The 72089-nt window shown below is 48.0% G+C and overlaps 1 protein-coding gene and 2 long non-coding RNA genes across 3 annotated transcripts; 1 reads left to right on the top strand and 2 right to left on the bottom strand.

Moving 5' to 3' along the window:
- Positions 1–25104: 25104 nt before the first annotated feature.
- Positions 25105–61987, bottom strand: TMEM138 (transmembrane protein 138). The gene is made up of 5 exons (XM_077283499.1): positions 61850–61987; positions 48131–48275; positions 46975–47146; positions 46821–46896; positions 25105–25602 (listed from the first exon to the last, which is right to left on the bottom strand). The coding sequence occupies exons 2-5, from the start codon at positions 48256–48258 to the stop codon at positions 25490–25492; spliced, it is 489 nt and encodes a 162-aa protein (XP_077139614.1). The 5' UTR covers positions 48259–48275; positions 61850–61987; the 3' UTR covers positions 25105–25489.
- LOC143809238 (uncharacterized) lies at positions 30810–31700 on the bottom strand. The gene is made up of 3 exons (XR_013222166.1): positions 31630–31700; positions 31462–31536; positions 30810–31268 (listed from the first exon to the last, which is right to left on the bottom strand). It is a non-coding gene; the product is annotated as an uncharacterized LOC143809238 (long non-coding RNA).
- Positions 38724–39442, top strand: LOC143809237 (uncharacterized). The gene is made up of 3 exons (XR_013222165.1): positions 38724–38797; positions 38891–38958; positions 39052–39442. It is a non-coding gene; the product is annotated as an uncharacterized LOC143809237 (long non-coding RNA).
- Positions 61988–72089: the final 10102 nt, after the last annotated feature.

The following is a 72089-nucleotide window of genomic DNA, read 5'->3' as shown; positions in this document are numbered from 1 at the left end:
AGCGGTTCCTTGGATTTTCTAATTATTATAGAAAATTTATCAAAGATTTTTCTACCATTGCTAAACCGCTTACTGACATTACGAAAAAGGGTACCAATTTCTCCGCCTGGCCTGAGGCTGCTGTGCGCGCATTCGAATTTCTGAAGAACAGTTTTGCTTCGGCCCCCATTCTGGTGCAACCGGACGTATCAAAATCATTTACCGTGGAAGTCGATGCGTCTGAGGTTGGAGTGGGAGCGGTGCTGTCACAAGGCTCATCCTTGGGCGAGTTGGGTCCATGCGCCTATTTTTCCAAGAAGCTGTCGCCCGCCGAACGTAGCTACGATATCGGCAACAGGGAGTTGTTGGCTATGAAGTTAGCTTTTGAGAAATGGCGACACTTCTTGGAGGGGTCGGTCCACCAGGTTACAGTTATCACCGACCATAAAAATCTGCATTATTTGGAGTCAGCCAAACGTCTGTCCCCCGGGCAGGCTCGCTGGGCATTGTTTTTCACGCGATTCAACTTTTTTGTCACTTACCGTCCGAGGTCTAAGAACACTAAGGCAGATGCTTTATCCAGGTGTTTTCCGGGGGGAGAACCTCGGGAAGATCCGGTACCCATCCTCCAAAAGGGTGTAGTGGTCTCGGCTCTCACGACAGAGGTTGAGGCTGAGATTGCCGAGGCTCAGGAGGAAGTACCACCAGAGCTTCCCATTAACAAATCATTTGTACCGCTCCATCTTCGCCTAAAGGTGTTGGGTGAGCATCATGATGCTGTTCTGTCTGGCCATCCAGGGGTTAGGGGTACCTTGGAGTTGGTGTCGCGTCGGTTTTGGTGGCCCAAAATCTGACAGGATGTGGTCTCGTACGTATCAGCATGCACCACGTATGCTAGGGCTAAGATGCCTTGCTCCCGTCCTGCTGGCACTTTACATCCTTTAGGGGTACCCAGTAGGCCATGGACGGAGATCTCCATGGATTTTATTACAGACCTGCCCTCCTCAGCTGGGAACACGGTCATCTTGGTGGTTGTTGATCGGTTCTCAAAGATGTCGCACTTTGTGTCCTTGCCTTCGTTGCCTAATGCGAAGACTCTGGCTCAGGTTTTTGTGCAGGAGGTGGTCAGACTTCACGGGGTCCCGTCTGACATAGTGTCTGATAGGGGTACTCAGTTTGTGGCAAAGTTCTGGAAAGCATTTTGCTCACGGCTGGGGATCAAGTTGTCGCATTCTTCGGCGTTTCATCCTCAGTCAAATGGTCAGACCGAGCGTATGAACCAGAACTTGGAGCAGTACTTACGCTGCTTTGTTTCTGACAACCAGGAGGAGTGGTCGACGTTCCTTCCTTTGGCTGAGTTTGCCATTAATAATCACCGCCAGGAATCGTCCCCTTTCTTTTGTGTTTACGGGCACCATCCTCAATTTTGTACTCTGCGTCAGGGTGGCTCTGCTGGCGTTCCGGAGGAGGACCAGCTAGGAGCACAACTGTCATCTGTTTGGAGGAGAGTGAAACAGCGCTTGCTTAGCGTGGGTGCAAGGTACAAACGAGTGGCTGACAGTAGACATGTGCCAGGTCCGGACCTGAGTGTGGGTGATTGGGTGTGGTTGTCCACAAAAAACATAAGACTCAAAGTACCATCACTGAAATTGGGTCCAAGGTTTATTGGTCCATTTAGGGTCGCCGCCATCATTAACCTGGTAGCCTACCGATTGGAGCTTCCTACGGTATATAAAATACACGTGTTTCACAGATCTCTTTTAAAGAAGGTGGTGGGTTCCGTGGACGCGGCGCCGATGCCACCTCCAGTCTTGGTGGATGGCAATTTGGAGTTTGAAGTCTCCAAGGTGGTTGACTCTCGTATAGTGCACCGCACATTACAGTATCTGGTACACTGGAGTGGTTATGGGCCGAAGGGGAGGTCTTGAGTACCAGCTTCAGACATACATGCGGACCGGCTGGTCAGTATTTTTCACCGCCGCCATCCGGACAAGCCGGGTCCTATAAGCCGTGAGGGCCCTGAGGTCCCTCGTAGAAGGCGGGGTACTGTCATGTCGGACACTATTCACACTAGAGCGTCCGACAGACAACAGTAATTCCACATTCGTCCACTATACGCTCAGTGGCGCCGGCTAGATTTTATCCAGGGTTTCCGGGGTTAATCTAGCTGGTAATCTGTTTGGAGGCTGGGTCACGCCCGTGGCCTTTAAATAGTCATTCTGGACTTTGGGCGTCGCCGATTATAGCTTGTGTCTTGTGCCTGGTGATCTTGGTCTGGAGTGGTGGTCTAGGAGAAGAAATATTGTATCTGGTGGTGTATTATCCTTTGTCATATTTCTTCTTCCTATATTTGGGTTTGTTTTGCCCTGTGCACATTATAGTGTTTTCCTGTGTCTGCGGCGTGGTGCGTTTTTTAGTTTTCCCTGTCTGTGCTTTCTGTGGAGGTTGGTGTGTGATCTCATCACTGGGTGGTGGGTGGAAGTTTCAGCATAGGGCTGAACCAGGAGTCAGGGTCAGGCCTGGCGGCCCAGACAAGCACACCTTCGGTGTAAATTCTGGGAGAGGGACAGACAGGGTTTTCCCTAGTCTAAGGGATATTGCAGGGGCCCGGGTAATCAGCTGTAGTATACCCAGTATCCCCATGACAAAACTTGGAGCAGGGGTGGCAGAGGACAAACTGGCTGCAGCTACTCTAGCAGCCTGTACAGCGACTGCGGTGACATCCATGGCCAAAGTTGTGCGTTCAAGAGCCGCCAACCTACCCTCCAGCTGCTGGATGTACCATTGTAGATGCTGATCGTCCGCCATTTACTAGCCAGACCCTTGCACTAGTATTCTGATACGGCTGCCGGAACGCACCGAGTAAATATATGAGTTGTTATAGGTGCATTCGCAGCACGGGGTCCACCGTGCAGGAGAGAAGCCTGCTGCTAGAGAAATGGCAGCCCTATATGGCGGTACAAAGTCAGATTAGATGCAAGTTCCCTCACTTGGTCAGTATTAGCACGAACCTTGTTGCTTCACAGAGTCGTGAAATAATTAGTGGGGCTAAAACCCTAACTAGGGTTGTGCTTGCTCTGGCACTCTTCTGTGCTAACCGCACACATGAAGGAACCAGATGCTAAGCCAAGCGACTAATTGCCCCCACTGACACTACCTGCCTATGTAATTTCCCATGGCTAACAGACACTCTCCACGTACAGCCTGAGTGGCAGAGTATTACTGGTGACAAGAGCAAAACACAAATGATACTAGCACATGGCCATGCGGCCATGCAAACCTTTTATAGCTGCAGCAACTTCAGGACCTTCCTAGAGGACCAATGGGAGCAGCTACAGGACCTTAGCGTGTGACCCCCAACCTCCAATGAGAAGTCCTCCCTTGGGCATGCTCAGAAGGGGAAAAGCAGGACTTAGTCCCAGAGACGTCTGCTCGCCACTGACCAGTACTGGCTACAATGGCTGAGCCTGGAAGAGCAGCAGTAACCAATCGCAGAGTATCTGCCTGAGCAAGATGCTGGGATTGATGTCTCTGCTGAGCAGACTCCACTGCGGCTGGAGAATAATGGGGGACCACAGCGGAGGTGGTTCAAGATTCCCGCTGTGCAGCGGCAGGAACTCGACACCTAACACATACCACCGAAATGTACCCAAAAAAATGCAATAATCTATGAATGAGCAATATAAAACCAATACATTTTTTATCAATTTTTTTTGAGGGTTAGATAGTACCGAAATGTCACCAAGAGGACTTAATACTCTATGGATGAGCAATATAATACCAATACATTTTTGAACAATTTTTTTTGTGCGTTAGATACCTCCAAAATATACCCAAGAAGACGTAATATTTTATGGATGAGCAATATAATGCTGATACATTTTTTAACAATTTTTTGAAGAGACAGATACCACTGAAATGTACCCAAGAAGACGTAATACTAATAATGTATGGATGAGCAATATCATACTGATACATTTTTTAACATGTTTTTTGAGGTTGAGATGCCACCAAAATTTACCAAAGAAGACATTATACTCTATAGATGAGCAATATAATATAATATTTTTAATCCAGATAAATGTAAAAACTTTTTTGAAGGGTTGTAAACGACCGAAATTTACCTCAGAGAACGTAATACTCTATATATTTTTAAGTAATAGAATCCAAAATTATTTTCAACACATTTTTGTAGTTTTACATGCCACCATAATGTAACAATAACTGTGTTCAACTGTATGGATGACTAATTGAATCTAATTTACGCTTATTTAAAGTAAATATTTTGAAAGTGTAGTTGATGTACTTTTACAATTATAAAGTCTTTGCAAAAACTGCAACGCTAGGAACAAAAATATAAGGAGGGTTATCCATAGACCCCTGTAATGCAACAACTGGCAGGAGCAGGCTTCATTCAAATATTTTTAAAGTGTTGTTGCTGTACTCTTAGGGTATGTGTACACGTGTTTTTTTCGCGCTAAAAACGCTATAGAAACTCATTAAAAACGCATGCATTATGCATTCTATCATTTAGAATGCGTTCTGCATGTTTTGTGCACATGGATGCGTAAAAAAATGAGCATGTTCATTAATTTTGCTGATTTTCTGTGTTTTTCCCGCAATTCTATGCATGTGGGAAAAAACGCACAAAAAACGCATCAAAAACGTGTCAAAAACGAGTCAAAAAACACGAAAAAAACTCATGCGGTTTTCTGGCAGAAATTTCCGTTTTTTTGTCAAGAAAATTTCTGCAAGAAATCCTCCCGTGTGCACATACCCTTACACTCATAAAGGCTTTGCACAAAATACAAAGCCAGGAAAAAATTATAAGGACGGTCATCCATTTACCTATGAAAGGCAACAACTGGCAGGCCTCATTCAAATATTTTGAAGTGTAGTTGCTGTATTCAAACACTCATAATGGCTTTCACAAAGTGCAAAGCCAGGAAAAAATTATACAGTAACCCTCTTCAGGTGTCCACTTCTTATTCTCCTTCTTCTTGAGGCTGGGGTGACTGTCTCCATCTGCTTTCTGAAGCCTGATTCCCAGGTGTCTGGGCTATAAGTGATCAGGTTCCCGGTAGTTCCAGAGCCGCTGACAGCACCCTGTGTCACCTGCACCATCACCTGCTCTCTGATAGGAGTTGGGGAACTCCAAGGACAGTACAATTTCATGGAGATGGTAGTAGCCCCATCTCGAACCACCTTGAAAAGCCTCTTACAGGCCTGTTAATTCTTCAAGAATGGTTCATCCTGCTCCCTTCCTTCTGGGATCACACCCACAGCACACCAGCATAACCCTGGTTTCATCTGTCAGCTTTTGCAGCCTTCAGGGCAAGTGTTCCATCTATACTGCCCGATGGTTGAATGAAATGTGATCACGGATCCCAAAGGCTTTAATGGACCACCTTTTCCGTTGTCGGACTTATGTAATGAACACACTCCGGGATGCCAGCTGTCGGTACCTTGCGGCTAGTGGGGCCGATTGCATTTCTACCGGCCTGGTCCTGGTTAGTCTTCTTTTTTTTTCAGACCAGCATAGGCTCCACAGTCCGTTCATCAGTTCCTGGAACTTGGCTCTCCCATATGCAGTCCGTAAGAACCCTGGCAATAATGGTTGTGGCTTGGTTTCGCGACTTGGTAGTTTCGGGAAATGGCCGGATCTGGACTCCAGGCTCCGGCCACCTCTGTTGTTGTGCCAGCTTCCTCTGACCCCAATATACCTACAGTCACTCCCTTGGGAGTCTAGCAAAGTTTTGCCATCTTTCTCTCTCAGTAAGCATGTTACTCTGTATGGTTGACTAATTGAATACAGAAAAAAATGTTATCGCTTTGTTGGAGTGTTATATACACTGCGTGCAGAATTATTAGGCAAGTTGTATTTTAGAGGATTATTTATATTATTGATCAACAACTATGTTCTCAATCAACCCAAAAGACTCAGAAATATCAAAGCTTAATATTTTTGGAAGTTGGTGTGGGTTTTTTTTTTAGATTTGTCTATCTTAGGAGGATATCTGTTTGTGTAGGTAACTATTACTGTTCAGAATTATTAGGCAACTTAATAAAAACCAAATATATTCCCATCTCACTTGTTTATTTTCACCAGGTAAACCAATATAAAGGCACAAAGTTTAGAAATAGACATTTCTGACATGCACAAACAAAACCCCCCAAAATTAGTGACCAATGTAGCCACCTTTTTTTATGATGACATTCAACAGCCTTCCATCCATAGATTCTGGCAGTTGCTTGATCTGTTTACGATCAACATTGCATGCAGCAGCCACCACAGCATCCCAGACACTGTTCCGAGAGGTGTACTGTTTTTCCTCCCTGTAGATCTCACATTTTATGAGGATCTACAGAGGAGGTAGCCAACTGCACGGCTGATGTAGTAGGTGAGAGTCTTCCTGCTACAGTCAGAGGTTCTCTATGGGGTTCAGATCAGGTGAACAAGGGGGCCATGTCATTATTTTTTCTTCTTTGAGACCTTTACTGGCCAGCCACGCTGTGGAGTAGTTGGAGGCATGTGATGGAGCATTGTCCCGCATGAAAATCATGTTTTTCTTGAACGATACCGACTTCTTCCTGTACCACTGCTTGAAGAAGTTGTCTTCCAGAAACTGGCAGTAGGTCTGGGAGTTGAGCTTCACTCCGTCCTCAACCCAAAAAGGTCCCACAAGTTCATCTTTGATGATACCAGCCCATACCACTCCCCTACCTCCACCTTGCTGGCGTCTGAGTCGGAGTGGAGCTCTGGATATGGATACAGGCTTATGCGCAAGCGCAAAAGGTTACCATAGGGAGGACGCTTAGGGTGTTTTTTCTCCCCTCTTGGGGCTCTGTGCAGTTCTTAAAAGCATGGTTATACTATGCCCACATTGCACCAACAGCGCTTATAGGCTATGCGCTTTTATTAATCGTTCGTATTTTCTGTACCGTACCTGTATCCGATATATTTGATTTGGGTACAAATGTGATATATGGCGGCACTCTGATTATCGATGTTACTGCGCATGTTCCTGGACATCTATTGTGTACACCCTAAGCGTCCTCCCTATGGTAACCTTTTGCGCTTGCGCATAAGCCTGTATCCATTACAGACTGTCTGGCGTCCATCTGTTTTATATGCTGACTATCTATGCCCTGTGTATCATCCCTATGACAACTTTTTGCGCCCGTGCACAAATCTATATTCATCACGGACTTTCTGTGAAGCACTTTGTTAAGGCTGGCGGAACGCACCAAATAATTATAAGGATGTTCTAAGGTGCGTTCGTGGCCCGGGGACCACCGGGCAGAGATGACACCTGCTGCTCAGTAATGGTGGACAGTATATGGCGGTATAATGTGAACACACACGGGTTAGCTTCACCCGGTATGTAAGGAAGTGAACCCTGTTGCGTTACAGGGCCGCAATACCACAGAGTGAATGCTAGTATTGGGTCACGGGACTCTTTCCCAAGGACACGGGATTAGAGTCCCTCTAGACCACTAGCGCTCGGCGCCGCAACTGCGGTGCCAGGGAAAAATCTAAATAATAATTTACCGCAGAGTGCGTTCTGGCGAACACCACTAACCGCCTTAACTAAGGACAGGTAAGCGCACTAGTTGCACACGGTGCCGCACTGGCTAATGCTGCTGTTAGACACTATAGATTGTGCCTGGTGCTGGATGGCACTAACTTGCGCTAGACAGCTCCAACATGATTTGGAGCTTTCACCAGAACAAGCACACATAGACACACACAATAACTGATTTATACTAGTGCAACCTTTTATATCTGTAGCCTTCCAGGACCTTCCTAGTGCTCCAATTGGAGCCGCTACAGGACCTGAGCATGTGACCCCCGATCACTAATGAGAGGTTGCCCCGTGGGCATGCTCAGTAGAAGAAAAGCAGGACTTAGTCCCTGGAATGTCTGCTCGCCTCTCATCAATACTGGCTACAAAGGCTGAGCCTGGAATGGCAGCTGTAACCAAACGCACACTATCTGCTTGAGCCAGACGCTGGGACTGAAGTCTCTGCTGAGCAGGCTCCACTGTGGCTGAAGCAGAATGGGAGACCGCAGCGGACATGGTTTGAGATTCCCCCTGTGCAGCGGTGGGAACTCAACACCTAACATGCCCCCCCCCCGCCTTGTTACGCTCAAATGCAGCAATGAGCTGTGGAACCTGAATGTGCTCAACAGGCTCCCAGGACCTGTCCTCTGGTCCATAACCCTTCTAATCCCCCAAATAGAATTTTTTGCCACGTATCACCTTACACCCCATGATAGCATTCACCTTGTAATCGTCCGTGGACGAACCCGATGTCCCGGCAGATGACTCGGAAAACCGGGACATGTGAACGGGCTTTAGGAGGGACACATGAAAGGTGTCGGTAATACCTAGGCGAGGAGGAAGTGCCAGACGGTTGACCACAGGGTTAACCTGTTCCAGGACCCTGAAGGGACCCAAGTAGCGAGGCACAAACTTAGTGGACTCAACTCGCAGCCTGATATTATGGATGGAGATGCCTATGTGCATCGGCGGAGACCCTCATTCTCTCCTTGGAGGCCCGGATAGCATCCTGTGTGCGGTCCCAAATGTCACTTGCCTCCACAGCCCAGTCGGCGACAGACATGGGCATGGGCACAGGAACCCACGGATGCTGGCCGTAGTTAAGGAGGAAAGGGGTCTGCCCAGTGAAGTCGGCTACTGCGTTGTTCAGTGCAAACTCCGTCCACGGTAGCAAGGATGCCCATTTATCCTGCCTGGCTGAAACAAAATGTCACAGGTATGTGACCAGAGTCTGGTTGGCCCTCTCTACCAACCCATTCGTCTTGGGATGGTATGCTGAAGAGAGATTCAGCTCAATGCTGAGTACACGACAAAGCTCTCTCCAGAACCGAGAAGCAAACTGGGGACCCCGGTCACTGACAATTTTGTCTGGCATACCGTGTAGGCGGAAAATATGCTTGATAAACAACGCTGCCAAGGCCCGTGCAGGAGGTAGCAGTGGAAGAGGCACCAAGTGCACCATTTTGGAAAAGTGGTCAGGGACTATCCAAATAATGGTGCAGTTACGGGACTTGAGTTAGTGCAGCGCCCCAGAGTCCTGGTCGTTGCAGTACTGTCGCTCCGCCACTAAGGGGAGTGATGGTACGTCTGATGGCACTTAAGGAGTTCACCTGACCAGGTATGATAGTCACACATTACACTTCACACTCTGGCCACCAGGGGGAGCAAAGGGTTCTATGTATTAGGCCACTCCTCACAATCTGGTAAAACTGGGGGCTGGATAGGAAGTTAGAGAGAAAGCTGACTGGGTTTTGCCCAGGCAACACGTAGTGAGAGAAGAGGTTACTTGGGAAGATTCAGGGGGGTCCCTGTCAGGGGTGGGATCCTGACAGAGGCCTAGCGAAAAGGACAGATCGTTACGGAGCTGCGCCTGCACTTCATTGCGGCGGTATCTTAAGAAAGGATAAGAAGCGAGGTTTATTGTGGAGAAGTGAGAAACGAGATCACAGCACAAAGGCGATAGAACCAGTAGGAGTCGTGCCCCGAGATCGGCAACATCCTACTGAGGCGCGTAGCCGGTGGCCGGAACGCCGAGGAAGTATTGGGCTCCACGCATTACTTCAAACCAACGGCAGGGCAGTTAATTATAGGTTGGCTGCCTCACCTAAATCACCTAATGAAGACAACGGAGGCAATTGTGGGAGAGGGTCCCAGAATAACTCCAGGCCTACCCCGTCATACAGGTGCGTCCTATCCATATCATCTGGGGGACGGAGAGAAAGAACAGAAACATACACGACAGTTGTGAGGACTATCCCGTGGTGCTCAGCAGGGAAGTACTACAACACCCAGGTGCTAGTAGGTAGGCACTGATTTCTATCTGCAAAGGGAACTCTGGATGTGCCTTCGGACCGGCCGGTCTCAACCAGCCCAGTTAACAGTGCTCTGGATTGCAGATGCCGAAGCCTTCAGTAAAGAGGTAAAGAGACTGCAACCCTGTGTCCTCATTATTTACTGCGACCTACACCACCACCTACACCTTTTATTGGGCGCCCCTTAGCAGGGCCACGGACTGGGTCGGGCCACCGTGACATCCTCAGAACTGATAGACCCGGTACCGAGTACCCCGCCGTCCTGCGTCTGGGGACCGCTCCATTACCTCACCACGAAGTCCATCCCGACCATTTCCCAGGGCCTGTCTGCCACTGGCAGGGGGTAAAGTAACCCAGCAAGCCGTTGTTGAGGAGACTTATTCTTGGCGCAGGAGACACATGCCCGAATATAGTCTCCGACGTCATGGGCCATGTGCGGCCACCAGTACGTCCTTGCCAGAAGCTCAACTGTCCTCTTAGTCCCAAAATGGCCACCCACCCTGGACGAGTCAGCCCAAGAGAGGATCCCCGGTCACAAATTAGATGGCACAAAAGTCCTGCCCGGGGGCACAGACCCTAGCGAAACCGTGGCCACGGTCCTCAGACTCTCCGAAGGGACAATTAACTGAGGCTCCTCCTCCACTGATGATACTACGGAGCGGGAGAGAGCGGTGGCACGGGTGTTCTTCAAACCGGAAAGATAATGGAAATGGGAGAAGAACAAGGACCATCTAACCTGGCAAGATTTTAGCTGCTGGGCAGTCTGCAAGTATACCAAATTTTTGTGGTCGGTATAGACTTGGAAGGGAAAACAAGCACCCTCCAGGAGGTGTCTTCACTCCGAGAAGGCCAACTTCATAGCTAGCAACTCCCTGTCCCTGATGGAATAATTCCTCTCCACCGGTGTGAAGGTCTTAGAGAAAAAGAAGCAAGGATGCTTCCGACCTTGAGCATCCTTTTGGAATGGGACTGCTCCAGCACCGACAAATGAGGCATCCACCTTAATTATGAAAGGTTTATCTACATCGGGGCGATGTAGAAAGGGAGCGCTAGCAAGATGGGACTTAATAGAGAGGAAGGCCTTGGAGACCTCCTCCGACCACAATTTGGGATTCGCTACCTTCTTGGTGAGGGCTACCAAGGGAGCTACCAAAGTAGAGAAGTGGGGAATGAACTGGCAATAATAGTTAATGAACCCCATAAAGCGCTGCACCCCTTTGAGAGAATGGGGTTCTTGCCAGTCCTTCACAGCCTGTAGCTTGGCAGGATCCATAGCCATTCCCTGGGCGGAGATGATATAGCCCAAGAAAGGCAAGGAGTCCTGCTCAAACACACACTTCTCGAAATTAGCATAGAGGGAGTTTTCCCGTAGGAGGTCAAAGACTTTGCAAACATCTCTCCGGTGGGAGTCTTTATCTGGAGAGTAGATGAGAATATCATCCAGATAGACTACGACCGAGGTGGATAACAGATCCCAGAATATGTCGTTCACAAAGTCTTGGAAAACGGCAGGAGCATTACAAAGCCCAAAGGGCATCACCAGGTATTCATAGTGCCCGTCCCTGGTGTTAAATGCCGTCTTCCATTCATCCCCCTCACGGATGCGAATTGTAAGCACCCCACAGATCAAGCGTAGTAAATACCCTCGCTCCCCGCAACCTATCGAAGAGCTCAGATATCAGGGGCAGAGGATACTTGTTCTTAACGGTGATGGTGTTAAGACCCCTGTAATCTATGCATAATACTTAATTCTCCGTTCTTTTTCTGAACGAAGAAGAACCCCGCCCCTGCAGGTGACACTGACTTCCTAATGAATCCTCTTGCCAGATTCTCCTGGATGTATTGGGACATTGCCTCCATTTCCGAGAGAGATAAGGGATAGACTCGGCCCCAGGGAGGCTCTGCACCAGGCAAGAGGTCAATAGGACAGTCATAGGGGCGGTGGGGTGGAAGAGTCTCCGCAGCCCTCTTGGAGAACACGTCTGCATAGGGCCAATAGTGCTTGGGGAGAGAGGAAAGACCTGCGGGTACTTCAGTAGTAGCAACCTGAATGCACTCCCTCAGACATCTACCCTCACAGGATTCACTCCATCCCAGAATTCTACCAGAGGACCACTCTATTTGAGGAGAGTGGTAGCGTAGCCATGGTATCCCTAACAGGACCTCATCAATTCCCTCAGGAATGACAAGCAGGTAGATAATTTCCTGATGGGATGGCAACATAGAAAGAGTAAATAGAATGGTCTGGTGTGTTATCTGTGAGGGCATTGTAAACCCATTCACCACTCGTAAGGGTCACTGGTTTGGCGAGCATCACAAGAGGTATTGCGTGCCATTGGGTGAAAGCAGAAGACATGAAGTTGCCCTCCGCCCCGGAATCCACGCAAAGCTCTACCATATGAGTGGATGGGCCTAAGGTAATTGTCCCCTTGAAGGACAATTTGGAGGAAAACGTTGCCGTGTCTCGTGTACCTCCTACAACCACTAGACGCTGACGTTTTCTAGACCACTGGGGACATTTCCTGGCATAATGTCCTGACTGCTGGCAGACAGGACAGACCTTGAGTGCACGAGCGGTCCGGGACTTAGACCCCGCTCTTGACACCTCCATGGCCTCATGTGGCTCGGACGCCTGGACCGGAGATTCCAGAGGTTTGGCGAATGTGGGAGCCAGCCGAAACCTCTGCCTACACTGGGCTCGCTCCAACCTTTGCTCGTTAAAACGAAGGTCGATGCTGGTAGATATAGCTATTAGCTCCTCCAGTGTGGCAGGAATCTCCCAAGTGGCCAAGGCATCCTTCACATGGTCAGCCAGTCATCTCCAGAATACAGGAATGAAGACTTTATCCACCACTCCAGCTCAGATGCTAAAGTCCGGAAGTGGACCTCAAAATGACTGACCATGGATGATTTCTGTGCCAATGCCAGCAGTTGGAACGCCGTATCATGGGTGACACGAGGTCTCAAAAAGACCTGTTTCAGAGTGCCCAAGAACCGCGGAGCACTCTGCACCACATGATCGTCGTGCTCCTATTTCTCCTATTCCCATCTTGATTAATTGTTTCCCTTTAGTGTGCAGACTCGCTAGTTTTGATTTTGTCTGATCTGCTCCTGTCTATTACTGACCCCCTGGCTTGCCTCTGACCGCGAGTTTGCTTATTCCTTTGGTACTGCGCTAAAGTCTACAAAGTCTTCAAAGAGGTCTGTGGGCGGTGAAAATATTGAAATAGATGGAAAAATTATAGAATGGAAGGAGAACAGCATGGTGAAGACCCTTGTAAGCATTTCGTACTCCCAGATTGCTGCTGAGAGCAATGGTGTCACACCTTTACTCCACTATAAAGAGTGACAATAAAACATTAAAAATTTACAAGAAATTGGAGTTTACATAAAAAAATGTTAAGAAACATTCTTTCTTGTATAATGATTTTATATAAGTCAAAATTTTGAAATGAATTATAAGAAAAAAATTATCTAAGTAAACCAAAATTGAAATTTTAAGAAAATAATAGGAAATGTTTGTGTAATTTATGAAGAAATCAAGAACTGACCAAAATGTGATGTAAGAAGGACTCAGCTATACCCTGTATTATTATTGCGTGGCGTTGGGCAAAGGCAGAGGACATAAAATTTCCCTCTGCTCCAGAGTCCACACAAAGCTCAACTGTAAGAGTGGAAGAGCCTAAATTGATTGTCCCCTTAAAGGACAGCTTGGAGGAAAATGCCGCTATGTCTAGTGAACCTCCGCCTATAGTTACTAGACGCGATAGTTTCCCGACCGCTGAGGACATTTATTGGCATAATGTCCTAACTGCTGGCAGATATTACAGACAATGGGTACTCGAGTGGCCCGGGACTTAGGTCCTGCTCGAGAAACCTCCATGGCCTCATGGGAGTCGGACGCCTGAACAGGAGATTCCAGAGGACTGGCAAAGGTAGGAGCCAACCGGAACCTCTGCCTACACTGGGTCCGCTCCAACCTCCGCTCATTAAAACGGAGGTCGATGCAGGTGCATATAGCTATGAGCTCCTCCAGTGTGGCGGGAATCTCCCTGGTGGCCAAGGCGTCCTTCACATGGTCAGCCAGTCCCTTCCAGAACACGGGGATAAGGACTTCATCCGGCCACTCCAGCTCTGATGCCAAAGTCCAGAAGTGGACGCCGAATTGGCTGACCATGTATGAACTCTGTGCCAAAGCCAGCAGTTGGAGAGCCGTATCATGGGTGACACGAGGTCCCAAAAAGACCTGTTTCAGAGTGCCCAAGAATCGTGGAGCACTCTGCACCACATGATCGTCGCGCTCCCACAGTGGCGTTGCCCACTCCTACGCCCTGTCCGACAGGAGTGATATAGTAAATCCCACCTTAGCCTGCTCTGTGAGAAAACGTGCAGCCAGGAGCTCAAGATCTATAGCACATTGGCTCACGAATTTCTGACACATTTTACTGTCACCAGCAAACGTGTCTGGCAATGGGAGACGGGATAATGTCGGAGCAGGGGTGGCAGTGGACAAAGTAGCTGCAGCCATGCTAGCAGCCTGAACAGCAACTGCGGTAACATCCACGGCTGAGGTTGTGCGCTCGAGAGACGCCAACCTGCCCTCCAGCTGCTGGATGTACCGCTGTAGTCCGCCATTACTAGCTAGACCCTGGCGATAGTATAATGTTAGGGCTGGCGGAACGCACCAAATAATTATAAGGATGGTATAAGGTGCGTTCGCAGCAAACAGTAAACCATCTCATATCCCCCTTTTTTTTGCATATTCCACACTACTAATGTTAGTAGTGTGTATGTGCAAAATTTCGGCGCTGTAGCTATTAAATTTAAGGGTTAAATCACGGAAAAAATTGGCGTGGGCTCCCGCGCAATTTTCTCCGCCAGAGTAGTAAAGCCAGTGACTGAGGGCAGATATTAATAGCCTGGAGAGGGTCCATGGTTATTGGCCCCCCCGTGGCTAAAAACATCTGCCCCCAGCCATAATACTTTTTAATCATGTGTGTGTGTTTTTTTAACCCTTTCATACTATTGGATTAATAATGGATAGGTGTCATAATTGACGCCTCTCCATTATTAATCTGGCTTAATGTCACCTTACAATAGCAAGGTGACATTAACCCTTCATTACCCCATATCCCACCGCTACTCGGGAGTGGGAAGAGAGTGGGAAGAGAGTGGCCAAGTGCCAGAATAGGCGCATCTTCCAGATGTGCCTTTTCTGGGGTGGTTGGGGGCAGATGTTTTTAGCCACAGGGGGCCCTCTCCTGGCTATTAATATCTGCCCTCAGTCACTGGCTTTACTACTCTGGCGGAGAAAATTGCGCTGGAGCCCACGCCAATTTTTTTTCTGCGATTTAACCCTTAAATTTAATAGCTACAGCGCCGAAATTTTGCACATACACACTACTAACATTAGTAGTGTGGAATATGCAAAAAAAAGGGGGATATGAGATGGTTTACTGTATGTAAACCATGTCTCATATCCTGTCGGGTATGGGAAGGAGAAAGAAAAAGCCGGTAATTGAATTAGCGGCTTTAATGCTATCTTGCGCTGCATTAAATATAAATATACATATATAGGTGTCTCACTGACATATATATATGTATATATACCTATTCTATGTGTATATATCTATTCTATTCTAACCTGTCAGTGTGATTTTACTGTACACAGCACTGATTTGCCGGCTTTTCAAAGGACACCGGTGCGTACAAATCGGACAGTAATACGGATGTAAAACGGATGGTGCGATTAAAAATCGCATTGCACTCGCATGACAATCGCATGACAATCGCATACGCTACATCCCTTTTTTCGGTCCAGATTACGGACCGATTTGTCTCTCGGCAGTGGAAATGAGCCCTTAGTTTGACAATAATCAATGTAGCTATTGAGGGCTGACACATCAAGGATATTGGAAAAAAGGGCAACAGGCCAACGTTTAGTCTGCCTTTTGCACGAATACTCTCCAATCATTTCGTCCATCTTGTCTTATTATAATGCGGTATGATTTCAGGGTTTTTTTTTCCTGTCATTGGTGTCAATACTTCCATCATGATGCATTGTACTCAACAATACAGACAAAAAAGACTGAGTATCACATGTAAACCTAGTACAGGCCTAAAAGGCCCCAGGTGCGTGAATATGGGGTAGTCCCAAAAAAAGGTTGTTATACCAAAATGTCTGTAACATAAAAATATATGAATAACTGGAAATTACTAACAACTATATACCTGAGGATTACCTAGATTTTCAAAATTCTAACTAAAGTACTTTAACAGAAAATAGAAAACAAGTAACCTGGCAGGCCTGCGAGGCCCCAGGTATGCGTTCTAGGGATAAAAGCAGTAAGGCTACTCGATCCAGGCTGCTACATGGCGGTAATAGATCTAACCGACGCTTACTACAATGTACCAATCTGCAGAGAACATCAGCGGTACCTAAGATTGGTAGTGGAGATTGCGCAAATCCCCACTCATCTACAATATGAGCGTCTTCCCTTCGGGGTGTCGGTAGCCCCTCGTATATTCACAAAGATAATCTCCAAAATGGCATCCTATGTGAGGAAGGAAAATATACTGCTGGTACCCTATTTGGATGTCTTTCTTGCCGTGACAGACAACAAGGGAAAATGCGCATAGGCAGTCACAAGAGTGCTAGAGGTGCTGACCAGTCCAGGCTGGATAATAAATTTCAAAAAGTCAAGGTTAATTCCAGCTCAGATACAGGAATTCCTGGGGATCCGACTGGATTCAGTCAAACAAGAATGCGTCCTCCCAGAGAAAGATCAGGACCGCTGTATATAGTATACAGTGTATATCATCAGTGTACAGGTAACACACTGACTCACCAGTGATGTCTCTAGGTGAAGTCCTTCAGCTTTGCTTTTAATCTTTACCCAGCACAGACCGCCGTCACTTCATCCAGCCAGGGCTCATCTCTGCAGGAAATAACAGTTATCTAGAGCACCGCTTCCAGAACACATTACTTATTTTTTTTCCCAAATTCTAAACTACAACAGATGAAGAAAAAAAGCGACAGTGTTGCTCTGCACAGTAACTGGACCACCCCCCATTTAAAACAGTATCCTCAAAAAATAAAATAAATACATTACTGCAGTAATAATATCCCTCATCCTGGCCCCCATGTGTCTCATTCCTGGCTCCAGTCATATGTTCTCCTAGCCTGCCCCATATGATCTCCCCATCCTGCCCTATCTGTCCCATGATCCTGCCCCATCTGTCTCCATCGTATCCATCCTACCCCATGATCCTACACCATCTGTCTCCATCCTGCACTACGTGTCTCCATCCTGCCCCATCTTCCTGTCCCATTTGTCTCCATCCTGACCCATATTCCTGCACCGTGTCGCCATCCTGCACCCCGTGTCTCCAATCCTGCCCCCGTATATCCAATCCTGCTCCCGTGTCTCCCATCTACTCCTGTGTCTCCCATCTGCCCCATGTCTCTGCCCCGTCTCTAGTCTGCCCGTGTCTCCAATCCAGCCCCGTGTCTCCCATCTGCCCCTGTGTCTTCATTCTGCCCGTGTCTCCATTCTGCCCCATGTCTCCATTCTGCCACCCGTCTCCATTTTTCCCCTCGTGTCTCCAATTCTGCCCCATGTCTCCATTCTGCCCCCGTGTCTCCCATCTTCCCCATGTCTCCTTTCTGCCCCGTATCCATTCTGCCCCAGTGTTTCCATTCTGCCCCCTTGTCTCCCATCTGCCATGTCTACATTCTGCCCCCATGTTTCCATTCTGCCCCCTTGTCTCCATTTTGCCCCGTGTCTCCATTCTGCCCCGTCTCCAGTCTGCCCCGTCTCCAGTCTGCCCCGTCTCCAGTCTGCCCCGTCTCCAGTCTGCCCCGTGTCTCCATTCTGCCCCGTCTCCATTCTGCCCACTTGTCTCCATTCTGCCCCGTCTCTATTCTTCCCCTCGTGTCTCCATTCTTCCCCTCGTGTCTCCAATTCTGCCCCGTGTCTATATTCTGCCTCTCGTCTCCATTCTGCCCCCATTCTCCAATCTGCCCCCGTGTTTCCATTCTGCCCCCTTGTCTCCATTCTGCCACCTGTCTTCATTCTTCCCCTCGTCTCTCCAATTCTGCCCCCGTGTCTCCATTCTGTCCCGTGTCTCCATTCTGCCCCCTTGTCTCCATTCTGCTACCTGTCTCCATTCTGCCTTTCGTGTCTCCAATTCTGCCCATCTCCATTCTTCCCCTCGTGTCTACAATTCTGCCCCGTGTCTCCATTCTGCCCCGTGTCTCCATTCTGCCCCTGTCTCCAGTCTGCCCCTGTGTCTCCATTCTGCCCCATCTCCAGTCTTCCCCCGTGTCTCCATTCTGCCCCGTCTCCATTCTGCCACCTGTCTCCATTCATCCCCTCGTGTCTCCAATTCTGCCCTGTCTCCATTCTGCTCCCTGTCTCCATTCTGCCCCATCTCCATTCTGCTCCCTGTCTCCATTCTGCCCCATCTCCATTCTGCCCCATGTCTCCATTCTGCCCCATCTCCATTCTGCCCCCTGTCTCTAGTCTGCTCCATGTCTCCAATTCTGCCCTCGTCTCCCATCCTGCCGTGTCTCGTTTCTGCCCTGTCTCCATTCTGCCACCTGTCTCCCATCTGCCCGTGTCTCCATTCTGCTCCCATGTCTCCATTCTGCCCCATGTCTCCATTCTGCCCCATGTCTCCATTCTGCCCCCTTGTCTCCATTTTGCCACCTGTCTCCATTTTTCCCCTTGTGTCTTCAATTCTGCCCCTGTGTCTCCCATCTGCCCGCGTGTCTCCCACCTGCCCCATGTCTCCATTCGGCCCCCATGTCTCCATTCGTCCCCTCGTGTCTACAATTCTGCCCCGTGTCTCCATTCTGCCCCGTGTCTCCATTCTGCCCCGTGTCTCCATTCTGCCCCATGTCTCCAATTCTGCCCTGTCTCCCATCCTGCCGTGTCTCCTTTCTGCCCGTGTCTCCATTCTGTCCCGTGTCTTCATTCTGCGACCTGTCTCCCATCTGCCCGCGTCTCCAGTCTGCCCCGTGTCTCCTTTCTGCCCCGTGTCTCCATTCTGCCCCGTGTCTCCATTCTGCTCCCATGTCTCCCATCTGCCCGCGTCTCCATTCTGCCTCGTGTTTCCGTTCTGCCCCATGTCTCCATTCTTCCCCGTGTCTCCAATCCTGCCCCGTGTCTCCATTCTTCCACCTGTCTCCATTCTTCCCCCATGTCTCCATTCTGCCCCCGTGTCTCCATACTGCCGCCAAGTCTCCAATCCTGCCCTGTGTCTCCATTCTGCCCCCGTGTCTCTATTCTGCCCCAGTGTCTCCAATCCTGCCCCCGTGCCTCCATTCTGCCCCTCATGTCTCAATTCTGCCTTTTGTCTTCATTCTGCCGCCTCTCCATTCTGCACTGGGCTGGATGGAGACATATGGCCCATGTGTCTCCATCCTGCCGGTGAAACATTGCGGCTTGCCGCTTTCAATAAAAATAATAATAATAAAAAAAAACACCTTTCTTCTTACCTAGCCGCGCTCTTGAGGCGGAGATCCCTCCCGGCGTTTCAGTGTGCACTCGCCGGTGAATGACAATGACGTCATATGCCGGCGATGCGCGCTAATGTCAGCTGCCAGCCTCAGATTGGCTGGCGGCTTTAACCATTGCCGTGCGGGCCCGCAAGGCAATAGATTAACTGAACCTGCATCTCAGACACAGGTTCTGTTACCAATAGAAGGCTGCGGCTGAGGCCCGATGAGCAGAAGAGATGGGGCCCGATGCGGGCCCCCTCTGCTCACCGGGCCCCATACGCCAGACAGGGCAGTAATGTCCTGATGGCGGCCCTGGGTGTGGCCGAAGAAAGGGTCCAGAGAGAAGACCACTTATGCCTTGCAGCCCGCCCAACCCTACTGCTCTTGTTGGTGAGAGAGGTCTCACAGTTTACTAAATGAGACTGTTGCTGTTATAATGTGAATTACTTGAATATTAGCACTTTTAAATGTTGCAGTACCTTGACCCTGTTGCACTTTATTAAAGTGATAGTGTTTAAAATTGCTAGAGAAGTTAGCCGTAAAAGGGAAAAGAATAGCATTTAATATGCCAGATAGTTAAAATATGCATAGGTAATATTTTGTATTAGAGTTTCATATATTTTTGGTAAAGCTAATGTTTTGTACTCGTATATATGTTACTGTAGTGTTAAAGATTACCTCCCATAAAAGGAAGCAAAAGTTTGCATAACCTGGTTAACCTGTTGTATGCATTTCAAAATGTTTGCATATGTCTTTATCTAACCAATTTATTGTTGTTTTAGTTTCCCCAGTCCGGGAGTACTGGATTTAAAGGGGGGCGGGGGGGGGGGGGGGGGAGTGTAACACCCCAGGTAACCGGTTGTTACATTGGTATTGCCTTCCTCTCGGGGAGGGTGATGCCATGCTTGGAAGCGAGGAAGGATCCCTTTAACAGGTGTTCACATACATGCAACATTTTCTGACTGCAGGCCAGAAGAGGGAGCTCTGAACCCGGTTTCAGGGAAGCTTCCCTAGATAATATATATTCTGGTTTGGAGGAGGAGTTAGTCAGATTGTGAGAGGAGAGTGGAGTGAGAGTCAGAGAGGAACGGTGGGGCCGTGCAGACAGATGGTTCTGCAGCTCCTGGAAAGGCAAGAAAGGAACAGAACAGTTTGTAGAGAGTGAAGGAGGATGAGAAGCAAAGGAGAGTAAAGAGCTGGAGGGAAGATGTGAGTGAGTTTCCTCCATGCTGAAGCGCAGATACCGGTAGCCGGGAGACTGAGGTTGTGGGGGGTAACCATGCCCCACGGCAGATACCGGTGAACAGCAGATTGCAAGTCTCCTGTCCACCAATAACACCCGAAGGCACAGTAGCACAGAGAGCCCGGAGTCATCTGAGAGACCCTGTAAAAAGGCTCGCGTTACCTGCCATGCGGGTAGTATCCTACCAAACGGGGGACAGAGAGAAAGTGAGGACCTTGTGTGAGGCCTAATGTCAGGAAATAGGAAGAATTCCTTATTATTTCAACTACACATACACAGCTCTCAGCTGCAGTTTCCTCTGCCTGCATGTGCCTGTGTGTGATGTCACCTTCCACCTCCCTACCTCCTGCTAAACAGCTGTAATGTGAGACCGGCGTGCCAGCAACCTTGACTGAGGAGTTTTATGGCTTTAAAGTGAAAGTACAAGTAGAAGCACATGTAAAAAAAAACCAAGGTTTCTTTGTACTTGGAAACGTAAATATCATAGCACCGATTAATGATAGAAGTGGGACAAATATATTTTTGGCATGTGCCTTGGTAGAACTATCAGCCAGTGAGTTTTCTAGAACCAGCACAATTGAGAAACAGATTACTATGTAACTGGGACACCCAGCTACCCCATGTCTATACTTAAACTAATCCCTATGTCACGCTGAGCACAACGACATGGGTGTCGTCTTTCTACGAGTGCATTCCATTGCTCTGCCCACCCCATGAGCTCATCGGGGGGAGGGGAGACCCTTAGTTTTGGGCAAAGGTATAAAACTCAGAGGCCCAGACAAGGGGGGTTCTTTTGCCAGGAGATTCAGCTATGACAGGCTGTGCAATCTGACCTGAAGATTTTGGGGAAGGTCCCCTCACCCAGCCACCACACAGCGTACAATTGAATGATATGAAAGAACCATATGTGGATTTTCTTCTGTTACTCCTTTTTTATTTGTAATTGTTTGTACATACGACACTTGTATCCTTTTATAAAATCCTTTTACCCTTTTGTAAACACTGCCTACCTTTTTGGAGTAAAATATATAAAATTACTAGCTTTGTTTTTCCTTGCTCTACAACGTACTGTCACGTCCTCTGAAGTGAATTATGCTACTAATTTGGGTTGGCTCCGGACCCGTTATTAAATAAGAAATCAGAGCTGGTGGCAGCAGATTTGTCCTTTCGCTTTTGGGAAACCTGGTAGCGACGGATGGCGTTGATAATTATTGTTCCCGCCTGAGTGGGAGTAGTTATATTGCCCTCGCTGCAGCATGCCCATTAGCCAGTACATTGTGAGGCAGCCTTTCTAGCGACTAATTATCCTAGGTGCAGTATTCCTGTCTGACCTGAGGGTATGTGCAGTCAGTAGTGCGGCCGGGATCAGAGCTCGAGATATAATGCTGGCAGTAGTGCGGCCGGGATCATTGCTAGGGATATGTGCAGCTACTAATGCAGGCAGCAGTGTGGCCGGGATCAGAGATCAAGATATGTGCAGTCAGCAGTGCGTCTGGGATCAGAGCTCGGGATATGTGCAGGCAGCAGTGCAGCCAGGATCGGAGCTCGGGATATGTGCAGCTACCAGTGCAGGCAGCAGTGTGGCCGGGATCGGAGCTCGGGATACAATGCAGGCAGCAGAGTCTGTAGGAAGAGTGGAGAGGCCACAATCCAAACTGCTTGAGGTCTAGTGTGAAGTTTCCACAATCAGTGATGGTTTGAGGAGTCATGTCATCTGCTGGTGTAGGTCCACTGTGTTTTATCAAGACCAAAGTCTTGCATAATAGAAAAAATAGGTTGGCGCACCACAATGATATCAAATAAATAAATATATACTGGGGGTGCAAAACAATGGCTAATACGCAGAGCAGATAATGAACAAGAAAAGGAGAGCCACTATACTGTATGCACACCACCAGAAGTTATAATGGATCAAACAAGCTTTATCGGTAACACATAAAAACAATTAAAACAATACATACAAAACTCCCTCCATATAAGTGTGCCCAACACTGCCCAATACACAATATTCATACATCAAAATATGGCAGATAATCAAATAGTATATAAATAATTACTGGCAAAGGCCGCCCTGTCCTGATCAGCAAAAGATATATCTGTCGATAGCAATAACCCTGTCAGGCTGCAGCTTACCCACAGCAAATAGTCCTCCTGGTATGTAATGGGTAGGGCACAAGTAAATACGGCCAAATAATTACCCCAAATGGGAAGAAGGAGCACGGCTGTCACCCGTCCTGAGCATAAGAGGGGAACATGCTGCGGCAGCTAGAGGGTGATCCAGACAGAAGGCTCACAGAATATGGAGAAAATGTAGCAAGAACTGGGCAGCCAGCAAATGAAGGGCAATGGAGGAAGAGCCCAACGCGTATCACTGTTCAAGACAGCTTCGTCAGGGGAAGTCAGTCAGCAGTGCGTCTGGGATCAGAGCTCGGGATATGTGCAGGCAGCAGTGCAGCCAGGATCAGAGCTCGGGATATGTGCAGCTACTAGTGCAGGCAGCAGTGTGGCCGGGATTGGAGCTCAGGATACAATGCAGGCAGCAGAGTCTGTAGGAAGAGTGGAGAGGCCACAATCCAAGCTGCTTGAGGTCTAGTGTGACGTTTCCACAATCAGTGATGGTTTGAGGAGTCATGTCATCTGCTGGTGTAGGTCCACTGTGTTTTATCAAGGCCAAAGTCAGCGCAGCTGTCTACCAGGAAATGTTAGAGCACTTCATGCTTCCCTCTGCCGACAAGCTTTTTGGAGATGGAAATTTTATTCTCCAGCAGGACCTGGCACCTGTCCACACTGCCAAAAGTGCTTGATTGGCAGCAAACTCGTCTGACCTTAACCCCATAGAGAATCTATGGAGTATTGTCAAGAGGATGATGAGAGACACAAGACCCAACAATGCAGACGAGCTAAAGACTGCTATCAAAGCAACCTGGGCTTCCATAACACCTCAGCATTGCCACAGGCTGATCTCCTCCATGCCACGCTGCATTGATGCAGTAATTGATGCAAAAGGAGTCCCGACCAAGTATTGAGTGCATTTACTGAACATACATTTCAGTAGGCCAACATTTGGTGTTATAAAGTATTCTAATTTACTGAGATAATGACTTTTGGGTTTTAATTGGCTGTAAGCCATAATCATCAACATTAACAGAAATAAACACTTGAAATAGATCACTGGTTGTAATTACTAATATGCGAGTTTCACTTTTTGTATTGAAGAACTGAAATAAATTAACTTTTTGATGATATTCTAATTTTGTGATATTCTAATTTTGCGAGGTGCGCCTGTATAATAGCACTTGCTTGGTTGTATTGAGACCTCGCATAGCAGAAAATGGAGAGAGATGCACAGGCAGAGTGTCACGGGAATACCGCGACAGAGGGGCCAGAAGATCGTGGTGTCTGGTTACACGAACGCCTGCACTGATTAGAACTGCTTCACCTTCCTATTAGCAGTGCAGGTTTCCCTTGCTCTGTTATTGCAGTGGTTAACCAGTTCTGTTTATCTCTTAGAGCTCTCTCTCCTGAGTTGTCGCAGCTGTTCTGTGTTTGCCACTCCCATCTGGTATATATGCTCACCACCTGCACTTGGGACATGGCAGTGATAGCTTCCAACTTTCTAGTTTGGAGTTGGAATGAGCTGAGAAAGGAGGAGATATTTGAGTGAAGTTGGTTTGTGTGTTTCTCAGTATCCTTATTTCCATTTGCTTTGCCTCCTTTCCTATATTCCACTCGTTTGTGAGTATTTTTATATGATTGCGGTTTTCTTTTATCCCTGTCTATTTTCCCTCTGTGTCTTTACATTAGAGCAGGACTAGCGTTCCTGTTATCCTACTCACTAGCCAGGGTGAAACTCGGGGTATGACAGGGATAGGAAAGTAATTACTGTTCAAGGTGAAAGAACTCCTCTAAGGATGCTATGGGAGCTCAGGGTGGTACAGGGCGAGAATCAAAGTTGCCCCTTATTTCCTTCCCTAGTGGCAGAGCCTAATTTCCCATCTGTCTCGACATGCACCGTATTGTTCCATCAGAGACTTGACAAAGAGGCATGTCTGCATCTGGGGAACCTCTGTTCTGGAGACAGGTGTAAATCTCAGAGGTTGGACCTGCAATTACTAGACTTACTCCATATTCTGTTGATGTGCCATTAAAGGATTATTCTAATTTCTACTTTCCATAGACGAGATGGGGAAAACTGCTATTAGGTCCCGATCAGCAGACGTGGGGATTTGAAGACAACCAAGTGCAGCTGTGCTAACCTGCTTGTATAAATTCTCATAGAAATAAATTGGAGTTCTGGAAACAGAACAGCGATGTACACTGTTCCCATAGAGAATTCTCATAGTACAGTTGTGCTCAAGCTGGTTTTGTAACCCGGCTTCTGGTAGTCAGGATCTAGACAGTTATTTTCATCTCTGCCATAAAAGGTAGAAATGGGAATCACTGCTTTAATATCTCACGAGACAACCCCTTTAGGAACAGAGACATTTGTGTATGAAAAGATGTTGGACATTTATTTTTATTAAACAAAGCTATGAAACATCCATTATTAGAAAAGTCAAAAACTAAAAAAGGATTTCTTACATACACACACAGTCGCTTTTTGAAAATACAAGTGAAATTTCTATTAATATCTGTAATAAAATGAATAATTCTGGAAATACTGGATGAACAATTTACAAAAAACTGTTCCCTGGACTAGAAGAAGTTGTGGTTCGTCAAGAAATTACTGAACAATGGGGTCAGGTAATCTTCTCACTGCTCAACATGGAGATCGATTCGTCTGCTGGGATTTCAAAGGACACTCTATGGACTCCTCCCCAGTGACCCCCAAACCCTTTGGTGCTTGTGCTCAGTCTCAATAGTTTCAGTCTAGCCATCAATTCATTTAACCCCGTACTCTAGCAAACTCGTTGCGTAGCCACAGAGAATCATGGTAGTAGCGGGAATCTCCCAGACTTAGCGCAGTCCTCTTGTAGAAGTAAAAATACAGCACGGCCACTGTCAATACAGAAAAAAAAAAAAAAGAGAACACATTTAGAAAAAGTAGAAGCTTTCATTTCTCAAATACATATTTGTCTACAAGAATGTCTGCAGTTGCAAATCAGCTACCACACATGAAATAAAAAGGTCAATTAAAAAAAAAAAAATAAAAAGAGAAGTTCTTGGGTACTCACCCTTTCTTGGAGCCTTCATTGGGTGACAAAACTACGGGTGTATACTGCTGCCAATATTCAAAAAATGTAGCTCCTCCCCAGTAGTGTACACCCAACCAACTGGCACGAAGCTAATTAGTTAGTGAGAAAGGTGTAGGAGAAGCAACATAATACAAAAACATCGCTGACAACAACATACTGTATATACTCGAGTATAAGCTGAGATTTTTAGCCATTTTTTTTTTAGGTTGAAAGTGCCCCTCTCGGCTTATACTCGAGTCATTGTCTCAGGCGTCGGCTGGCGAGGGGGAGCAGCAGGAGTGGCGGCTGTCACATCATACTCACCCCCACCAGGCACGGTCTCTGCTTCTCAGATGGTCTCCATTGCCGGAAGCTTGTTCCTGTGTTCAGCGGTCAAGTGGTACCGCTCATTAAAGTAATGAATATGGACGCGACTCCACTCCCATAGGCGTGGAGCGCATATTCATTATTTTAATGAGCGGTACCATGTGACCGCTGAACACAGAAACAAGCTTCCGGCAACGGAGACCATCTGAGAAGCAGAGGCCGTGCCAGGATGGGGTGAGTATGACGGGCAGGGTGAGCCATGCGATATTCACCTGTCCCCATTCGACCGCCGAGCTGTGTCTCCTGCGTCCTCTGGCTGCGACGTTCAGGTCAGAGGATACGCCCTCTGCCTGAACAGTCACTGCAGAGACCCGGAAGACACAACGGCGCACGGCAGTGGAACGGAGACAGGTGCAAGTGCCGGGGGTGTGAGCCAGCGGCGACTCCGGCACCTGACCCCCATAGTGCGCTGGTGTCCCCGCCTGCTCAGGACACCGGCACCTCTCTCGCAACGACGAGAGGCAAGTATGTCATTTTTTTTTTGTAATCGCAGCAGCAGCATATGGGGCATACTATTCTATGGAGCATTTTGTGTTGCCATCAACCTTTATGGAGCATTATATCTGGCATATTATTCTATGGAGCATCTTAGGGGGCCCATCAACCTTTATGGAGCATTATATGGGGCATATTATTCTATGGAGCATCTTGTGTTGCCATCAACCTTTACGAAGCATTATATCTGGCATATTATTCTATGGAGCATCTTATGGGGACATCAACCTTTATGCAGCATTATTTATTGGTATCTATTTTTAGTTTTGAAATTTACCAGTAGCTGCTGCATTTCCCACCCTAGGCTTAAACTCGAGTTAATACGTTTTCACAGTTATTTGTGGCAAAATTAGGGGTCTTAGTTTATACTTAGGTCGGCTTATACTCGAGTATATACGGTAACTGTATACAAGAGCGGGAGCTGTGTCCCCCAATGAAGGCTCCAAGAAGATTTTATGGTGAGTACCCAAAATCTTAGTTTCTCTACTGCTTCACTGGGGGACACAGGAAACCATGGGATGTCCAAAAGTAATCCCAAGAGTGGGAAAAAGGACAGTACCCTCAAGTCTAAGCTCGTTCCACTGTGGCTTGCAGGACCTTTCTACTGAGGTTCGCAACCAACAAGGCATAGGTGTGAACTCCGTAGATCTGTGCAAAGGTATGAATGGAAGACCATGTAGCAACTTTACAAAGCTGTAAGGCCGACACCTGATGATGGATGGCCCAGGAGGCCCTCACTGCACGAGTGAAGTGAGCTATGACTCTGAATGGACATATTCTGTCCTTTACCAGATAGGCTTCCAGAATGGCAGAACAGACCCAACAGGCAATGGTAGACCTGGAAGCAGAGAGGCCTCTTTGAAGATCTATGGGAGTCGGTTTGTCTAAAGGATGCCATTCTGGAAAGGTAGGAATGAAGGGCTCTCACAGGTCCAGTTTGTTTAGTGACTGCTCCTGAGGATAAGAGGGAGACTGAAAAAAGGAAGGAAGTACAATATCTTTGAGGTGAAAAGAGGAAACCACCTTAGGAAGATAAGATGGAATCAGAGGCAGGAAAACCTCGTCTTGGTGGAACACCAGGTATGAGGAACGGCAAGAAATAGCCGTGAGTTCTGACACTCATCTGAATGAGGTGATGGTTGCCAGGAAGGCAACCTTCCAGAAGAGGAAAGAGAGAGAGAGATCTCTTTTAGTGGTTCAAATGGGGTCACCTGAAGGACGTCCAGAACGAAGTTGAGGTTCAAAGGTTATACCGGGGGTGGTAAGGGGGGAGCGGAGTGTGCACCTTCCTGAAGGAAGGTCCTGGTCTGTGGACAAGATGCTAGATTCTTCTGAAAAAGAATAGAAAGCGCCGACACCTGCCCCTTAAGGGAACTCAAGGACAGGCCAGATTCAAGGCCCAACAGTAGAATAAATGGCAAAGCAAAAACCATGTGGTGGGAAATGGAGTCAGCTCACTGATATCCGCTGCACATTGTTGTAGATCATCGCACTGGGACGTATCACAAATAAATAAGAAGGGAAACAATTTTCTCCAGTCTTGATTATATAAATAACACTTCACATTTATTGATCCTTCATAAAAACTGACATGCTGGCACTAGGTGGTATGCCGGATTTTATGAAGAATCAATAAACGTGAAGATTTATATAATAAACGCTGGAGAAAATAATTTCCTCTCGTACTCACCAGCAAAAACCATGGGGACGGCCTGGTAGGCTTCACATTGGGGAAAAAGGCCTTCCCACATACGGTGGTGAATGAGAGAGGAAAAAAGCTTCCTTGCTCCAATCATGGTCTGAATAACCTGATCGAAGAAACCCACGGATTTCAGTACCGAGGCCTCAACAGCCATGTCTTTAAATTGAGCGAATGAAAATTCTGGTGGAAGAGAGAGCCCTGTTAGGAAAGATCCAGAAGTTTCCATGGAGTGTCCGCAATGAGAAGGATTGCTTCTGGTTACCAGGATCTTCTGGACCAGTCCGGAGTGTCAAGTATGATGGGCATTCCCTCCGTCTTGATCTTATTGGCCACCCTTTTGATCAGCGATAGAGGTGGAAACGTGTGGGTGAACTGGGACCAGGGAATTTCCAGTGCATCGGAGCATTCGCTAGAGGACCGCGAGATCTGGAAACAAAATGGAGGAACCTTGTAGTTAAGTCTGGGCGCAATCAGATTGACGTCAGGAGCTTTCCATCTGAGACAAATCTTTTTGAAAACTAACAGATTCTAGGATCACTTGCTGGCTGCAAGACCTTCTAGGCTGAGTTAGTTGACAGCCCAGTTGTCCACTCCGGCGAAGTGTACTGTTGAGATTGCCGGTACGTTCTGTTTGGCCCATAGACATCACTGTTTGACTTTGAGTTCCTCTTTAACGATTCATGTATGCCGCCATGGCATTGTCGAACTGGACTCGTATCAGATGGCTGGCGAGAAGGTTCTGCCAGTGAAGCAGAACAAGAAAGATTGATCAGAGTTGAATGTTGAGGGAAAGGGACAAATCTTGAGCGTTCCATCAGCCTTTGACTGTTAAGATTTTGAAAACCCGCTCCCCAACGGAGCAGACTGGCATCCGTTGTTACGACCTTCTAACTTATTGGCAGAAACGATCTTCTGCAAGGGAGAGGTAGGAGCATCTCCACCATTCCAGAGACTTCTTGATCCAGGAGGGGAGTGTGACAAGATGGTCCAGGGAGCGAGTGGACTTGTCCCATCTTGATAGGAGAAAGAGCTGCAGTGGGTGTGTATGCAACTGAGCGAATGAAGCTGCTTTCAGTGAGGATATCATCTTGCCCAGTATGCTCATGCAAAACTGGAGAGAGTATGAGAGGATCCCCAGAGAGCGAATCCTGTGTAGTAGTGCAGAGTTTCTTTCTTTGGCCAGAAAAACCCTTGCCCACGTGGTGTCAAACAGAATTTCCAGGAAAACAATATGTTGGGCCAGGATCGGAGACAACTTTGAACTTTTTATGATCCGGCTGAGACATGGATCCATTGAGGGAGACTCTGCCTCTGCTGGGAATATAGAGCTGACCTTCGGTGGCACAGCTTAGTTAGACCCTGGATCCTGTGGTCCTGGGTAAGCTGATGGCGATGATGGTTCCAGGTGGTGAGCTGCAGCGTTCGTTGGAACTGTGGCGGTTGAGTACGAGACGGTGACTAGGAGATGGTACCAGGCAGAAGGAGGAAGAGGTGGTGTCAGAAAGAAAGTGCATAATTCCTGTGCACCAGAATGCGAGGTGTGCCTTTATAGGCTGAGGGCGTAAGAGTGCGAAAGTGCCGGCGAGTATGATTCGCCGAGCTGCCGGAGGCGTGGCCCAGCCTTTGGAGAAGGCCCAGGCCAAAGCCGGTAGCTAAATTTTTAAAAAAGAGGCCGCCCCAGAATCCTTTTTTGCAGACCGGTAATGGAAGATGGACATCACACGTTCAGGCTCAGACTGTTAGGCGACTGGCAAGTAACGTATCCGTCTTCCCTCCCTTCTCCGTCTGGCTCTGGAGGGCAAGCAGGCAGGGAATTGGTGGCAAGGTCCATCCACCAGGGAGCCCCAAACGCTCTTGCTGTGTTAGGGTCCTGCCTCATAGACAATAGAGGATGTAGTAGTGATTAAACTCCACATTGTGCTCTGTCTCTAGGCGGGAGATCAGTGACAACTCCACTCTGCTACCTTCACAAGTAGTATCTCCACAAAAAAGGTAAATAATTAATAAAAAGCAACAAAACCTACAGTAGAACTGGGCCTGGGTACACACCCATGACACTAAGCTCAAACTGATTAACTTCGTGCCAGTTGGTGGGTGTACCCTGCTAGGGAGGAGTTAACTTTTTTGCCCAGTGTCATCCTCCTAGTGGAAGCAGCATACACCCATGTTTCCTTGTGCCACCTAATGAAGCGATAGAGAAAAAAAAACATTTTTGTGTCCCTTCGTCATGTGTCTATTACTGGCTCCACTGACATCATCTGACACAAACATTCTGACTTATTATTATGCACTGGCAGCCATTTGTCTTTCGGAAATGGTGATCACGGCACTCAGGGCTTCTTGGAGGTGCACAAGTTAGGTATCCAACCCGTAAAGTATAAATAAGAAATACTTGGCACTCTGGAGATGTTTGTTGAAAATTTCAGAAATAGATTTTATTTGGTGCATCCAGCTCAACATATATAAACGTTTTCGGTCTATACAAAAAAGACCTTCATCAGATACAGTTGTGAGTGCTGCAATGTATATACAAAAACAAAACAAAAAACGAGAGATGTTTTTAGACAAGATTCATGATGCACAGCGTAAATAGAAATACGATACATTCTGTATTGTTATGACAATCTGCATACAGACTTGATGAGTGACAGACAGCAAGTGCGATGGCCTAGGCGAATCCGGCCTGGAACTACGTGAGACGTGAATCCCGTTCTGAGGATGCTAGAAGTGTACACGTGTTAAGGATACAGTTGTTAAGGGTGAGGTAAGAACTATCAGGTTGTAGCCATGTGGGGGGGAAGGAAGTACAGCTTAATAAATACATCACCCCACTGAAAGGATATAAGTTGTAGAGTGGCCTCCCCCAAAGCTACGGGGACATGCGGATAAAGTGCACTGTGAGCCGCCTACAACAAAGAAAATGAAGACATGAATGCATAAAACATAGACGTGATGCAAAGTGGTGGGGCATGCCTTATGGACTATATCATAATGCCAAACAATCTAAGGAATGACCACCAGATACCCGGGCCCCCGGTTGTTAAATCTATGGGTGCAGCTGTAAGGAAATGGGCCCCCCCAAGGCCCTGGGATAATTACCTGGAGACCACAGAGAGTGTGTTCAAGCCAACACACTAAATCAAACGTCAGCCACGGCACGGGAGTGCAAGGCGCCTACAGAGTACAATAGAGGTGCATATAAGGGCTACAATACTGCCACTATTAAACCCAGCCTAATAGAAAACCTCCTGGAAACGGACTCCATACCTTAATGCATGTGGCGATGTGTGTATAACGCGCTATAGAGGAGCGAGATACTCGCAGGGGAGAGAGCGCTGTGAAAACCAAAAGCAGAGGGTTAGCCGGTGCAGGCAGGTGCTGGAGGCAGGGCAGGGCCAGCGCTGGGCTTGGGCCGAGTGCTGCTGTACCTGAATTTCCGACGCCGTGCTGCGGGGAAGCTCCCGGGGCTGCTGGAGGAGGGCGGCACTTCCGGGTATATGAGCGCGCCGTGCTATGTCACCTGACCTCCGACGTCATCGGGTCACGTGACCGGAGGGGCAACGCATGCGCAGAAGACCGGTAAAGGGAGCAGGCCGGGCAGAGCACTACAAGAGGTGGCGCCTGCGCAAAGGGCCATGGGAGCAGGACCGCTGTATCTATGAAAGTGTAGTCTATATGCATGAACGGCCAGTGGGAGTATGGGTTGGACCAGGGATGTAGAGATGGGTGATCCAACCTATTTGGCGGTGGTGGGGTAGACCTCAGCCGCAGGTACCTAGAGATGGTCACACCAGCAATACAGAGAACTAATTAACACTCTATAAGGCATTGGCATACAGTGCATACTATACCCTGTAAGGTGCTCAGTGCGAGGGGTGCATTTAGCGATTCTGTAGGAAGAAAGAATAAATACAATCAGTTAAAAACCAGATATAGTAATACAATACACATCTAATAGGGTGCTGATGTCAATTTGGTAAAATAACACACGTATACAATGTTACAAAAATGCCGAGACGTCATAGTCCCTGTTAAGTCCCTTAGGCTCTAAAGTCTGTAATGTATAAATCCAGTAGGCTTCCCTTCTTAGGAGCAAACTGATACGATTTTGGCCCCTTCTAGGGGTGTCCACCTGTTCTAAGACCTGGAAGCGGAGTTGGGAGATATTGTGGTTTTTTTCAGAAAAATGGTATGGGAGAGGTAGATGTGTTTTATTGCATCGAATCGTGGATTTGTGCTGGGCCACTCTATCTCTTACTGTCTGTGTGGTCTCCCCCACATATGCCAGACCACAAGGGCATTTAATAACATAGATGACATGTGTTGACTCACAGGTGAAAAAACCTCTGATGTGGATGGCTTTGCCCGTTTGGGGGTGGGAGACTGATGGGCCCTTTTGGACATTGCTGCACTGTAGGCAGTTTAAACAAGGGAATGTGCCTTGTCTCTGGGTCTGTAAAAAAGTTTGTTTAGGGACCGTGATGCTTAAGCCAATGTCCGCTTTGACTAATTTATCCTTAAGGTTCCTAGCTCGTTTGAAGCATGACATGAAAGGCACTCTGAATTCTGGAATGTTGGGGTAGCTTTTTGTTAGAATACCCCAATGTCTCCTGATGGTGGACTGAACCAGGTTCGAGAAGGGGTGAAATGTGGAAACGAAGGGGATTCTCTTGCGGCCATCTTTGGGTTTGCTTACAGAAATGTTCAGTTTGGCCTCCGTTAAAATCCGCTGCGGGTATCCCCTATCGGAGAACTTGTGTTCCATCTCACTTAGTCTGGTTTTTTTGACACTGTCGTCCGAGACAATTCTGTCAACCCTATGGAATTGGGACTTGGGAATAGAGTTTTTGATGGAAGGTGGATGGCAGCTGGTGAAATGTAAAAGGCCATTACGGTCCGTAGGTTTGGTAAACAAATCGATTGATAGGAGGCCTCCCCTCTCTTCGTAAGTAAGGGTGTCTAAAAAACTGATTCTGGACATGTCATGTTGTATTGAGAAACCGAGTTCGGGCCAAATACTATTGATGTGTTGATCAAATGCCATTAATGACTCAAAAGGCCCGTCCCAAACGCAAAAAATGTCATCAATGTATCTCCGCAAGACCCTGCAGTGGGCTGTGAACAATGGGTGATTGTATACATAATCATTCTCAAAGGCCGCCATATATGCTATAGCGTACGGAGGCGCTACGTTCGCGCCCATTGCTGTGCCTTGTAACTGGGCATAAAACGCGTCCTGAAACATGAAATAATTCTCTTTGAGAACCAAGTTCAACAGGTCGGCACAGAAATGATGGATTTTGATGTCAATTTTGTTGTCAATCAGGAGCCTGTCGGTGGCAGCTAAGCCTTTTTCGTGAATGATTGATGTGTAGAGGCTATTTACGTCCCACGTAATCAGGAGGGAGGAAGGAGATATGGGACCCAGAGATTTGATGACTTGAATGAATTCATTGGTGTCCAGAAGGAAAGAACGAGTAGTTTTGACAAGTGGCGTGAGAATTTTTTCTAGCACTATCGATAATGGTTAGAGGACCGAGTCAGTTAGGGAGACAATGGGCCGGCCAGGAGGTTTGACTAATCTTTTATGTATCTTGGGCAGAACATAAAAAATGGGGGTTATAGGATCTTTTTTGATGAGGAAATCCCTCATCTTACTGTCAATGGTGCCCACTTGAAAATGAAAATCAATAATTGGTGCAATTTTTTGCACCAATTGGTTCAGAGGATTGTGTGGTATCAATTTATACACCATGGTATCCCCTAATTGTCTATACACCTCCTCAAGATAGTCAGTCCTGTCCATCACTACCGTCGCCCCACCTTTGTCAGCCGGTTTGATTATTAAAGACTTATCGGACGATAGTTGTTCCAATGAGAGTCTTTCTGAAGAAGAGAGGTTGGTCTGGAACTGGAACTTCCCCTGGTCCATATGCCGGGTCAGTGTGTGGATGTCTCTTTCAACAAGGGAAACAAAGGTTTCTACTGGAGGATCGGATCGAGGTGGCATGTAGGAGCTATGGTTCCGAAGTCCCAGGTTATGGAGTTCCAGAAGAGTTTTATCCTGTCTGGCAGGGCTCAACACCGGAGGTTGTGCTGAAAAATGGACCCGTAGTCTGAGGTTCCGATAGAACCTTTGAAGGTCCATGCTAAGTTCAAATGAATTGAACTTGTACATCAGGCAGAAAGACAAGCCCTTTTGAAGGACGGCCAGTTGGTGTGTGTCCAAGTTCTTAGACGAAATGTTAACTACCAGAGGGAGGTCCTTACCTGTGAGCGTGTTGCCATCTGGTTTCTGGATTCCCTGATGGCATTGGCCCCCCCGCCTCGTTTTCCTCTTTGGCGGCCGCGTTGTTCCCCCCCACATGGCTACAACCTGATAGTTCTCACCTCACCCTTAACAACTGTATCCTTAACACGTGTACACTTCTAGCATCCTCAGAACGGGATTCACGTCTCACGTAGTTCCAGGCCGGATTCGCCTAGGCCGTCGCACTTGCTGTCTGTCACTCATCAAGTCTGTATGCAGATTGTCATAATACAGAATGTATCGTATTTCTATTTACGCTGTGCATCATGAATCTTGTCTAAAAACATCTCTCTTGTTTTTTGTTTTGTTTTTGTATATACATTGCAGCACTCACAACTGTATCTGATGAAGGTCTTTTTTGTATAGACCGAAAACGTTTACACATGTTGAGCTGGATGCACCAAATAAAATCTATTTCTGAAATTTTCAACAAACATCTCCAGAGTGCCAAGTATTTCTTATTTATACTTTAAGGGTTGGATACCTAACTTTTGCACCTCCAAGAAGCCCTGAGTGCCGTGATCACCATTTCCATACGTTGTATCCGTACACGAGCACCTCGGACGATGTCTGAAACCTTCTCCTTCAATGCAGCAGAAGCGGCGGAAATTCTCTCCAAAGTAACCGCACCCAGCGATTTTCTCCAAATCCCGACCAAAGAACTCAAGAACCGCGACTTGGAACGTGAATCCAGAAGAGCGGTGAATCTAGAATTACACATTGTTACAATAGCTGAGCACCTCCGAGTCCAGAGGATCCCACGAGGCCTACGGGTCCCCCTACAACCAACTTTCTTCAGGGAGGACAAAGAGTACTGTGAAAAATTCGAACACATCCTGAACAAATGCTCAGCAGACCTGAAGACTTTAACCCTGTCTTATCTTCAAAAAAACCTGGACACAGTGAATACCCAAATAAGTGCCATCGAAACCCAATTAACCAGCACCATGCCCCAGGAGGAGTTCCAGGAGCTCAAGGCGAAGAATCAAGAACAACTGCGGCTACGCAGATTAGAAGTAGAAAAAAGAAAGAGATCGAAGTTTCTACGGGACACCGAGGATTATCTACAGAACCGGGTCTACCAGTGGCGGGATACTCGGCATTCCACCAGACGACACAGCTCGATAAGCTCTTCTGGCTCCACCGACAGCAGGCCCGGTACCTCAAATTCTGCTTCTTTTTTAGGGAACAACCGCGGCCGCCAAAGAGGAAAACGAGGCGGGGGGGGCCAATGCCATCGGGGAATCCAGAAACCAGATAGCAACACGCTCACAGGTAAGGACCTCCCTCTGGTAGTTAACATTTCGTCTAAGAACTTGGACACACACCAACTGGCCGTCCTTCAAAAGGGCTTGTCTTTCTGCCCGATGTACAAGTTCAATTCATTTGAACTTAGCATGGACCTTCAAAGGTTCTATCAGAACCTCAGACTACGGGTCCATTTTTCAGCACAACCTCCGGTGTTGAGCCCTGCCAGACAGGATAAAACTCTTCTGGAACTCCATAACCTGGGACTTCGGAACCATAGCTCCTACATGCCACCTCGATCCGATCCTCCAGTAGAAACCTTTGTTTCCCTTGTTGAAAGAGACATCCACACACTGACCCGGCATATGGACCAGGGGAAGTTCCAGTTCCAGACCAACCTCTCTTCTTCAGAAAGACTCTCATTGGAACAACTATCGTCCGATAAGTCTTTAATAATCAAACCGGCTGACAAAGGTGGGGCGACGGTAGTGATGGACAGGACTGACTATCTTGAGGAGGTGTATAGACAATTAGGGGATACCATGGTGTATAAATTGATACCACACAATCCTCTGAACCAATTGGTGCAAAAAATTGCACCAATTATTGATTTTCATTTTCAAGTGGGCACCATTGACAGTAAGATGAGGGATTTCCTCATCAAAAAAGATCCTATAACCCCCATTTTTTATGTTCTGCCCAAGATACATAAAAGATTAGTCAAACCTCCTGGCCGGCCCATTGTCTCCCTAACTGACTCGGTCCTCTCACCATTATCGATAGTGCTAGAAAAAATTCTCACGCCACTTGTCAAAACTACTCGTTCTTTCCTTCTGGACACCAATGAATTCATTCAAGTCATCAAATCTCTGGGTCCCATATCTCCTTCCTCCCTCCTGATTACGTGGGACGTAAATAGCCTCTACACATCAATCATTCACGAAAAAGGCTTAGCTGCCACCGACAGGCTCCTGATTGACAACAAAATTGACATCAAAATCCATCATTTCTGTGCCGACCTGTTGAACTTGGTTCTCAAAGAGAATTATTTCATGTTTCAGGACGCGTTTTATGCCCAGTTACAAGGCACAGCAATGGGCGCGAACGTAGCGCCTCCGTACGCTATAGCATATATGGCGGCCTTTGAGAATGATTATGTATACAATCACCCATTGTTCACAGCCCACTGCAGGGTCTGGCGGAGATACATTGATGACATTTTTTGCGTTTGGGACGGGCCTTTTGAGTCATTAATGGCATTTGATCAACACATCAATAGTATTTGGCCCGAACTCGGTTTCTCAATACAACATGACATGTCCAGAATCAGTTTTTTTAGACACCCTTATTTACAAAGAGAGGGGAGGCCTCCTATCAATCGATTTGTTTACCAAACCTACGGACCGTAATGGCCTTTTACATTTCACCAGCTGCCATCCACCTTCCATCAAAAACTCTATTCCCAAGTCCCAATTCCATAGGGTTGACAGAATTGTCTCGGACGACAGTGTCAAAAAAACCAGACTAAGTGAGATGGAACACAAGTTCTCCGATAGGGGATACCCGCAGCGGATTTTAACGGAGGCCAAACTGAACATTTCTGTAAGCAAACCCAAAGATGGCCGCAAGAGAATCCCCTTCGTTTCCACATTTCACCCCTTCTCGAACCTGGTTCAGTCCACCATCAGGAGACATTGGGGTATTCTAACAAAAAGCTACCCCAACATTCCAGAATTCAGAGTGCCTTTCATGTCATGCTTCAAACGAGCTAGGAACCTTAAGGATAAATTAGTCAAAGCGGACATTGGCTCAAGCATCACGGTCCCTAAACAAACTTTTTTACAGACCCAGAGACAAGGCACATTCCCTTGTTTAAACTGCCTACAGTGCAGCAATGTCCAAAAGGGCCCATCAGTCTCCCACCCCCAAACGGGCAAAGCCATCCCCATCAGAGGTTTTTTCACCTGTGAGTCAACACGTCATCTATGTTATTAAATGCCCTTGTGGTCTGGCATATGTGGGGGAGACCACACAGACAGTAAGAGATAGAGTGGCCCAGCACAAATCCACGATTCGATGCAATAAAACACATCTACCTCTCCCATACCATTTTTCTGAAAAAAACCACAATATCTCCCAACTCCGCTTCCAGGTCTTAGAACAGGTGGACACCCCTAGAAGGGGCCAAAATCGTATCAGTTTGCTCCTAAGAAGGGAAGCCTACTGGATTTATACATTACAGACTTTAGAGCCTAAGGGACTTAACAGGGACTATGACGTCTCGGCATTTTTGTAACATTGTATACGTGTGTTATTTTACCAAATTGACATCAGCACCCTATTAGATGTGTATTGTATTACTATATCTGGTTTTTAACTGATTGTATTTATTCTTTCTTCCTGCAGAATCGCTAAATGCACCCCTCGCACTGAGCACCTTACAGGGTATAGTATGCACTGTATGCCAATGCCTTATAGAGTGTTAATTAGTTCTCTGTATTGCTGGTGTGACCATCTCTAGGTACCTGCGGCTGAGGTCTACCCCACCACCGCCAAATAGGTTGGATCACCCATCTCTACATCCCTGGTCCAACCCATACTCCCACTGGCCGTTCATGCATATAGACTACACTTTCATAGATACAGCGGTCCTGCTCCCATGGCCCTTTGCGCAGGCGCCACCTCTTGTAGTGCTCTGCCCGGCCTGCTCCCTTTACCGGTCTTCTGCGCATGCGCAGCCCCTCCGGTCACGTGACCCGATGACGTCGGAGGTCAGGTGACATAGCACGGCGCGCTCATATACCCGGAAGTGCCGCCCTCCTCCAGCAGCCCCGGGAGCTTCCCCGCAGCACGGCGTCTGTGGAGTCGGAAATTCAGGTACAGCAGCACTCGGCCCAAGCCCAGCGCTGGCCCTGCCCTGCCTCCAGCACCTGCCTGCACCGGCTAACCCTCTGCTTTTCGTTTTCACAGCGCTCTCTCCCCTGCGAGTATCTCGCTCCTCTATAGCGCGTTATACACACATCGCCACATGCATTAAGGTATGGAGTCCGTTTCCAGGAGGTTTTCTATTAGGCTGGGTTTAATAGTGGCAGTATTGTAGCCCTTATATGCACCTCTATTGTACTCTGTAGGCGCCTTGCACTCCCGTGCCGTGGCTGACGTTTGATTTAGTGTGTTGGCTTGAATACACTCTCTGTGGTCTCCAGGTAATTATCCCAGGGCCCTGGGGGGGCCCATTTCCTTACAGCTGCACCCATAGATTTAACAACCGGGGGCCCGGGTATCTGGTGGTCATTCCTTAGATTGTTTGGCATTATGATATAGTCCATAGGGCATCATGCCCCACCACTTTGCATCACGTCTATGTTTTATGCATTCATGTCTTCATTTTCTTTGTTGTAGGCGGCTCACAGTGCACTTTATCCGCATGTCCCCGTAGCTTTGGGGGAGGCCACTGTTGTGAACTCTGTGTTCGGGCTCCCTCTTGTGGTCACTGGTGGTATGGTGTGACTTTTGCTTTGGGCTCCCCCTGGTGGCTTTGTCTGTTATCCTGCTGGTCTCTGGCTATCAGCTGGTTCGTTATCCTCTGGGAGGTTCCTATATAGCTCTGTTTTACTTCCACTTGTTGCCGGCTGTCGATGTAATCAGTGCTACTCAGATTCCTTCTGACTACCTTGCTCCCAGTCCATCCAGGACAAGCTAAGTTTTCTTTGCTCATTTTTTGATCAGCAGTGTTTATCAGGTTTTCTGTTCCAGCTTGCTAAAATGTAATTCCCTCGCTTGCTGGTTGCTCTAGTGGGCTGAGTTTCTCCCCACACACCGTTAGTTGGTGTGTGGGTTCTTGAAATCTCAGGATGGATATTTTGTAAGGGTTTTTTATTGATCGCATAGACCCCTGCTCTGTTTTCTGCTTTCTAGTACTAGTGGGCCTCTTTTGCTGAATCTGATTTCATCCCTATGTATGTGCCTTCTTCTTATTTCACCGTTAATATTTGTTGGGGGCTTCTATATCTTTGGGGATTATTTCTCTGGAGGCAAGCGAGGTCTTTCTTTCTCTTTAGGGGTAGCTAGTTCCTCAGGCTGGCTCGAGACGTCTAGGAATTTTTTAGGCACGTTCACCGGCTACCTCTAGTTGTTTTGGATAGGTTCAGATTTGCGATCAGTCCAGTTACCATCTCCCTAGAGCTCGTCTTTAGTTTAATCACTTGCTGGTCAATTTGTGATCCTCAGCCACTAGGGATCATAACAGGCCACTCTACAACTTATATCCTTTCAGTGGGGTGATGTATTTATTAAGCTGTACTTCCTTCCCCCCCACATGGCTACAACCTGATAGTTCTCACCTCACCCTTAACAACTGTATCCTTAACACGTGTACACTTCTAGCATCCTCAGAACGGGATTCACGTCTCACGTAGTTCCAGGCCGGATTCGCCTAGGCCGTCGCACTTGCTGTCTGTCACTCATCAAGTCTGTATGCAGATTGTCATAACAATACAGAATGTATTGTATTTCTATTTACGCTGTGCATCATGAATCTTGTCTAAAAACATCTCGTTTTTTTTTTGTTTTTGTATATACATTGCAGCACTCACAACTGTATCTGATGAACATAGTTACATAGTAACATAGTTAGTAAGGCCGAAAAAAGACATTTGTCCATCCAGTTCAGCCTATATTCCATCATAATAAATCCCCAGATCTACGTCCTTCTACAGAACCTAATAATTGTATGATACAATATTGTTCTGCTCCAGGAAGACATCCAGGCCTCTCTTGAACCCCTCGACTGAGTTCGCCATCACCACCTCCTCAGGCAAGCAATTCCAGATTCTCACTGCCCTAACAGTAAAGAATCCTCTTCTATGAAGGTCTTTTTTGTATAGACCGAAAACGTTTATATATGTTGAGCTGGATGCACCAAATAAAATCTATTTCTGAAATTTTCAACAAACATCTCCAGAGTGCTAAGCATTTCTTATTTAGCCATTTGTCTTTCATCAGTCACAGGAACCAATAGCACAGGTAGCACACATCAATATGCTCTAGGAGAAAAGTATTACTATAGTTAGTACCATCACTAAATATCTAAGGCTATGTACACAAGTTGCGTTTTGTCATATTTTTTTATCTGCGTAAATATGTCACAAAACCTGAGGGGTATCCAGGTGCCAACAAACTGAATGAGAATCCTATAGACTGTAAGCTTACAAGGGCAGGGTCCTCTGACCGGTCTGACATTGTTAGTTTCTTTACTGTAAGTGATATCTGTAACCTGTATGTAGTCCCTTCTCGTGTACAGCACCATGGAATCAGTGGGGTTAGATAAATAAATCATAATCATCTGGAAGTCTCATGCACATGCTGCTCATTTTTTACTTGCAGTTTTGGCGCAGATTTAAATCTACAGCATGTCACTTGTTTCATAGATTTTGCATCAGATTTCACTCCTTTTAAGGAGTTCGGAAAGATCTGCACCAAAAACGCATGTAAAAAACACGTTCAAAATGCAGGTACAGTGGGTACGGAAAGTAGTCAGACCTCTTCAAATTTTTCACTCTGTTTCATTGGAGCCATTTGGTAAATTCAAAAAAGTTCATTTTTTCCCCATTAACGATCACCCTGCACCCCATCTTGACTGAAAAGAAACAGAAATGTAGAAATTTAGCAAATTTATTAAAAAAGAAAAACTGAAATATCACATGGTCATAAGTATTCAGACCCTTTGCTCAGTATTGAGTAGAAGCACCTTTTGAGCTAGTACAGCCATGAGTCTTCTTGGGAATGATGCAACAAGTTTTTCACCCCTGGATTTGGGGATCCTCTGCCATTCTTCCTTGCAGATCCTCTCCAGTTCCGTCAGGTTGGAAGGTGAACGTTGGTGGACAGCCATTTTCAGGTCTCTCCAGAAATGCTCAATTGGGTTTAGGTCAGGGCTCCGGCTGGGCCAGTCAAGAAAGGTCACAGAGTTGTTCTGAAGCCACTTCTTTGTTATTTTAGCTGTGTGCTTAGGGTCATTGTCTTGTTGGAAGGTGAACCTTTGGCCAAGTCTGAGGTCCAGAGCACACTGGAAGAGGTTTGCATCCAGGATATCTCTGTACTTGGCCACATTCATGTTTCCTTCCATGACAACCAGTCTTCCTGTCCCTGCAGCTGAAAAACACACCCATAGCATGATGCTGCCACCACGTTTCACTGTTGGGATTGTATTGGGCAGGTGATGAGCAGTGCCTGGTTTTCTCCACAGATACAGCTTAGAATTATCACCACAAAAGGTCTATCTTCATCTTATCAGACCAGAGAATCTTATTTCTCAAGTCTCGGAGTCCATTATGTGTTTTTTTTTAGCAAACACTATGCGGGCTTTCATATGTCTTGCACTGAGGAGAGACTTCCGTCGGGCCACTCTGCCATAAAGGCAGTGATAGTTGACTTTGTGGAACTTTCTCCCATCTCCCTACTGCATCTCTGGAGCTCAGCCACAGTGATCTTGGGGTTCTTCTTTACCTCTGTCACCAAGGCTCCTCTCCCACGATTGCTCAGTTTGGCTGGACGGCCAGGACTAGGAAGACTTCTGGTGGTCCCAAACTTCTTCCATTTTAGGATTATGGAGGCCACTGTGCTGTTAGGAACCTTGATTACTGCAGTAATTATGTTGTAACCTTGGCTAGAATTGTGCCTTGCCACCATTCTGTCTCTGAGCTCCTTGGCCAGTTCCTTTGACCTCATGATTCTCATTTGGTCTGACATGCACTGTGAGCTGTGAGGTCTTATATAGACAGATGTGTGCCTTTCCAAATCAGTTTCCTATCAGTTTAATTCAACTCAGCCGGACTCCAATGAAAAAGTACCAAATGGCTGCAATGAAACAAAGAGTGAAAAATGTAAAGGGGTCTGAATACTTTCCATACCCACTGTATTTTATACAGCGTTTTTTTCTGCCAAGTGATGCAGAAACTATGCAGAAATTTCTGCACTAACGACTTAACGTGTGCACATACCCTTTAGATCAGGTACTGCTACCCTGCTGAGCTTGCTGCTTGTAGCCCTTACATTTTCAAGCCATTAAAACAGTAATAATATATGGGTGTAATGGGTGGGCCATTTATACGGATACACCTAAATAAAATGGGAATGGTTGGTGATATCAACTTCCTGACGAAGCCACTGTTGTGGCGACACGCGTCGGGTCTTTGCTCCTCCTGTCGGCACCCCCCACTGTGAATGGGGCTTGAGCAGCGCTTGGGTTTGCATGCAAGTTGAATAGTCTTGTGACCAGGGATACATTTAATATGCTTTTTCCATCTACCAGCAGGTTGTCTATATGTCCCATCATGGGGGCTGTGGTATTGTATGCGTAAGGGTGTACCATATGACTTCATCTTTAAGAGAAATGCTATACAATCTATTGTGATCGCATATTGATGTGGTTTATAACAAGCAGAGTTGTTTGTCATCATTGGGGTTTGGAACCCAACTTATTATGCATTCATATTGATGTGACATGGTTTTTCTTATGCATCAAAATTGCTAGTGGGGGTATTTGTCCTACACACATCTGTTTGTTCATGTCATAAGTCAACCTGTTGAAGCAAGGCACTTATTCACTGGTGCAATTCCTTTTATGGGTAAATTGCTGCCCTAAGACACAAACACATTTCTATTGTAAAGGTTTTGTGCTGTTCATGCAGACGTCCCACACAACTATAGCTTCTTCATAACAGAAGGGGCGTGGGTGGTGTCGTACGAGGGGGAGGGTTCTATTGTGAGCCGAGTGTTCATGTATATAGGTCCTATGTGTGACCATTTTTAAATGTTTTTAATGTGTGTGCTCCATGTGGGTTTTTGTACGTCCATATATGACATTTCAATAAAGATTATATATTTTTTTCAAATTTAATCCATTGCCTTGGGTGATCCCCGTTCATGGTCTATCCTTGGTTTGTTTGTACAACTTTCTGTTTGTGGCACATTAGTATATGGGAGGGGGAAACTTTTCAAGAAGTGTGGTGACCATGGCAACCATTTTGAAGTCGGCGATTTTGGATCCAACTTTTTTTTTTTCAATGGGAAGAGAGTCATGTGACACATCAAACCTATTGAGAATTTCACAAGAAAAACAATGGTGTGTTTGGTTTTAACGTAACTTTATTCTTTTGTGAGTTATTTACAAGTTTAAGACCACTTATAAAATGTGTTCAAAGTGCTGTCCATTGTGTTGGATTGTCAATACAACCCTCTTCTCCTACTGATAGCAACACCGCAGAAGAAATGCTATCAGTGTGTCAAGAGTGGGAGAAGAGGGTTGCACTGACAATCCAACACAATGGACAGCACTTTGAACACACACACTGCTCAAAAAAGGTCTGGAGTTGGAATGATGCTCAAAATCTAAGTGGAAAATCAAAGTACAAGCTGATCCTACTTCAGTGGATATGCCTCAAGACAAGGAAATGATGCTCAGTAGTGTGTGTGGCCTCCACGTGCCTGTATGACCTCCCTACAACGCCTGAGCATGCTCCTGAAGAGGCGGTGGATCTTATCCTAAGGCCAGAGACACACTGCTGCGAGATACGGCCGAGTCTCGCTGGTTAAAAGCAAGCTGTGGCACCTGCACTCCGGAGCGGAGCGTGCCGCTGCATAGCAATACATGGAGCCGCACGCTCCGCTCCGGAGTACAGGTGCCACAGCTTGCTTTTAACCAGCGAGACTCGGCCGTATCTCGCACCAGTGTGTCTCCGGCCTTAGGGATCTCCTCACAGACCTGGATTAAGGAATCAGTTAACTCCTGGACAGTCTGTGGTGCAATGTGGCGTTGGTGGATGGCGTGAGACATGATGTCCCAGGTGTGCTCAATCGGATTCAGGTCAGGGGAACGGGCGGGCCAGTCCTTAGCATCAATGCCTTCATCTTGCAGGAACTGCTGACACACTCCAGCCACATGAGGTCTGGCATTGTCCTGCATTAGGAGGAACCCAGGGCCAACTGCACCACCATATGGTCTCACAAGGGGTCTGAGGATCTCATCTCAGTACCTAATGGCAGTCAGGCTACCTCTGGCGAGCATATGGAGGGCTGTGAGGCCCTCCAAAGAAATGCCACCCCACACCATTACTGACCCACTGTCAAACTGGTCATGCTGAAGGATGTTGCAGGCAGCACATCGCTCTCCACGGCATCTCCAGACTCTGTCACGGCTGTCACATGTGTTCAGTGTGAACCTGCTTTCATCTGTGAAGAGCACAGGGCGCCAGTAGCGAGTTTGCCAATCCTGGTGTTCTGTGGCAAATGCCAAGCGTCCTGCACAGTGTTGGGCTGTGAGCACAGCCCCCATCTGTGGACATCGGGCACTCAGACCATCCTCATGGAGTCGGTTTCTAACCATTTGTGCAGACACATGCACATTTGTGGCCTGCTGGAGGTCATGTTGCAGGGCTCTGGCAGTGCTCCTCCTGTTCCTCCTTGCACAAAGGCTGAGGTAGCTGTCCTGCTGCTGGGTTGTTGCCCTCCTACGGCCCCTCCATGTCTCCTGGTGTACTGGCCTGTCTCCTGATAGTGCCTCCAGCCTGTGGACACTATGCTGACAGACACAGCCAACCTTCTTGCCACAGCTCGCATGGATGTGCCATCCTGGATGAGCTGCACTACATGTGCCATTAGTGTGGGTTGTAGAGTCCGTCTCATGCTACCACGAGTATGAAAGCACAACCAACATTCAAAAGCGACCAAAACATCAGCCAGAAAGCACTGGTACTGATATGTGGTCTGGGGTCCCCACCTGCAGAACCACTCCTTTATTGAGGGTGTCTTTATAATTGCCAATAATTTCCATCTGTTGTCTATTTCATTTGCACAACAGCATGTGAAATTGATTGTCAAACAGTGCTGCTTCCTAAGTGGACAGTTTGATTTCACAGAAGTTTGATTTACTTGGAGTTATATTCTGTTGTTTAAGTGTTTCCTTTATTTTTTGAGCAGTGTATATAAAGTATTTGTTAGGTAGTCTGCAGGTTGTCTCCCAGTATATAATTATAATACATGTTCCTAAATGATACCATTTGGAAAACAGAAAATTGGATTTTAGTATTTGATATATTTTTTTTATCATAGTCACAATTTAAGAAAACAAAAAAGCAACGTTAAGAGAGGTTTTATCTTGATTGACATTTGCAGGATTCACAGTACAGTGATATTAAAAGATCAGTGGGGCTCCATTAATGAGTAGAATATGGAGTCCTCCCTTCATTAATCGTCACTATGATTGCAGAGTGAATGGTGAGTTCTAAAGTCCGCTATCTCCATCAGCCCATGCCCGAGCTTGTCACTTCATTCAATAGCTAAATGAAAAAATGAGGGGTCCCAACAATGATTGGTGAACAATGATTGGTGGGGTCTCAACAATCAGAAATGTATCACCTATCATGTGGACAGGTAATAAATGTAATTCATTTGCAAAACCCCTTTATATTCCTAACCCCAGCAAACCAAAAAGAGATTCCAAATGTCCCCATTCATACTGCCCCATAGCTCTGTGGTTCAATCAATGGTGGCCATTCCCGTGAAGATATTTTGAAGCGTAATCTACACCACAGTGATGGGCTAAGGCAACAAAATAAGATTTAATGAGACCGAGTTGCTGAGACTAGCGGCAGGACTGTAGTATGAGGCCGGGTTCACACTTGTGAGTTCAATGCGAGGAACTCGCATCAAGTCCTGGCACTGCCGCCAGCACTTGGGAGCAGAGCGTGCGGCTACATAGAAATAAATGCAGCTGCACACTCCGGTACCTAGGACTTGATGCGAGAGACTCACGTGAGTTTCTCGCATTGAACTCGCAAGTGTGACCCCGGCCTAAGATAAAGATCTGCCAACATTCCCCATCCCGAGATAAAAGACTCACCGACTCGCTGCAGAACAAACAACGCCTGCAATCCATCGGACCACACAAAGATATATTCTGTCTTCCACCGCAAATTCTAGAAGAAAAAAAAAGACACAATATAGACAAGGAGGGAGAAGAACATTGATACCCAATATAATAGATACAGACTTACCATAAGCCATACGTGTAAAGACACGCTGAGGGTTAAATGCAGCGCGCAGAGAAACACGGTGACTTGGAAACGCTGGCATAGTAAGCCCAGAAGCCCAGCTTGGAACACAAAGGTGTTAAACAGCATAAGGAACAGGACAATGGCAGCAAATAAAGTACCGACATCCTGCAAACTGAAACAGAAGAGGACGGTGCTCAATATCTGCTTTATTCCAATACAATACAGACCTGACGCGTGAAGGAAAATGCTCATCAGACTTCACAAAAGGGGCCTTCTCCAGTATGTAAACCCTAATGGCCTATTCTTAAAGAGAACGTGTCAGTAGGATCAGCCTTCCTACGCCATCTATAGGTCATAGAAAGGTGAATAAAATGATACCTTCATATCCGTGATCCCATGTCTTATTTCAGAGAAATCCACATTTTTTAACATGTAAATAAGCAGTTAAGATCTTTGGGCCCGACATAGATCTCTCTGAGAATCTGCTTCCGAAGCTTATTTTAATTGGGGGGAGTTACCAGTGTGAGACATGTAGATCAGGAGAGCGGACTGTCAGTCATTACAGGTCTCACACTGGCTACACCCCTCTTTCATTTACAATAATCACTGGAGGCAGATTCTCAGGGAGATCTATGTCCGGCCCATAGATCTTAACAGCTCATTTACACATTAAGAAAAATGTGGATTTCTATAGAATAAGACATCGGATCGTAGATATCAAGGTATCTTGTTATTCACCTTCCTAAGACCTACATGCTCATAGATGGCTTAGGAGGGCTCATTCAACTGACAGATACCCTTTAAGCCCCCCATACAAATTAGACTAATGTCGTCAGGTTTGGGCTACACTCTAATGTGCATGGGGTAACAGCCAATTGATTTTCTAAGGGGGATGCAGATTGGCAGTCCTAAATCAGACATGCCCAATTTTTTCTCCCAGAGATAAGCTGCCAGCCAAGATGTCTGCGTGTGGCTTTCCCATACAGAACACAGGAGTGTTTGTCAGAACGTGCACTTGTGTATGAGACACACAATAGAAATGACTGTCAGCTGAATGGACGGCCGAAGCACAGTCCAGCTGACAGTCATCTACTGTGTATGAGGGGGCTTCACACATGGATTGTCCCAACCAAACCCTGTAAGAACAATCACTTACATGAAAAGCACCAGCTGGATAACTGGCGCTGACCGTAGAAGCTCCGAAAACGAATTCACAAACAAATCATAAACCAGGAGCAGGAATTGGAGCGTAAGGACCAGACTGTAATTCCCGGGCTGCAGCATCCTCTCCTGACACCGACCTACAGTAGGGAAAAAAAAAAACCCACAATGGCCGATATACATCAGTTAGGATGGAGGGCAAAAATTACAGGAAGACTCATAAAAAGGTAAATATTGCGATATGCCTAGTACAGGGCCTGGAGAGGGAGAAGCGTGACACACGGATGTAATCCCTCACTGCCATCAGCCGTACATGTACCGGGGATGTCGGGTTCACGTGTACAGAACAGCATAAATGGCGGGTGCCGTCTGTTTTATACTCCCAGCATCTGCCTCTATTTCTAATTGCAGTGACTGGAGCTAATGCGTAGAGATGCCATCCAGGTGGGCAGCGTCCCATGCTAGCCCCCCATAGAACTGCTAACAGGTTGCCATGGCAGCTGGATGCACACTGAAGGGTTTTGTTGCCTCTTAGTCCTCCACAGGGTGGGCTACACAGAACATTATTTTCACTATATACTGAAGTGCTGGAGTATTGCAGTATATTGTGCAAGCTTCATGCCCCCTGCGACCAAATAAATGAAAAGTAATTTTATAAAGTTTTTTTTTTTTTTTTTTAAATAGAACCCCCTTCCAAAAAAATAAACATAAATAAGTAAATAAATTACAATCATCCATCATTTCCCAAAAGCAAAAATATTATTCCCTACTCCCATATCAGCAGTGTAATGGAGTTAAATACCTACCGATCGCCATCTTTTCCGGGTTCCAGAGCTGCCCCCATCCTCTTCTGAACCACGTGACAAATAGTCACACCGGCCGACTCACACCGTGTCCTCTTTGTGGGGCAGTAGTTCCACTCACACTGAGAAAGCGATTTTCAGTCCTCACAGAAGACACGGCATGAGCCAGCTGGTCTAAATACTGGTCACGTGGCTCAGAAGAGGACCAGGGTCGGCGATAGGATCCGGAGAAGAGGGACTGGGGTAGGCGGCGGGATCAGAAGGGGACAGGGTTCGGCGCTGGGATCCAGAGAAGAGGACGGGGGTCGGTGGCGGGATCAGGAGAAGAGGATGGGGGTCGGCGGCGGTAATAGAAGGGGACAGGGGTCAGAGGCAGGATCAGGAGGAGACAGTAGTCGGCAGCGGTAATAGAAGGGGACGGGGGTCGGTGGCGGAATCAGGAGGAGACGGGGGTCGGCGGCGGTAATAGGAGAAGGGGACGGGGGTCGGAGGTGGGATCAGGAGAAGGGGACGGGGGTCGACAGCGGTTATAGAAGGGGATGGGGTTGGTGGCGGGATCAGTTGAAGGGGATGGGGGTTGGCTACAGGATCAGGAGAAGGGGACGGGGGTTGGCGACGGGATGAGGAGAAGGGGACGGGAGCAGAGGCGGGATCAGGAAAAGGGGACGGGGCTCGGTGGTGGTAATAGAAGGGGACTGGGGTCGGCAGTGGGATCAAGAGAAGGGGACAGGAGTAGACGGTGGTAATAGAAGGGGATGGAGTTCGGTGGCGGGATCAGGAGTTGGGGACAGGGTTGGCGGCGGGATCAGAAGTAGGAGACGGGAGCAGAGGCGGGATCAGGAGAAAAGAACGGGATCAGAGGCGGGATCAGGAGAAGGGAACGGGAGCAGAGGCGGGATCAGGAGAAGGGGACGGGGTTGGCTACAGTAACAGAATGGGAAGGTCGTCGGCAGCGGATCAGGAGAAGGGGACGGGTCGGCAGCGGGATAAGGAGAAGGGATCAAGAGTTGGGGACGGGGTTGGCGGCGGGATGAGAAGAAGGGGACGGGAGCAGAGGTGGGATCAGGAGAAGGGGACGGGTCGGCTACAGTAACAGAATGGGAAGGTGGTCGGCAGCGGGATCAGGAGAAGGGGACGGGGGCGGGATCAGGAGAAGGGGACAGGAGCAGAGGCGGGATCAGAAGAAGGGAGCAGAGGCGGGATCAGGAGAAGGGGACGGGGGTCGGAGGCGGGATCAGGAGTTGGAGACGGGGTTGGCGGGGGGATCAGAAGAAGGGGACGGGAGCAGAGGCAGGATCAGGAGAAGGGGACGGGAGGAGAGGCGGGATCAGGAGAAGGGGACGGGGTCAGCTACAGTAACAGAATGGGAAGGTGGTCGGCAGCGGGATCAGGAGAAGGGGTCAGCAGTGGGATCAGGAGAAGGGGACGGGGGTCGGCAGCGGGATCAGGAGAAGGGGTCAGCAGCAGGATCAGGAGAAGGGGACGGGGGTCGGAGGCGGGATCAGGAGTTGGAGACGGGGTTGGCGGGGGGATCAGAAGAAGGGGACGGGAGCAGAGGCAGGATCAGGAGAAGGGGACGGGAGGAGAGGCGGGATCAGGAGAAGGGGACGGGGTCAGCTACAGTAACAGAATGGGAAGGTGGTCGGCAGCGGGATCAGGAGAAGGGGTCAGCAGTGGGATCAGGAGAAGGGGACGGGGGTCGGCAGCGGGATCAGGAGAAGGGGTCAGCAGCAGGATCAGGAGAAGGGGACGGGGGTCGGCAGCGGGATCAGGAGAAGGGGTCAGCAGCGGGATCAGGAGAAGGGGACGGGGGTCAGAGGCGGGATCACGAGTTGGGGACGGGGTTGGCGGCGGGATCAGAAGAAGGGGACGGGAGCAGAGGCGGGACCAGGAGAAGGGGACGGGTCGGCTACAGTAACAGAATGGGACGGGGGTCGGCAGCGGGATCAGGAGAAGGGGACGGGGGTCGGAGGCGGGATCAGGAGATAGGGTCGGCAGCGGTAATAGAAGGGGATGGGATTCGGCGGCGGGATCAGGAGTTGGGGATGGGGTAGGCGGCGGGATCAGAAGAAGGGAGCAGAGGCGGGATCAGGAGAAGGGGACGAGAGCAGAGGCGGGATCAGAAGGGGACGGGAACTGAGGCGGGATCAGAAGGAGGGGACGGGTGCAGAAGTGGGATCAGAAGAAGGGGACGGGAGCAGAGGTGGAATCAGGAGAAGGTGACAAGGTCGGCTACAATAACAGAATGGAAGGTGGTCGGCAGCGGGATCAGGAGAAGGGGACGGGGGTAGGAGGCGGGATCAGGAGAAGGGGACGGGGCTCGGTGGTGGTAATAGGAAAAGAGGACTGGGGTCGGCAGCGGGATCAAGAGAAGGAGACGGGAGTCGGCGGTGGTAATAGAAGGGGACAGGAGCAGAGGCGGGATCAGAGAAGGGAACGGGAGCAGAGGCAGAATCAGAAGAAGGGGACGGGAGCAGATGCGGGATCAAAAGAGGACAGGAGCAGAGGCGGGATCAGGAGAAGGGGACGGGTCGGCTACAGTAACAGAATGGAAAGGTGGTCGCCAGCGGTATCAGGAGAAGGGGACAGGGGTCAGAGGCGGGATCAGGAGATGGGTCGGCGGCGTTAATAGAAGAAGGGGATGGGGTTCGGTGGCGGGATCAGGAGTTGGGGATGCAGTTGGCGGCGGGATCAGAAGAAGGGGACGGGAGCAGAGGTGGGATCAGGAGAAGGGAGCAGAGGCGGGATCAGGAGAAAAGAACGGGAGCATAGGCGGGATCAGGAGAAGGGAACGGGAGCAGAGGCAGGATCAGGAGAAAAGAACGGGAGCATAGACGGGATCAGGAGAAGGGGACGGGGGTCGGAGGCGGGATCAGGAGTTGGGGACGGGGTTGGCGGCGGGATCAGAAGAAGGGGACGGGAGCAGAGGCAGGATCAGGAGAAGGGGACGGGAGGAGAGGCAGGATCAGGAGAAGGGGACGGGGTCAGCTACAGTAACAGAATGGGAAGGTGGTCGGCAGCGGGATCAGGAGAAGGGGTCAGCAGCGGGATCAGGAGAAGGGGACGGGGGTCGGCAGCGGGATCAGGAGAAGGGGTCAGCAGCGGGATCAGGAGAAGGGGACGGGGGTCGGCAGCGGGATCAGGAGAAGGGGTCAGCAGCGGGATCAGGAGAAGGGGACGGGGGTCGGAGGCGGGATCACGAGTTGGGGACGGGGTTGGCGGCGGGATCAGAAGAAGGGGACGGGAGCAGAGGCGGGACCAGGAGAAGGGGACGGGTCGGCTACAGTAACAGAATGGGACGGGGGTCGGCAGCGGGATCAGGAGAAGGGGACGGGGGTCGGAGGCGGGATCAGGAGATAGGGTCGGCAGCGGTAATAGAAGGGGATGGGATTCGGCGGCGGGATCAGGAGTTGGGGATGGGGTAGGCGGCGGGATCAGAAGAAGGGGGAGGGGAGCAGAGGCGGGATCAGAAGAAGGGAGCAGAGGCGGGATCAGGAGAAGGGGACGAGAGCAGAGGCGGGATCAGAAGGGGACGGGAACTGAGGCGGGATCAGAAGGAGGGGACGGGTGCAGAGGTGGGATCAGAAGAAGGGGACGGGAGCAGAGGCGGAATCAGGAGAAGGTGACAAGGTCGGCTACAATAACAGAATGGAAGGTGGTCGGCAGCGGGATCAGGAGAAGGGGACGGGGGTAGGAGGCGGGATCAGGAGAAGGGGACGGGGCTCGGTGGTGGTAATAGGAAAAAAGGACTGGGGTCGGTAGCGGGTAATAGAAGGGGACAGGAGCAGAGGCGGGATCAGAGAAGGGAACGGGAGCAGAGGCAGAATCAGAAGAAGGGGACGGGAGCAGATGCGGGATCAAAAGAGGACAGGAGCAGAGGCGGGATCAGGAGAAGGGGACGGGTCGGCTACAGTAACAGAATGGAAAGGTGGTCGCCAGCGGTATCAGGAGAAGGGGACAGGGGTCAGAGGCGGGATCAGGAGATGGGTCGGCGGCGTTAATAGAAGAAGGGGATGGGGTTCGGTGGCGGGATCAGGAGTTGGGGATGCAGTTGGCGGCGGGATCAGAAGAAGGGGACGGGAGCAGAGGTGGGATCAGGAGAAGGGAGCAGAGGCGGGATCAGGAGAAAAGAACGGGAGCATAGGCGGGATCAGGAGAAGGGAACGGGAGCAGAGGCGGGATCAGGAGAAGGGGACGGGATCAGAAGAAGGGGACGGGAGCAGAAGAAGGGGACGGGAGCAGAGGCGGGATCAGAAGAAGGGGACGGGGTTGGCTACAGTAACAGAATGGGAAGGTGTTCGGCAGCGGGATCAGGAGAAGGGGACGGGGGTCGGCAGCGGGATCAGGAGAAGGGGACGGGGGTCGGAGGTGGTAATAGAAGGGGATGGGGTTCGGCGGCGGGATCAGGAGTTGGGGACGGGGTTGGCGGCGGGATCAGGAGTTGGGGACGGGGTTGGCGGCGGGATCAGAAGAAGGGGACGGGAACAGAGGCGGGATCAGAAGAAGGGAGCAGAGGCGGGATCAGGAGAAGGGGACGAGAGCAGAGGCGGGATCAGAGGAAGGGGACGGGTGCAGAGGCGGGATCAGAGGAAGGGGACGGGAGCAGAGGCGGAATCAGGAGAAGGTGACGAGGTCAGCTACAATAACAGAATGGAAGGTGGTCAGCAGCTAAGGTAATAGAATGGGAAGGTGGTCGGCAGCGGGATCAAGAGAAGGGGATGGGGGTCGGCGGCAGTAATAGAAGGGGACAGGGGTCGGAGGAGGGATCAGGAGAAGGGGGTCGACGGCGGTAATAGAAGGGGATGGGGTTCGGCGGCGAGATCAGGAGAAGAGGACAGGAGCAGAGGCGGGATCAGGAGAAGGGGACGGAAGCAGAGGCGGGATCAGGAGAAGGGGACGGGAGCAGAGGCGGGATCAGGAGAAGGGGACGGGAGCAGAGGCGGGATCAGGAGAAGGGGACGGAAGCAGAGGCGGGATCAGGAGAAGGAGGCGGGATCAGGAGAAGGGGACGGGAGCAGAGGCGGGATCAGGAGAAGGGGACGGGAGCAGAGGCGGGATCAGGAGAAGGGGACGGGAGCAGAGGCGGGATCAGGAGAAGGGGAAAGGGTTGGCTACAGTAAGAGAATGGGAAGGTGGTCGGCAGCGGGATCAGGAGAAGAGGATGGGGGTCGGAGAAGACGGTGATCAATAGGTATTTACAGGGATCTTGTGACACCATTGACTGCGGCATGGAGGTGAGCGGTGGTGACGCCGTTACGAGCCTGCACACTGCCGAGACGCCTGCATAGGTAACTTATTCTTAAGACATGACATGTGCACGCGTCTTAGCTAATGTTTGGAGTCATAAAGTTGTCCGCATCGCTCACCTCCAACAACATTTATAAGGGACTAGCTGTACTACCCGGCTTCGCCCGGGTTAATGACTGCTGTTAGCAAAATAGAATGTGTTAACAAAAATTTATTCTGCACACAAAAACCACAAAACAAATAGATAGAAATGTAATTATTAAAAGGCAAAAACTAAGCAAATAGAAGCATTTCACAACATATATTAGCTTTGTTATACTGAGAATGTCTTTGTTGCCTATATTAACCAATCAGAGCTCAGGTTAATTAACTGTAGCAAAATAGAAGCTGAGCTGTGATTGGTTGCTATTGGCAGCCTGATAAATCCCCAGCCAACAGGAAGCCCTCCCCCCTGGCAGTATATATTAGCTCACACATACACATAATAGACAGGTCATGTGACTGACAGCTGCCGTATTTCCTATATGGTACATTTGTTGCTCTTGTAGTTTGCTTATTAATCAGATTTTTATTTTTGAAGGATAATACCAGACTTGTGTGTGTTTTAGGGCGAGTTTCATGTGTCAAGTTGTGTGTGTTGAGTTGCGTGTGGCGACATGCATGTAGCGACTTTTGTGAGATGAGTTTTGTGTGGCGACATGCGTGTAGCAACATTTTGTGTGTTGAGTTGCATGTGACAGGTTAGTGTAGCAAGTTGTGTGCAGCAAGATTTGTGCATGGCGAGTTTTGCGCATGGCGAGTTTTATGTGTGGTGCATTTTGAGTATGTGCAAGTTTTGTGTGAGGCAACTTTTGCATGTGGTGCAACTTTTGTACATGTGGCAATTTTTCTGTGTGTGCAAGTTTTGCATGAGGTGAGTTTTCCATGAGGTGAGTTTTGCACGTGTGGCGAGTTTTGCGTGAGCCTAGTTTTGCATATGGCGAGTTTTGCATGTAGCGAGTTTTGAATGTAGCGAGTTTTGAGTGGTGACTTTTGTGTTTCGACTTTTATGTGGCGAGGTTGGTGTGTGTGTGTGGTGAAATGTGTGCTGAGGGTGGTATATGTGTTCAAGCACGTGGTAGTGTGTGGCGCATTTTGTGTTTGTGTTCATATCCCCGTGTGTGGTGAGTATCCCATGTCGGGGCCCCACCTTAGCAGCTGTACGGTATATACTCTTTGTCGCCATCGCTCTCATTCTTTAAGTCCTCATTGTTCACATCTGGCAGCTGTCAATTTTCCTCCAACACTTTTCCCTTCACTTTTTCCCCATTATGTAGATAGGAGCAAAATTGTTTGGTGAATTGGAACGCGCGGGGTTAAAATTTCACCTCACAACATAGCCTATGACGCTCTCGGGGTCCAGACGTGTGACTGTGCAAAATTTTGTGGCTGTAGCTGCGACGGTACAGATGCCAATCCCGGACATACACACATACATACATACACACATTCAGCTTTATATATTAGATATACCTGTATGTAATCTCCTGTATATAGTATATACCTGTGTGTCATCTCACCTATATATAGTATATATCTGTGTGTCATCTCCTGTATATAGTATATACCTGTATGTCATCTCCTCCTATACATAGCATATACCTGTGTCATCTCCTCCTGTATATACTATATACCTGTAGGTAATCTGCTCCTGTATATAGTATATACCTGTGTGTCATCTCCTCCTGTATATAGTATATACCTGTATGTCATCTCCTCCTGTATGTAGTATGTACCTGTATGTCATCTCCTCCTCTATATAGTATATACCTGTGTGTCATCTCTCCTGTATATAGTATATATCTGTGTGTCATCTCCTCCTGTATATAGTATATACCTGTGTGTCATCTCCCCTGTAAATAGTATATACCTGTGTGTCATCTCCTGTATATAGTATATAGCTGTATGCCATCTCCTCCTGTATTAGCCCTCGTTCACACGTTATTTGGTCAGTATTTTTACCTCAGTATTTGTAAGCTAAAATGGCAGCCTGATAAATCCCCAGCCAACAGTAAGCCCACCCCCTGGCAGTATATATTAGCTCACACATACACATAATAGACTGGTCATGTGACTGACAGCTGCCGGATTCCTATATGGTACATTTGTTGCTCTTGTAGTTTGTCTGCTTATTAATCAGATTTTTATTTTTGAAGGATACCAGACTTGTGTGTGTTTTAGGGCGAGTTTCGTGTGTCAAGTTGTGTGTGTTGAGTTGCGTGTGGCGACATGCATGTAGGGACTTTTGTGAGATGAGTTTTGTGTGGCGACATGCGTGTAGCAACTTTTTGTGTGTCGAGTTGCATGTGACAGGTTAGTGTAGCAAGTTGTGTGCAGCAAGTTTTGCGCATGGCGAGTTTTGCGCGTGGCGAGTTTTATGTGTGGTGCCTTTTGAGTATGTGCAAGTTTTGTGTGAGGCAACTTTTGCATGTGTTGCAACTTTTGTGCATGTGGCAATTTTTCTGCGTGTGGCAATTTTTCTGCGTGTGCAAGTTTTGCGTGTGGCGAGTTTTGCACGTGTGGCGAGTTTTGCATGTGGAGAGTTTTGCGCGTGGCGAGTTTTGAGCGGCGACTTTTGTGTTTCTACTTTTATGTGGCGAGGTTGGTGTATGTGTGGTGAAATGTGCACTGAGGGTGGTATATGTGTTCGAGCACGTGGTAGTGTGTGGCGCATTTTGTGTGTGTGTTCATATCCCCGTGGTGGTGTGGTGATTATCCCATGTTGGGGCCCCACCTTAGCAACTGTACAGTATATACTCTTTGGTGCCATCGCTGTCATTCTTTAAGTCCCCCTTGTTCACATCTGGCAGCTGTTAAAGGGAAGGTGCCATCAAAAAAATTTTTTTTACAGAAATTGTAAAAATGTAGAGAATTAATGTTTACATTTTCTTAAAAAATATTATCATTTGTTTATAATTTAGTAAAATATGAAAAATAATTTGAAAAGTTTTGGAATTTCCACTTTTAAACACTAGGGGGAGCAGCTGCTGAAATTTCAGAAAAACCTCGTGTACAACTAGCTCACATTACAGCACTGCAGTAATTATGGGCGGAGTCTGCTGACGTGTGTGTGATGTCTCCTCTCCTTCCCTTCTGGGTGTCTGCTAAGGGATAAGAGAGGATGATATTCAGGAACCCAGTGAGCAGCCATTTTGTTGGTGACTGCAGAGTAAGGCTGCCGTCACACTAGCAGTATTTGGTCAGTATTTTACCTCAGTATTTGTAAGCCAAAACCAGGAGTCGAACAATTAGAGAAGTATATAACAGAAACATATGCACCACTTCTGTATTTATCACCCACTCATGGTTTTGGCTTACAAATACTGAGGTAAAATACTGACCAAATACTGATCGTGTGACGGCAGCCTTAGGCTACTTGCACACTAGCGTTGTTGGCTGTACGTCGCAATTCGTCGTTTAGGAGAAAAAACACATCCTGCAAAGTTGTCTGCAGGATGCGTTTTTTCCCCATAGACTTACATTTCCGACGCGTTGTGACGTATGCGATGGTTGCGTCCTGTTTTGGCGGACCACCGCCACAAATAAAACATTACATGTAACTTTTTTTGTGCGTCGAGTCCGCCATTTTCGATCGTGCATGCGCAGCCGAAACTCTGCCCCCTCCTCCCCAGACCTTACAATGGGGCAGCGGAAGCGTCGTAAGACTGCTTCCGCTGCCCACGTCGGGCATTTATTTCACAGCATGCGTCGGTATGTCGGCCCGACGCACTGCGACGGGCCCGTACCGATGATAGTGTGAAAGCAGCCTTACACTGACAAGTAGACAGTCACCGAGGATGGCAGGCAGCAAGGATTCTGGGAGATATGTGGTGGAGGGAGCAGGGTGACAGCAGCACAGAGTATTTCAGGAGAGCAGTGTGCTGGTCTATGGGGGGCACCATGTTCAGTGTGCGGAGCAGCCAGGGATTGTACATAGAGCACTGTCTTTTATACACATGGATGGACCGTCTGCTCCACAGAAATCCAGGAAACATTTCTGTGGATTGATGGCCTGTTCTGATCCAGACTTTGCATGCAGACCCCATTCCCCTCCTCAGATTCTGTCTTCTCCATCCTGTCCTGGCGATGTGTGAAAGCGAGGCGACAGGCGAAGTACGGGGTGACGCTGGGAAGGAAATGTAGCCATATAGTAACGATAAAAATGAGACCCCTCTCTTCAGCTGCCTCACCAGCCTTCCCCTGACTGCACCTAACTGAAGGTCATGCTGCCCCTCTATTACCCCAGACCCGTGTGCAGGTGCTCAGCCAGAACCACCATAGAATGGGTCTGCTTTCTGAAGATAATACTGCCATAGTGTTCTCACATAATACCGCCATATAGATCACACACAATACCATCAAATAGATCACACAATACTGTCATACAGTTCTCACATACCACCATATAGATCACACATAATACCGCCATATAGATCACACACAATACCATCAAATAGATCACACAATACTGTCATACAGTTCTCACATACCACCATATAGATCACACATAATACCGCCATATAGATCACACACAATACCATCAAATAGATCACACAATACTGTCATACAGTTCTCACATACCACCATATAGATCACACATAATACCGCCATATAGATCACACACAATACCATCAAATAGATCACACAATACTGTCATACAGTTCTCACATACCACCATATAGATCACACATAATACCGCCATATAGATCACACACAATACCATCAAATAGATCACACAATACTGTCATACAGTTCTCACATACCACCATATAGATCACACATAATACCGCCATATAGATCACACACAATACCATCAAATAGATCACACAATACTGTCATACAGTTCTCACATACCACCATATAGATCACACAATACCGCCAGTGTTCTCACTTACCGCCATATAGATCACACATAATACTGCCAGTGTTCTCACATAATACCACCATATAGATCACACATAATGCTGCCAGTGTTCACATAATACCGCCATATAGATCACACACAATACCATCAAATAGATCACACAATACTGTCATACAGTTCTCACATACCACCATATAGATCACACAATACCGCCAGTGTTCTCACTTACCGCCATATAGATCACACATAATACTGCCAGTGTTCTCACATAATACCACCATATAGATCACACATAATGCTGCCAGTGTTCACATAATACCGCCATATAGATCACACACAATACCACCGTATAATTCTCACAATACTGATCAAGCATAATCACCACCATACAGATCACATAATACCGTCATATAGATCTCACATAATGCCATAATACAGCATGACCCCTGCAGCTCCTGTTATCGCACGCATTGAGTTGTGTGTGCAATGGGGAAAGATATGCAGGGGGGAGAGGAGTGCATAGGAGAGGATTAGATACACGGTTCACCAGACAGTATCACACAGGAGAGGATTAGATACACGGCTCAGACCGTATCACACAGGATAGGATTAGATACACGGCTCAGCACAGTATCACACAGGATAGGATTAGATACACGGCTCAGCACAGTATCACACAGGATAGGATTAGATACACGGCTCAGCACAGTATCACACAGGATAGGATTAGATACACGGCTCAGCACAGTATCACACAGGATAGGATTAGATACACGGCTCAGCACAGTATCACACAGGAGAGGATTAGATACACGGCTCAGCAGTCAGTATCACACAGGAGAGGATTAGATACACGACTCAGCACAGTATCACACAGGATAGGATTAGATACACAGCTCAGCACAGTATCACACAGGATAGGATTAGATACACAGCTCAGCATTCAGTATCACACAGTATAGGATTAGATACACGGCTCAGCACAGTATCACACAGGATAGGATTAGATACACGGCTCAGCACAGTATCACACAGGATAGGATTAGATACACGGCTCAGCACAGTATCACACAGGATAGGATTAGATACACGGCTCAGCACAGTATCACACAGGATAGGATTAGATACACGGCTCAGCATTCAGTATCACACAGTATAGGATTAGATACACGGCTCAGCACAGTATCACACAGGATAGGATTAGATACACGGCTCAGCACAGTATCACACAGGATAGGATTAGATACACGGCTCAGCACAGTATCACACAGGAGAGGATTAGATACACGGCTCAGCAGTCAGTATCACACAGGAGAGGATTAGATACACGACTCAGCACAGTATCACACAGGATAGGATTAGATACACAGCTCAGCACAGTATCACACAGGATAGGATTAGATACACGGCTCAGCAGACAGTATCACACAATATAGGATTAGATACACGGCTCAGCACAGTATCACACAGGAGAGGATTAGGTACAGGGCACAGCAGACAGTATCATACAGGAGAGGATTAGATACATGGCTCAGCACAGTATAGTGATAGATACACGGTCTGATGTCCTTGATCAGTGGCTGCAGTGAGTCAGGGTCGGAGCAGCACAGAGCCTCCCCCTCCCCCCCCTGTTACCTCTCTGCAGCTCCTGATAGAGGACATCAGACCCCAGCACTTCACCCTCTCTAGCGATTCTAGAGATTAGAGCCAGGGCACCAGGCACCAGAGGACAGGGAACAGCCGACTGCTGACAGTGTGAGAGGAGAGGCAGCTGGAGCTGCCCCTCCAACAGCACAGCTCTCAGTCACAGTGGAGCTCACACACTGCGGGCTGAAGAAACATGGCGCCGACCTCCTGCCTCTGCTGTGATGTGGAGACAGCCCAGGGGGGCGTGGCCAGATCAGAGCAGGAGATAATGAGGTCGGCTCCCGACTGCTGAGTCCTATGCACAGAGCTGCCGTAAGTGCAGAGAGAAACTGTCGTGCTGGGACTCTTACACTCCTGCAAATCAAAATGGCGGCGCCCAGTGGCTGCAAAAATTATTAATAATAAAAAAGATATTAAGGTTAAAAAAAAAAAATTTGTATTAAAGATAATTGTTTCTATAAACAATCATTTTTAATACAAAAACAAAATTGCGGCACCTTTCCTTTAATTTGCCTCCAACACTTTTCCTTTCATTTTTTCCCCATTATGTAGATAGGGGCAAAATTGTTTGGTGACTTGGAAAGCGCGGGGTTAAAATTTCACCTCACAATATAGCTTTGACGCTCTCAGGGTCCAGACGTGTGACTGTGCAAAATTTTGTGCCTGTAGCTGCGACGCCTCCAACACTTTTCCTTTCACTTTTTCCCCATTATGTAGATAGGGGCAAAATTGTTTGGTGAATTGGAAAGCGCGGGGTTAAAATTTCACCTCACAACATAGCCTATGACGCTCTCGGGGTCCAGACGTGTGACTGTGCAAAATTTTGTGGCTGTAGCTGCTACGGTTCAGATGCCAATCCCGGACATACATACATACATACACACACACACACATTCAGCTTTATATATTAGATTAGGGAATCCATTGTTTGAGGTGAGAGCTTCTTGAAACAGGGGGCCATGTGCACAGGTATGACTGGTACTTGTAGTTCCACACCAGAAGAGTCTCAGACAGCTGAAATGTTAGTTAAAGGAGAAGTAATGGAGGCAGCAAGATACAGAAAGGCTGAGATACACACACACACAGTACGACACACACACACAGGATTACTTACCGGAGTCCGCTGGCCTGCTCTATCTATAGCGCTGCCGCCATGATCCTGGAGTGCCTGCTGCCATGACGACAGTTATCTGCTAGCAGAGGAGGGTAAATGCTAGACTGTATGGGCTCCTTCCAGTTATGATGTCATTTCCGGGGGCGTGTCCTGCCTTAGCGAAGGCAAGAATTGCCGGCGTGTGTCAGCCCCTGCTCCCGGGATCCAAGTCACAGGTCGGACTCCTCAGGGACAAACAGGAGTATTAACGGGATAATGTTTTCTTAGATTTTGGGGTGAGGGGGCCTGATACTTGGGGCTATCTAGTGGGATCTGGGAGCTTTGATGGGGTTAATGCACGCTCGTGGGGTCTGGTTGGGCCCCTAGGTGGGTTATTACATGCTTGACCGGACTCAAGTTAGTCTGCAGTTAGCTATTAGTTATTTAGATTTTCATGGATGATGAATTATACATAGAGTGGATATTGTTTGGGTAAAATTTTGTTCAGAACTTTGAGATGCTTATTTTGACTACTTGTGGTCCTGGGTTATTCACGTAAATCGCTTATTTATGTCGCATATAATCAAACGTACTCAATCGCACATAACTTCAATTTGAAAAGAGGTACCCTGGACCACTAGCACTCAAAATGACCAGCTCAATGTCCTGAACAATGTTTGCCCAAAAAAATGATCAACTCTACGTGTAGTTCAGAAGTTATTCACGTAAATCGCTTAGGTCACGCATAATCAAACGGACTCAATGGTACATAAGTTTGAGTGCTAGTGGTCCAGGGTACCTCTTTTCAAATTGAAGTTATGTGCGATTGAGTCCGTTTGATTATATGTGACATAAATAAGCGATTTACGTGAATAACCCAGGACCACAAGTAGTCAAAATAAGCATCTCAAAGTTCTGAACAAAATTTTACCCAAACAATATCCACTCTATGTATAATTCATCATCCATGAAAATCTAATAACTAACTGCAGACTAACTTGAGTCCGTTATATGCTTGTAAGGTCTTGTTGGGCCCCTAGGTGGGTTATTACATACTTGTGGGTGTCTTGTTGGGCCCTAGAGGGGTTAATGCACGCTTATAGGGTCTTGTTGGGCCCTGGGGGGGAAGGGGGAGATTAATGCATGCTTGTGGAGTCTGTTTGAGCCCTGGGGGGTGGAGTTAATGCACGCTTGCGGGGTATGGTTGGGCCCCGGGGGGGTTAATGCATGCTTCGGTCTGCATTATGCTTCTGGGGTCTGATTGGGCTCCCAGGGGGGGTGTAAATGCACACTTGTGGTGTCTGGTTGGGCTCCTGCGGGAGGGGGTTAATGCACACTCGTGGGATCTGGTTGGGCCTCAGGTGGAAGGGGAGATCATTGGACGCTTGCGGGGTCTGGTTGAACCCAAGAGGGCATTAATGCATTGTTGGGCCTCTGGGAGGGGGGGAGTTAATGCACTCTTGCGGGGTCTGGTTGGGCCCTGGGGGATTAATGCACGCTTCGGTCTGGTTGGGCTCCGAAGGGTGGTTAACGCACACTTGTGGGGTCTGGTTGGGCTCCGGGGGGTGTTAATGTATGATTGCCGGGTCTGGTTGCACCCTGGGGGGGGGTTAATGCACGCTTGTGAGGTCTGGTTGGGCTCCCAGGGTGGGGTTAATATATGATTGCCTGGTCTGGTTGCACCCTGGGGGGTTAATGCACACTTGTGGGGTCTGGTTGGTCCCTGGGGGGGGGAAGAAGGATTAATGCACGCCTGCAGGGCCTGGTTGCGCCCTGTGGGGAAGAGGGGGATTAATGCATGCTTGTGGGGTCTGGCTGGGCTCCCAGGGGAGTTAATACACGCATGTGAGGTCTGATTGGGCTCCCGGGGGGTGTAAATGCACACTTGTGTCTGGTTTGGCTCCTGTGAGGGGGGTTAATGCACACTTGTGGGCTCTGGTTGGGCTCCGGGTGGAAGGGGGGGATTATTGGACGCTCGCGGGGTCTGGTTGAACCCGAGGGGGAAGGGGGATTAATGCACAGTTGCAGTGTCTGTTTGGGCCTCGGGGGGGCACTCTTGCGGGGTCTGGTTGGGCCGTGGGGATTAGGGTATTCTTCGGTCTGGTTTGGCTCTGGTGGGGGGTTAATGCACGCTTGTGTTGTCTGATTGGGCTCCCGGGGGGGTTAACGCACACTTGTGGGGTCTGGTTGGGCCCTGAGGGAGGAAAGGAAGGAGGATTAATGCACGATTGCAGGGTCTGGTTGCGCCCTGGGGGTAGGGGGGATTAATGCATGCTTGTGGTGTCTGGTTCGGCTCCCGGGGGGTATTGCACACTTGTGGGGTCTGGTTGCGCCCTGGGGGGAAAGGGGGGGATTACTGCACACATGAGGGGCCTGGTTGGGCTCCCGGGAGGGTTACTGCACGATTATGGGGTCTGGTTGGACCCTGGGGGGGTTAGTGCACGCTTGCTGGGGCTGGTTGGGCCCGAGAGGTAAGGGGGGGATTTAATGCACACTTGCGGGGTCTGGTTGGGCCCCGGGGGGAGATAATGCACGCTTTGGTCTGGTTGGGCTCCTGTGGGGGGTTAACCCACACCTGTGGGGTCTGTTTGGGCTCCGGGGGGGATTAATGCACTCTTGTGGGGTCTCGGGCTCCCGTGGGGGTTAATGCACACTTGTGAGGTCTGGTTGGGCTCCCGGGGGGAGGAAAGGAAGGATTAATGCATGCCTGTGGGATCTGGTTGCGCCCCGGGGGGGGGGGGGGGGTGTTAATGCACGCTTCGGTCTGGTTGGGTTCCAGTAGGGGTTTGTTAATGCACCCTTGTGGGGTCTGATTGGGCTCCCGGGGGGTGTTAATGCACACTTGTGGTGTCTGGTTGGTCTCCAGGGGGGAGGGTTAATGCATGCTTGTGGGGTCTGGTTGGGCTCCCAGGGGGGGGATTAATGCATGCTTGTGGGGTCTGGTTGGGCTCCCAGGGGGGGGGGATTAATGCATGCTTGTGGGGTCTGGTTGGGCTCCCAGGGGGGGGGATTAATGCATGCTTGTGGGGTCTGGTTGGGCTCCCAGGGGGGGGGATTAATGCATGCTTGCAGGGTCTGGTTGGTTCTCGGGGGGGTTAATGCATGCTTGCGGAGTCTGGTTGGGCCCTGGGGGGGGGGGGTTAATGCACGCTTTAGTTTGGTTGGGCTCTCGGGGGGGAACTAATGCATGCTTGTGGGGTTTGGTTGGGCTCCGAGAGGGGTTTAATGCACAATTGTGTCTGAGTGGCTTGAGGATTTGATGCTTGGATGAGGGGGCATCTGGTGGGGGCCTATGCTTGGGGAGGGCCCATCTGCATCTGTTGAAACTTGAAGGGAGGTATTGTTTTTGAGGTAGGCGCTCAACTGGAAGGGGTTTATGTTTGGGGGAGTGGTGCCGTCTAGTGGGGGTTTATGCTTGGTGGTGGGGACCTCCGATGGGGGTTTATGCTTGGAGGGGGGTAGACATCCGATGGGGGTTTATGCTTGGAGGGGGGTAGACATCCGATGAGGGCTTATGCTTGGAGGGGGGTAGACATCCGATGGGGGCTTATGCTTGGAGGGGGGTAGACATCCGATGGGGGCTTATGCTTGGAGGGGGGTAGACATCCGATGGGGGTTTATGCTTGGAGGGGGGTAGACATCCGATGGGGGTTTATGCTTGGAGGGGGGTAGACATCCGATGGGGGTTTATGCTTGGAGGGGGGTAGACATCCGATGGGGGTTTATGCTTGGAGGGGGGTAGACATCCGATGGGGTTTATGCTTGGAGGGGGGTAGACATCCGATGGGGGTTTATGCTTGGAGGGGGGTAGACATCCGATGGGGGTTTATGCTTGGAGGGGGGTAGACATCCGATGGGGGTTTATGCTTGGAGGGGGGTAGACATCCGATGGGTTTATGCTTGGAGGGGGGTAGACATCCGATAAGGGTTTATGCTTGGAGGGGGGTAGACATCCGATGGGGGTTTATGCTTGGAGGGGGGGGTGGACGTCCTATGAGGGTTTATGCTGGGAGGTGGACGTCCTATGAAGGTTTATGCTGGGGGGGTGGACGTCCTATGAGGGTTTATGCTGGGGGTTGGACGTCCGATGAGGGTTTATGCTGGGGGGGTGGATGTCGGATGTGGGTTTATGCTGGGGCTGGAATGTATGACCGATGGGGCTTTATTCTTAGGTGGTGGGGTGGCGTCCAGTGGGAGTAATGAATGGGGGGAGGGGTGGGCATCCTATGGGGGTTTGTGGGTTTATGCTTTGGGGGAGGGGGATGGACGATCAGTAGGGTTGATGCATTGTGCAGGCGTCCAATGGGGGTTTAAGCTGGGGTGACGTTCGATGGGGGGTTTATGTTTGGGGCATCTGATGGGATTTACGGTAGGGGGCGTCATATGGTAATTTACGCTTGCGGGAGGGAGTGTCTGGTGGGATTTGTTGGGTTTATCCTGTGGGGTCCACTGATTAGCATAAGATGGAGGTTTATGATTGGGGGAGCAGGGTTATGCTGTGTGGCCCTCTGGTTGGTGTGGGGGGCTAATGCTTCATTGGGGTACACAAATGCCCATCTTCATCACTGGTCTGCGAAGAAGGATTGTTAATCTTCAGGACAGGTATATCCTACCAGGCAGTGAGGGGGCTCCGTTAAGAAAAGGAAGGAACAAGACAAATATGTCCTAGTTTTCCCCTGAGCAATATAGACGTCTCCTGGCGAAACCTTCCTATTATTATTATTATTTATTATTATAGCGCCATTTATTCCATGGCACTTTACATGTGAGGAGGGGTATACATAATAAAAGACAAGTACAATAATCTTAATCAATACAAGTCACGACTGGCACATGAGGAGAGAGGGCTCACAATCTACAAGGGATGGGTGAGGATACAGTAGGTGAGGATAGAGCTGGTCGTGCAGTGGTTTGGTCGATTGGTGGTTACTGCAGGTTGTAGGCTTGTCGGAAGAGGTAGGTCTTCAGGTTCTTTTTGAAGGTTTCCACAGTAGGCGAGAGTCTGATATGTTTGGGTAGAGAGTTCCAGAGTAGGGAGAATGCGCGTGAGAAATCTTGTATGCGATTGTGAGAAGAGGAGATAATAGGAATATAGAAGGAGATCTTGTGAGGATCGGAGGTTGCGTGCAGGAAAGTACTGGGAGATGAGGTCACAGATGTATGGAGGAGACAGGTTGTGGATGGCTTTGTATGTCATGGTTAGGCTAGGTTCACATTGCGTTAATGTGTGCACGCTAACGGACAGCATTGCACGGTGAAAATGTCGCAATTAACGCCGTGCAACGGGTCCTTTAGCTCACCCATTGACAGCAATGTGAAGTTTCCCTGTAGCGCATCACTAGCGCGTGCCTTTTTCGGCTCGCGCTAGCGATGTGCCGTTCTTCTGTGGCGCGCCTCGGACGCTGCTTGCAGCGTCCGCGGTGCGCCCGAGGTCCGTTCTCCGCTCTCGCATATCGGGGATCTGTGAGAACGGGGACGTTAACGCGGCCCCTAAATAAACATTGCGTTAGCTCAATCCGCTAGCGCTAAGCGGATTGCCCTAACGCAATGTGAACCTAGCCTTAGAGTTTTGAACTGGAGTCTCTGGGTAATGGGGAGCCAGTGAAGGGATTGACAGAAGGGAGAGGCCGGGGATTAGCGGGGGCGACAGGTGGATTAGTCGGGCAGCAGAGTTTAGAATAGATTGGAGGGGTGCGAAAATGTTAGAGGGGAGGCCACAGAGCACCATCTCTAAAATGTTATTTTATTTTGATAGCATTTTAGAAGGTTTAAAAATTTAGTATATTTTCATTTTTTTCAAGGAAATTTACAAAATTTATTTTTATAGGTAACTATTCAGTTTTGCAGTAACTTTCAGGGTCTTGCATATTGGAAACCCCCAAAATTGATACCATTTTAAAAAGAGCACCCTTCAACGTATTGAAAATTGCTTTAAGATAGTTCATTAACCCTTCATGTTCTTTTCAGGAATTAATGACAAGTGGTATAACAGGAATGAAGAAGTTTATTTTTACATCCAAATGTCGCTAACTTCTGAAGAGGCCGATATAGCTGACGCACTCTAAGGCCATTATTTGACCATGAACTGCCTTCGGACACATCAGGACCACACAATCATAATCTCAGGGTGACGATGGGGTTAAAGAGGTGTAGTGAAATATGTATAGGTATGAATGTTTGACTAGCAGTAATTTAACATCTGTCCTGAGACTGCAGGTCTCACAACGGGCACAGCATATGTTATCCTGAGAAGGCAGTCTCCTGTCTCCAATCTCGCCAGGGAATCTGTTTAAGAACCAGGAAGGGGAAACGTTTCACACCTGGCTCTTTTGAAGAGAGATGCCAATTACAGCCTGACGCTATCTTATCTATGAGAAACTTTACACAAAGAGTTTCAGAGAAAATAATATATTCATTGGTGGAGTGGCCATGGTCCAGTCACAAACCAGCAATTATAATATTAACCTGAGATGCTGGTCTAGAAATTTGACCTCCAGGTTGACTCTATAAATTAGGCCTACACACAAAGAACGATGTTCGCATGTGGGGGCAGCCTGAAAGCTGATGCGATCCATTCCATATTTCTCCCTCCCCCAGGGACAGAGCAAAGTTTGATGTTTTTGTAAGTTTTCTCCATTTTATTTTGTAACTGTTTTTGCATGTTTGTATGTCACTTTTTATTTACATATTTGTATACTTTTTTTTATTGTAAGCACTGTACCTTTCCTATTAAAAATTAAAACTTTAATAAGTCTGAACCTTGTATGCTCTAAAGAATCCATAGCCTTAAAGTATGTGAGCCTTCTGATTGGCAGACGGTAGTAATAATATTTCCAGGACTCCTCACCCGTGTGTTCGGTGAGTGGTGGCAGCAGTGTGTATGAGCTGGGTGTGTGGCCTGGGTCGGTGTGTGATTTATGCTCCCATTACAGCATGGGACAGAGGTTGAATGCTGGACTGAGTGAGAGGGGATAGGTTAACCCTTGCAGGCACAACCCCAAATCACGTACTGAGAAGCGGGTACATGACGAGGGAACCCCCCCCAAATTTTGTTAGCCTATGTTGTGCATCTGCAGTGTTTCTGCACCCTTTGACTTACACTGAGTCAGTCAAATCCGCAGCAAAACCGCAGGTGTAAAAAGATTTGCGGATTTGCTGCTGACTTGCTGCCAAAAACACAGCAGAAAGGAAATGACGTGAGGAGGAGGAGTGTGTGGGTGGAGAATGGGTGTGTGTTTGGGCGGAGATTTTGTGTGTGTTTGTGGGCGGAGATTGTGTGTGTGGCTGGCTAGTGGTCTCTGTCTGTGTACCCATGTGACGAACAGGCCATAGTGATTGTACTTAGGCGTCCTCTGATGGGGCTACTACTCCCATCCGGCTATGTCTGCTGTCACATGTAACAGAGACCACATGAGCCGATGTTGGGAGAGTAGTCCCATCATCTGGCGCTTGTGTTCAATTGTAAAAGAAAAAAATCAAAACATTTACATAATTACATACATATTCACATACAACGTACATACTCACCGAACACCTAATCTGATGCCCATGTCTCCTGCAAGCAATCAAAAATAATAAACCAACCTATACTCCCTGTCCACCGTAGTCCATTTAAAATCAAGTGTCCCATGGCAATCTCATGTGTAGAACAGTCACATCGGGAGATGTGACCGCTCTACCCAGCCTCTGGCGATACACTGACAGGAGGTAATCGCTCCCGCAGTCTATCACTGCCCTTGCCGTGAGAGTTCACCAGAGATCATCATCTCCGGTGCTCTCACTTGCGACACCGCTGTGTGAGAATGTTCACACAGCAGTGCCATAAGACAGAGCACCGGAGATGAACTCCTGTTCTACATGTGATATCGCCTTGGGACACTCGGTAATGGACTACGGCGGACAGGGAGTTTATGTTGGTTTAATAGTTTATTTTTGTTGCAGGAGACGAGGGCGTCAGGGATTAGACGTTCAGCAAGTATTGTAAATTTAGATTCAAAGAAGGAGTCTTTGTCATTATTTCAAATAAAGGACTTTAATCTGACTGTGTCTTTATTAACCATATAACTATGGGGTTAGTAATGGATAGGTGCCTGATAGACGCCTCTCCATTACTAACCTGTGGGCTTGACGTTACTTGGCAATAAAAAGGTGACATCAGCCCCACAAATATGAACCCCACTTGCCACAGCTACAGGGAAAGTGGGAAGAGTGAGGCTAAGTGCCAGAATTGGCGCATATATAAGATGCGCCATTTCTAGGACAGCTGAGAGCTGACCTTTTCAGCCTATGGTGGGGGTGCCAATATCCATGGCCTCTTTCCAGTCTATTAATATCAGCCTGCAGCTTTCTGCCTAGCCTTTGCTGCTTCGATTTTATAGGGGCCACGGGATATTGATAGCCTGGGAGCCTTAATAGCTATTGGCTCGTTCCCAGAATATTAACATCAGCCATCTGCTATCCCTCTGCTTGTTTTGAAAATTATGCGGGAGCCCACGCAGTTTTTTTTCAATTTTTTGAAAAACATATTGTATTTCACGCTAAGTTCTTACATTTACTTTTTTTTGCTAAAGCATACAGTGCAGACCAAAAGTTTGGACACACCTCATTTAAAGATTTTTCTGCATTTTCATGACTATGAAAATTGTACATTCACACTGAAGGCATCAAAACTATGAATTAACACATGTGGAATTATACACTTAGCAAAAAAGTGTGAAACAACTGAAATTATGTCTTATATTCTAGGTTCTTCAAAGTAGCCACCTTTTGCTTTGATGACTGCTTTGCACACTCTTGGCATTCTCTTGATGAGCTTCAAGAGGTAGTCACCGGGAATGGTTTTCACTTCACAGGTGTGCCCTGTCAGGTTTAATAAGTGGGATTTCTTGCCTTATAAATGGGGTTGGAATCATCAGTTGTGTTATGCTGAAGTCTGGTGGATACACAGCTCATAGTCCTACTGAATAGACTATTAGAATTTGTATTATGGCAAGAAAAAAGCAGCTAAGTAAAGAAAAACTAGTGGCCATCATTACTTTAAGAAATGAAGGTCAGTCAGTCCGAAAAATTGGGAAAACTTTGAAAGTGTCCCCAAGTGCAGTTGCAAAAACCATCAAGCGCTACAAAGAAACTGGCTCACATGAGGACCGCCCCAGGAAAGGAAGACCAAGAGTCACCTCTGCTTCTGAGGATAAGTTTATCCGAGTCACCAGCCTCAGAAATCGCAGGTTAACAGCAGCACAGATTAGAGACCAGGTCAATGCCACACAAATTTCTAGCAGCAGACACATCTCTACAACAACAGTTAATAGGAGACTTTGTGCAGCAGGTCTTCATGGTAAAATAGCTGCTAGGAAACCACTGCTAAGGACAGGCAACAAGCAGAAAAGACTTGTTTGGGCTAAAGAACACAAGGAATGGACATTAAGCCAGTGGAAATCTGTGCTTTGGTCTGATGAGTCCAAACTTGAGATCTTTGGTTCCAACCACCGTGTCTTTGTGCGATGCAGAAAAGGTGAACGGATGAACTCTACATGCCTGGTTCCCACCGTGAAGCATGGAGGAGGAGGTGTGATGGTGTGGGTGTGCTTTGCTGGTGACACTGTTGGGGATTTATTCAAAATTGAAGGCATACTGAACCAGCATCGCTACCACAGCATCTTGCAGCGGCATGCTATTCCATCTGGTTTGCGTTTAGTTGGATCATCATTTATTTTTCAACAGGACAATTACCCCAAACACACAAAGGAGAGTGATGGAGTGCTACGCCAGATGACCTGGCCTCCACAGACACCAGACCTGAACCCAATCAAGATGGTTTGGGGTGAGATGGACCGCAGAGTGAAGGCAAAAGGGCCAACAAGTGCTAAGCATCTCTGGGAACTCCTTCAAGATTGTTGGAAGACCATTCCCGGTGACTACCTCTTGAAGCTCATCAAGAGAATGCCAAGAGTGTGCAAAGCAGTCATCAAAGCAAAAGGTGGCTACTTTGAAGAACCTAGAATATAACACATAATTTCAGTTGTTTCACACTTTTTTGTTAAGTGTATAATTACATATGTTAATTCATAGTTTTGATGCCTTCAGTGTGAATGTACAATTTTCATAGTCATGAAAATACAGAAAAATCTTTAAATGAGAAGGTGTGTCCAAACTTTTGGTCTGTACTGTATGTAGGTTAGTTACCGTATATACTCGAGTACAAGTCGAGATTTTCAGCCCACTTTTTTGGGCTGAAATTGACACTCTCGGCTTATACTCG

This window comes from Ranitomeya variabilis, chromosome 2, assembly GCF_051348905.1.
Source record: "Ranitomeya variabilis isolate aRanVar5 chromosome 2, aRanVar5.hap1, whole genome shotgun sequence".
NCBI lineage: Eukaryota > Metazoa > Chordata > Amphibia > Anura > Dendrobatidae > Ranitomeya > Ranitomeya variabilis.
Note: the sequence above shows the minus strand (reverse complement) of the source record. Positions and strands in the feature narration are given on the sequence as shown.

Excerpts from the sequence above, each read along its gene's own strand:
- TMEM138 (XM_077283499.1), bottom strand. The coding sequence starts at position 48,258 with ATGCTGCAGCCCGGGAATTACAGTCTGGTCCTTACGCTCCAATTCCTG. Across the intron at positions 47,147-48,130 it reads ATCCAGCTGGTGCTTTTCAT|TTTGCAGGATGTCGGTACTT; the intron begins GTAAGTGATTGT and ends CTTCTGTTTCAG. Across the intron at positions 46,897-46,974 it reads CTTTACACGTATGGCTTATG|AATTTGCGGTGGAAGACAGA; the intron begins GTAAGTCTGTAT and ends TTTTTCTTCTAG.